Genomic DNA, 71,834 nt, shown 5'->3' on the forward strand with positions numbered 1-71,834 from the left:
AATGTAACATTTTGTACACATATTGTCAGTCCCCATAGGATGAATCCCACTGACTTTGGTGATTCTCTGGCTATTTTTCTGTATCAACCAGGAGGATACATTTTTAGTTTTCCCTCAGATGCTACTGGATAGATTGCTAGAATAATTACCAGGTCAATTTGTACAATACTTTTGTATTATTACCTCAAACTAATGCAACACATCCACATTATCTTCTTTATCTTTAACTTTCTAAACTAAGATGTTAAACATTAAACGGTCAGAAAATCTGTTTCTTAGCATCATCATTATTAGCATGGTCACATTAGCATTTGGCATTGGTGTGCCTCAGTACAGCCCTAACAGAGCTGTGATCCTGTAGACTCTTACACTTTTAAGAAGAAGAATAAGGCTACATTTAGTTTCTATTAAGCGAGAGCTGTCCCATGACTAAATGCTAAATATTTAGTTTCTGTATATCCAATTTTGAATTTTTTGAAATTATACTTTATTTGGAATGGGATCCTTAAATCAGCTCCAAACACTGTGGCAAGAGGCAACATTAGTTATCCATTAAAAGCATTCCAAATGCTCCAGCGTGATATTATGTGGTGTGTTTGAGAGAGGAGAGGCATCACTCCAGTGTCCTAATGTTTGGAACATCTGAGAAACTATTTGTTGAATGTTAAAACCACACTCTCAACAGTTCCTGAAATCAACAACCCAATATTAGCCACTGGTAACTCTCGCAGAACAGAAGTAGCCGACACTCAGCTTGGCTGGAAAAGGAAAAGAGTCCTAATTTTTTGACTGGATGGAAAAAATGTCTGCATTCATTTACTTCACAGAAAGACAAATTATTTCTTCAGTGTGGCTCGCTGGGGTTGTTCTGCCTGGGTGAGAAAGGAAGGGGTGAGTTGTACTTTCACACATGTTTTAATTCAGGGCCTTTCCATTAGAACCTCTTAGATTGAGAGGAAATTGTTCGCAAGAAAAATAAAGCTCAGGCCATCTGCCTTCTTTCAACTTTCTTTTGCGAATAATCTCAACGTTTCTCGAGGGCTGTTCCTGGACCACATGTTCAGAAAAAGTCAACAAAAATGATTTACGGTATTTGCATGACAAACTACTTTTTTTCTGTTTTGTAAGCTATCCATAATGATAACAGTGTTGTGTGTCTCTCACTTGTCCATTCACACACCTACCCTCACACAGGCTCTCTTTGAGGGGGGATGCCTGACACGGGTCCCTGCGGAGCCGAACAATCACAGGACAAAAGTCGAGTGCAGACGGGCCGCCGACCATAAAGAAGGAGTTGAAAGGGTTTCATCAAGGAGAAAGAGAAAGAGACTCCCCATGCAGATTAATAAAAATAACCCCTAGGTTCCTTTATACACACAGCCTGATCTGCACCCCCCACCAGAAATACCACACACACATACAGAATATCTGGGGTCCGCCTCACCTGTTGCCGGGCAACAACTGATGGGAAAAAAAGCTGGTGGTGCTCGGATGATTAAAATGTCCAGGGTAGCAGTGTTTGATCCCCAGTACGCTGTCATTGTCTCTCCACAGCTTCATAAGAGACCGGCACAGGGGTAGCAAGAGTGAAGAGAATATATAAACTTTCTCACTCTTGTCAAGTTGTGGCTGGCTTTGCTCACTGACTTTTCCTCTAATTTTTGGAGGATCAGGATGCCCCCCCCTCCTCCCTGACTCAAGTGAACTCAGAACTTTCTTAACTTTCCCCCCTCCTGTCATACTAGTCACTTGGGCAATTCACCGGTCAGTCACGTTTTTTCAAAAAGAAGCTCAAACGAAGAGGAAATACATCAAATGAGGTCATACAGAGGGTCAGACACAGAAAGCGGTGGCCTTTCTTAACAGTCCTGCGTTTAGTTTATTTAAAGTGCTGCTGTCGAGGGGGAGAGGGAAGTGGAGACACCGCTTCGGAAGGAATGTGTAGTTAATGCCACGCTCATGGCCAAATTAGTCAGGCCTGCTGAGGGGATTCCTCCTGGGGTCACTTCCACAGTAAAGCCCAACAAACTTTGGCACATCACATCAACGTGAACCAGATATTTCCATACGTACATGTGCAAATACATGTTCATAAAAAATCTAACCTAAATCAAACATGCAGTAACTAGATTTCTCAAGAGAAAAACAATGTTAGAGTTCACAAAAACGGTTCTCAAGTCAAGGCAGTGTATCATTTCAGAAGACACGCTTAAAATAGGAGTGCATATCATTTTCTTTATTTCCAAGATATAGACATTTTTTAAGAATGTTATGAGCAAAACTAATTCTTAGCTTAGGGCAGCGACTTCCTCGCTTCTATGCAGGTTGCTTTTGTGTGTTTTCGTACAAACATGTTTATTTTTTAACTTTAAAAGTGCATTTTGGTACCTTTAGAAAGCTAGCCGTTTTGACCTGTTTGAAGCCTTTGAGCTAAGCTAAGTTACAGAAACGTCCACCAGCTGCAGTTTCAAATTCAATGGACACATGAATCTACCTTTTTAAAAAGGAAGCAAAAAAGCGTATCCCAAAATGTCAAGGAATCGCAATAGGACTATCTGTTATTACAGACATGAAATATGTCGTAATTGCACCCTACGACCACACATAAACACACAGACACGCACACAGTACCCTTCTCTTTTGACCTTCCTTATACAAAACTCTGACCCGCTTTCCCTCTGTGTGTACAGCTGACAGCCCTTGCTCACAGTGATTATGTGTCCTCCACTACCTCCTCCAGCCCTCTTACTATGAAATGATCCCCTCAATCACCCCCGTATACACACACAAATGCATCCACACAAACATGCGCACACACATTGACTGTTAGATGAGTTTGTCCCACCTACTACCCCAAAGCACAAGCACCTGTTTTATCATTGTTTACTTAATCCTCCCAGACTATATGTTTAATAGCATTTTCGAGAATCAACAATTATTTATTAGAACTTGTAGATCCTGTGTGTGTGTGTGTGTGTGTGTGTGTGTGTGTGTGTGTGTGTGTGTGTGTGTGTGTGTGTGTGTGTGTGTGTGTGTGTGTGTGTGTGTGTGTGTGTGTGTGTGTGTGTGTGTGTGTGTGTGTGTGTGTGTGTGTGTGTGTGTGTGTGTGTGTGTGTGTGTGTGTGTGTGTGTGTGTGTGTGTGTGTGTGTGTGTGTGTGTGTGTGTGTGTGTCTATTTTCATAACATTCAACCCGTGTCAGTGCCTCATTACTTGCTTCATGCTGAGAGAATGCACAGGATTGCCACTGGGCTATTTGCAGCGTTAATAGATGCAACCTGCATAAAAGGCCACAGACTGCAGCGCGATGTTTTCCCAGCGAGACATACTCTATCAATTGCACTGCGCAGAGAACCCGGCCTAATTCATTAGCTGATGACAGGACAGTGGATCGACATTGTCCCTGTCATCTGGGAATTTTATGAGTCATAGGCCGGGGAATGAACAGTTTGCCAAGATCACAGGCATGAGCTTTGTGGTGTGGTGGTATGTTTGCTTCTCTGATGTGTGTGAGGCTTAAGAGCGTAAATGGATTTGTGCAATGTCATATGAGTTTAATAAGTGGCATCTTGACATCTGAACAGATTAGCCTATGATTGTAACCTTATGATTGTAGCTTAGACTAGGGAATGATAAGTGTAATTAGATTTGTATACACTTCTGACAGTCCTGACATTAACTTTTAAAGATGCCTGCAGGGTTCCTCAAATGAATATTTATCACCAAAAATCATTTTCTCTGACCTTGGGGTTTAACCAGGCGGACACCCCCAGACATGTAGAAGTGCCAAAAAACAGAAAACGTTTGAACATCCAACAAGCAGGGTTTTCACGCATTAATAACTCTATACAAGTTGATTGTATTGAAGTCTATGATAACAATAACATATCTTTTTATGTTTTTTAATAAATGTACACTTGTTTTTCTGCTTCCAAGTGCTAGTTCTAGGTTTTCTTTAATAGAGCATGATGTTCATTGTGTAAATGATGGTCACAAATTGAGGATAAATCAGGACATGCTTTAGGAAAAGGCTAAATTGTGATTTTCAAGTCGCTACCACATTGAAGTCCAGATGTTGTCTGATTTTGTCTGAGAACTGAGACATATTTATAAACTTGAAGGTGACAATATTGGAGTAGTTAGCAGCTAAAGAGTCAGATGATGCTCTTCAGAAGTTATTGGAGACCAAAAGGTTTTTAAGTTATTTTGAGATTTGATAGAGGCTTGACTGCTAAGCCAGACTTTATATTAACAAGTATGATGCAATAAACTCTCACGGCCCTCTTAGCTAAAGGCCTAAATTAGAGTCGGGCCAAAATAGGACTAAATGTGGTATTATTAAAAAAACTTGAAGTGTGCATCCATCCTTGGTCGGGAGGGTTTATGCACCTGCCCGGCTTCATTTACAGGTGTCGACTGATTCTCTCACTGGACGGTCACAGGGACTGACCAAGTGACCTTAACCTTGCGCACCCCAATGCTACATACACACAAACACAGACACACACATACCCACACACACACATACACATGCTCCTTCCCCCAGGGGATAGTGGAGCTAGTTCAGTCCGGGACACAAAGACACGCATTATTCCTCGACATCCCTTACACCAAACTGACGGAACGGAGAAGAGAGAGGAGGGAGGTTTCATCATATTTTTACAATTTGTCCAACTATTTGTAAAATATGTTTGTTTAACGCACATTAGCTTGGATGTGATATTACATTTCATTGCTTTTGTGAAAACATAAATGTATTAAAAACCTGACTTGACATTTCAAATGTGCATAGCCACATGCACATACCTTTAAGTTTGGATACAGCAGTCTGCCCCAGTGGAGGTGAAAGGGTTTAAAACAATGCACCAATCTGTGTTATGTCTCCCTGCCCTGGTTCTGAGCTGGCACAGGGCAAACAAGGAAGTATTCCCATAAAGAAGGAGCGCCCACTGTGTTTGCATTGCTTTCCTCAGCGCAGTGACTGATGAAAGACCAGAAGCCACAGTGAGGAGAAGCACGGGACTCGTGCATACTGTTCCCCCCTAAACATCAACACACCCGTTAGACAAATGAGGCTTCAGCCCCCCACCCCCTTTACACTGCCCTGCTCCAATCTCAAGGGGCCACAATTCACTACTAAACCCTATAGGTCTACAGTCATTTAAAACCAAATACCACCAAATATTCTACATAATACCAACTGAGGTCATGATGACAAATAATCTAGAACAAGGATTGTAGATCGACAAATCACAAAATCTGAAGAAATACTTGTACAAAAAGTTCTAAATGAACCATTGATATTTCTTTTGGGGGGGATTCTAAATTGTAAGGCTATTTTATTCATTTCATTTCTCCTCTAAATTCTAAATAGACAAACAACATCACATTCGCCATAACTCACTGATATCGTGCATGTCATTTATGACAATCTGCCTCAAGCTTTAATGGAACTAGCCCCCTCTGGAGGCGATAGGAGGAGATGTGTCTGCCTCTTTAGCTGATACCAACTGAAGGGATGTTGTCCCTCTATACCAAACCATCACTGCAGCTGGGATTGATAGTAAAAACATCATTGCATGGGTAGAGAGTGATAAGATCACAAAGGTGAAAATAAATATATATCTCAAATTAATTTTTGTAGATCAATTTCAAATTTGTAATTGAATATGAAACACACATTCAAACTAAAGTACTTTGCCAGAAGAAACATCTTTCCTGAAGTAATTTTTGAAACAAAGATTATCCTGATAAATTAATGCTCTTAAATCTGTACTATTTGAGGTAATCTCACATTCTAAATGTGTATACATATAGGCCTAAAGGTGTATGAGGATGAGGAATGACAACCCAAATTCAGACCTTCACTTAAAGGGAAATAAGTCAATGGTTTTAGGGCACAAAATGACATCTTCATTTGAACCTGCTATACTCTGTTCCACATTCTTTACTGACGTCAATTGGCTCTTGGATTTTGAGAATGTGTAAAATAAAAGAATTAACATTTTCAACGACTTTTTTTTATTAGTAATGTCATTTTCTTACATGAGAAAATTACTTCTTCTTTTTGAAACATTAATGTTTCAAAAATATCAAAGTTGATCCACATCATATTACATGTAGGCTAGTTCATGAATGCGCATTTACAGCATCACTGAGAGCCAGACAGGAATCATAGAAAGCTGCATTACACATAACTAAACCCTCGTTCTGACTTTCTCTCTCTCTCTCTCTCGCTCTCCCTCTCTCTCTGTCTCTGACGCGGGGGGGCTTGCCCTCTAAATAAACTTTGGAGCTCATGGGGGGGGGAGGGTGGTGGTAGAGACAGAGAGACAGCAGGGCTGAAGTCATCAGCCGGCCGGCAGGAGGGGAGTGAATGGGTCTTGCACGCAAAGCAGAAAAGCGCTGAAACTGCGGAGATTTACTTTGGTTCAGTTGCCTGCAGCCGACAGCGAGCGAGAGGAGGTGTGTGTTTGACATCCAGAAGAACTACAACATTCTTCAACTGTTTTTATTACTAGTGTAAATCCAGTTGTTGCTTTTACTTTTGTGCTTATGATGCTGGGATGAAGCCGAGAGCCTGAGCGCGCCTGGCACCTAAATGTGTCCACACACCGGGACGCACGGCGCATCTCCCCTCAGAGAGACAGGGACGATTTGAAGAATTTGGAGTTCTGCACATGGATATGATATCTTAAACTTTTTGAGAGTCATGATTATTATAAATAATCATTTAGTTAATCTTTTCGACCTTAACTAATTATTGGTTTTGCTTTACTCCTGGATTAGAATTCTGGCGTGTTTGTTTCTTGTTTTATTGGAAGGCATGTTCTTTACCACAGCAAAGATAACGGATCCCTGACTCAGTCTGGCTTTCTCGGCACATATGAAGATACCGTCCAGGATGTTACAGTCTAAGCGGCCCAGGCATCTTTGGGCCGTACACTACCATCACCACATATCACCAGCACATAGCTGGGGGTCCTGCTGTTTCTAGGAATTACCTATCCTCCACACTCTGCCACTGTCAGTGGGAAGAAAACGGAAACTCATCCAATAAGTGACTTGGTAACATTAACATTGGCTTTACGAGTCTCATCTCTGGGCTACTATGCAATTACAACTGATCTCCTTTGTTTTGATCATCTTGCACTGCATGGATTACACTGGATGTCAGCAGCACAGCAGCTCCAGGCACCGGCAACATAAACGTGAGTACGGCAAAGTAAAGTAGGCAAGGTGCTGCCCTGCTGAGTTTATTCGTTTGTTTCATTAAGGAATGTATTAGGCTATTCTACTCAAAGATGTTTCAAGTCACAAAACAAACTCTATTCCACATATTGTGCTATTGAAGAAGCGAAACCAATATATATTTTTTAAATATCTCTCTGGAATTTTAAGTTTCTTATCAAAATAAATCGCAGTTATTTCTGTTGATAATTTATTCTCCATTATATAATAACAAAATCAAATGTTACATTTAAAGTCATTGTTGGCACATTACCACAGTGCTTGTGCCAGTTTACAATGTTATAATTGATTATTTAAGATATTCATATTAAACACATTTCCACACTCCCAACTCTACATTTCTGCATTATGACGTGTATGCCCTCCAATGTGATATCGCTGTTGTGGGAGTTATTCTTACATTGATGAAAATCCAGCCAATTAGCTCATTAATTTCCAGGTCCTTTCACGATACCTTCCGTAATTTCACGATTGTTAGTCGACTTTGACTTGTTACTGTTTGCTTGATAGCTTGATTAAATGAATGAATAGTGCCTGTCACCTGAAGCCTGTGGCCGCTTCTCTTTGCGCACAGTCTCCTGGTTCCCGTCGCTCTCTAGCGGCCAGAGCAGCGGACTTCAGGCCGGCAGGGAGCTGCATGACCGGGGCGTTAGACCTGATCACTGTTCAAATAGACACTGCCAACCTCCACATCCTTAGTGAAAAAACCTCGTTAAATGTATTGGAGGTGAGGGTTGTTATGATGTTCGATAACACTGTGTGAGATTTATGCCAGTCAGAAAATCCCAATTTGAAATCTTGTTCTAATGAATTTTTAATATCTGAGTCGGTGACAATTTGACAGTATGCTGAGGCTCTCTAGAAAGCAGAGATGTTCCATGCTGAAAACACTCTGAAGTCTAGTGGTATTTCATCTCCCATATATCTGCCCGAGGTCCAACATTATGTCTCATCCCTTGAGCTATTGCCAGCCATTTTCCATTACACAATGAAATAAGTCAAAATAAAGTATATTTTTCTATCTATAACGCACACGTTATCACTGAGGATCTCCAGATGTGCTCAGTGACTAAGTCTGTTAGACAAGAGCAGTGACAACTGGAATAGTCCATGTATCGCTTGCCAGCGTGCTGAAGACTGTCAGTGATCTACAATAATAGACATTGGAGTGATGTTGTTATACCTTCCAACTGGAGCTGAATCCTCCCTCTACATCCTTTTACATTTGATCATAGAGTTCAGATCTGTAGTCTAGACCAGTGAGTTGTAATTTCTTCTTTCATGACCACCAAAGTGGGAAAAAAAAAAAAAAAGAGGGAGTGTGGTGTTAACTGTGTGTTTATTGTGTTGTTTTAAATTGGTCCTGGGGTTACTTTTGCTCTTGGCAGATCTGTTCACTGTAGTTTTGGTCAGACATAAAGAACAATTTATTGTTCAACAGGTTGAAAAAGCCATTTTAGATTGTTGTTTAAACCGCAGCAAGATGACAAATAATGAAACCAGACACCAGTTTTATTAATAAAAGACAGGGGACCTTTCCTCTTGGAATTATTCTCACTTAAATGTGTGTTTTGCCAATGTAAGATTGAAATGTTGTAGAGTCTGCTGTATATCCTACAGTTTATACATCTCCCTTTTGAATGTTTATTTTCCCCTAAACAACATTAAAGAGCCTCTCAACACAGTGTGAGTGAGAGGGGGCAGGAGGGTCTACTGAAAGTACTCGAGCCCTCAGTTTCTTGAATAATGTCCTCAGACCAAATACAGTGTCAGCAGCATCATTTTGTGAAACTGACATTTTAAAAATTAGTATTAATTGGTTTTTGGACAAAATCAGATTGTGAAAATGTGTTTCATGGACTGAAAAAGGATTTTACTCAGTTTGTGAGAGGGCAGCATTAATTAATTTCAGTTTTGTCCAGTTCTACAGTAAGAAGGAATCTTCTGCTTCCCTAGCCTCACCCAGTAGCCATTCATTGAAAGATTTTACAAATAATACAAACTTCCTCAGAGGATGCAGATATCTTACACTTCCAGAGACATCAGGGAGGATGGAAGGATTAGTTGGTAAGGGGTGAATGAGTTCACACTTCAGAGGGAAAGAAGGGGGTAAGAGTGAGTTGGGAGTCAATGGCCATTGAGTCAACGGGCCAAAACTACCAAGCAGAGACTCAACCCGCGCACCCAGCTTCCTGTCTGTGATGATGCATCCAAAATATATAGTTTATGAGATTACTCCAGTGGGGGGTGAAAATGCACTGATTGGAAGCGAAATATGATTATAAAGTCAAGGAAGTCAAGTGTGCCACATGATGCACCTCTATAAAGAGGTACACATTCAAGGAAATTCATGTCAGGTCTATTTTGTTGCACAGTTCTATTTCCTCCATGAACCATCTGTGTTTGTGTGTGTGCAGGCATGTGAATGTGTTTATTCATATGTGACTTTGTTGGTATGTTGTGCAAGTCCATCTGAGGTTTTGTCGGTGTAAGTGTGAGGGCAAGGCCAAATTCCTGTCTTAAGACTTCTGTGAATAAGGGAAGGTTGGCAGGAACACATGTGGGCAAATGGACAGCAGTTGTAAAGATTGCCGAGATATTTCAAACAAAGTATCCATGATCTATGGTAAACTGGCAGCCAAACCCCCAATGTAGAGGAGAAGGGAGAGGGCCAGCTTAAAGGCAGTGGCAGGAGATGTCAAGGCTGGAGAGGAAAAACAATTATTTAGACGCTTCCAGGGGTTGCGTTTGATTTTCCTATCATGTGTTACTACTGCAACATTTCCCAATCAATGCCTTTCAGAATGGAGTACCAATGCAGCATGGGTATCCCATGTCTATCATGTCCTATAAACAAGTCGGTTCCAAAATGTTTGTCCCATAAAGAAAGGTTCAAAATGATCTTTCCCAGAGGCTAAAAACTCAAGAATGGTGTGTTCAACCCATTACCACAATCAAGTAGCTTACGGTTGTTTGTCAGCAGGTTTATGGTAGAACTGCTGGCCACATTTTCATAAGAAATGTTGGAAGAGTATAATATGTGCAAATTAAGAATCCATTACATTTTGGAGCAGATCCAAATCCCGTGTTGTACAAACACATTTTCTTTCACATTTATTTACACTATGAAATAAGGCAATCGGCCTCGGCCTCGGTCTGCGCTCTCAGTGTACACTATTATTTTCCTCATGAGAACAGTTATACGGAAACAGTAAAAAGCTAACAGCGTCCAACCTGAACTACCAAACATTGTGGAGCCTGATATGTATTTTGTGGTTTTAATTTTATACATCCCCACCCAACTGCCAAATCCCTCTTTGTTACTGTTTTTGTCCACTAAGTGCAATCAGATACTGAAAAGCGTGATATACAAGCTTTTCCAGGATACTGACTGTAAGAAATCAAAAATGGTACATGACAAATTGTCAACATGCAATTAAAATGATTTGAACATACAACCAGAGCTTTCATCCGTGGTTGAAAAATACTGGTAAGTTATCCCACAAATTAGTGTAGAGTGGGGGATACAAACCCTACTATGAAATATATCAACATGAACTAAACACTACAGTACTTGAGTACATAAACAGGGTTGTAAACGGTATAAATAGCTGTCATTTGCACTGTGCTGACACAGTATACAATAGGTAATTAGTCCATGTAATTATACCATGTATCCACGATAGTTTACTTTTTGTTTGACCTTTGTTCTCATTTTTGGGAAAAACATGACACAGCAACTTTGGGATTTTAAGAACAAATCACTGTTTCCTTGTTCGAAAAGATTTTCAGGAATAGCGCCTGAAATACAACATTAAAAAGCGTTTTTTTATTTTCTTACTTATTTGAATTCGGAACTGGTTTATGCCGGATAAGCCTACAGAATATTCCACACCCTGGATGAGTGAGATGAGTCATTAAATACTTTAAAGAAAATCAAGCACTAATGGTTCACGTTTTGGTATTGCATAATACTGGTTTAATAGAATAAAAAGTCAGAAAAAGCTGAATCTAGTCAAAATCAACAAGGTTGTTACTTTTACAATTTGGTGTTTTATTGTCTGGGGCCTTGAATGTTTTAGTGCCAAATGAATAACAGATGTACAGAGAGGCTACCTGAAGGTTACTGTTTCCATTCTTCACACCAAAAGAAAGATACACTATGAGCTTTGAACAAGAGGGAGGCTGGTATTCCAAACAAAGTGCCCAAGGTTCAAGGTTCTTGAACTGGGGCATTGTGGCTTATCAAATGTTGTGATATGCATATCTGACAAGCTCACCATCAGGGTAAATTCTAGTCTGAAATTCCCCCAAAGTAACCATGTGAAAGTCATACTTAAACATCCCCCTGCTCCTGTCAACAGAGATCTCTGGTGTGAGCTCGGGGTGCCAGCAGGGTGGCTGTCTGACCTGCTCTGACTACAATGGCTGCCTGTCCTGCAAGCCACGCTTCTTCATGCATTTGGAGAGGATTGGGATGAAGCAGATCGGCGTGTGCATGACTTCCTGTCCTCCGGGCTTTTACGGCACACGATCCCCAGAAAGAAACACCTGCACAAGTAAGCAAAGATCAGTGATCGTCTGTAGCAGAATACTAATGGAAATATTGCCATTGCATGTTCCCAAATTAAATGAACAAAGTTTGTAGGTGTGGTATAAGTAGATTTCAGTGTACAGTAAATGTCCTCTGAATGGAAAGAAATTATTCATGTATCATAACAAACACACACAGAAAAGTAGCTCAAGCTTGTCAGGAGTAAAATGTGGCCTCTTCAAAGCGTGTTTTACTTACATGTTACAAGAAGTGTATATTCGCCCTTTCCTTCTTCACAAGCATCAGTTTAACGTTATGCTTGTAAAATATGTCATTATGTATAAATAAAGTATGTACTTAAATAACTTGATACCTGCTAAGTATGTTTCCTTTCCAAGTGTTGCTTTGCTTAAAATCATGTACCCACCTTGTAAGATATCAATCTGACTGCAGTGGCCTATATTCCCGACTGTATTCCCAGTGAGACAAACACACACACACACTTACGACCTGTATATTTAACACACATGATAACTTGTAGAGTTTAAATAAACGCTGGTGGTGGGTCTGTGTTTCTCTGTTAGAGTGCAGGTCGGACTGTGAGTCCTGCTTCCACAAGACCTTCTGCACACACTGCCGAGCAGGATTCTACCTTCAACAGGGCAAGTGCCAGGAGAACTGCCCCGACGGGATGGTGCGGAACGAAGCACAGAGGGAGTGTGTTTACAGTGAGTGCATTTATCAGAGACAGGGATAAAATGCAGGGTTTTGTCTTTTATTTAATCTTACTTAGCTTGTGGTTATCCCACATTAGCCATGCAGAGTTTACCAAACAAATCTGACTTTGGAATGAAGACCACGTAAAAGATGTTATGCGTTATATTTGGCCGCTATGTTCACAGATGGATTACTGTGCTGTTGTGTTTGTAGGATGCCCTGCAGAGTGTGAGGTGTGTGTGAGCAGTGACACATGCACACGGTGCCGGCCCGGCCTGTACCAGCTCAGCGGGAGGTGCCACCATGTCTGTCCAGAGGACTACGAGCCCAATGACAAACTCATGGAGTGCACACCACAAGGTGAGTCCAGGTTCTGTGTGAGTGGATGGACTCACCTAAGATGCCATTTTATGTCCACTGAGAACCACTTCCTCATCCTCACTTCTTCATCTCCATTTCTTCCCCTGTCAGTGCACTGCGAGGTGGGTGAGTGGAGCGAGTGGAGCCCCTGCTCTCGCTCCGGGAGAACCTGTGGGTTCAAGCGGGGCCAAGAGACCCGCACACGGCAGGTCCTCCAGTACCCATCGCCCTTTGGCAATCCCTGCCCTGAGATCTCTGAGATCAACGAGTGCCTGCTCAAGAGGAGGAAATGCCCAGGTAAAGAAAACAGAATGTCCGAATCTGCAGTCAGATTCTCTTGGCACCATTGCTGTCTTTTTCTAAGTCCTTCTCCTTTACGTCTTTCCTTGACCTCATAACGTTTTCCGTGGAGGTCACCAGGGAAAAGTGGTTAGGAAAACGTACAGGATTTGTTTCTTTTTGTTACTATTCGACCACAGCCATTGTCTATTGTAGCTGCTGTTGAACCATCAACAGGGCAAGGGCAGGGCAGGGCTGCCAGTATTGTATTTGTGACACATGGCATGATTTCTATGAATTCCAGACCTTGCTGCTTCAGCTTGTACAATCAGAGCTGGTCGGTCTTCCGCTCAGGACTACGACTGTTTACTCAGAGGACTGCCATTGTGGTTAGAGTGAGGACAGTGGGGGGAACACACATGTGTGATGTTGCAATGGGTATGGTTTGTGTTTTCCCACGAGGCCTCTTTGGATTTTTAAACAGTCAATCCCCTTTCTCTGCTCCTAGTAAACAGGGAATAGCGTGATCGTTTCTAATGAAGAGGGTGAAAACTGCTTTCAGACGGGCTCTTTATAAACCCCGATTCTGTGGCGCATTTAAAACCACTTTGTGTTATGTGTGTGCTGTGTGTGTGGTTACTAGGCTGGATGGCGACCACGGCTGGTTGTTTTTTAGCCTGGGCTCTGCAGTGTTAAATGATAGATTGCAGCCATGCTCGGAGGCTGATATCCAGCCCCCTTGGGCCTCACACTTACAGAACAAACTGTGTGTGTGTGTGTGTGTGTGTGTGTGTGTGTGTGTGTGTGTGTGTGTGTGTGTGTGTGTGTGTGTGTGTGTGTGTGTGTGTGTGTGTGTGTGTGTGTGTGTGTGTGTGTGTGTGTGTGTGTGTGTGTGTGTGTGTGTGTGTGTGTGTGTGTGTGTGTGTGTGTGTGTGTGTGTGTGTGTGTGTGTGTGTGTGTGTGTGTGTGTGTGTGTGTGTGTGTGTGTGTGCGTGCGTGCGTGCGTGTTTCTGTGCATGTGTGTGTCTGTGTATGTGTGATGCAGCAGAAAAGCAGTTGACTCTGGAGCAGAAACAGCCAGCTCAACATCAACATCCTCCCCCTGGGAGGCACGCGGCGACCAGGGGATCAGTATTGGTTTATCCCCACAGCTGCCAATACACACACACACACCAACAAATGCACACGCATATCCAGATCCCTGTCTCTTTCAGACAAATGCACAAACACACACACACACACGCACACAGATACACACACATACCAGCTCTGTGTCACTAAAATAACTACACAGCCTTTGCACTTGGTGGTGATTTGTGAAGGGAGTCAACTGGGTAGACGTGATCTCTAACGCAGACTGCAAAATGTGCCCTCTGTCACCCCCTGCTATCCCTCTCTCTCACTTTCTTTCTGTATCTCTCTGCTGATCCATTCCCTCATCCTCGTCCCTTCCACACACACACACACACACACACACACACACACACACACACACACACACACACACACACACACACTCCCTACCACACCAAAGAAAACACAGACCCCCATATAAGCTCTCTGTTGGCGCTCCCAGTCAGCCAGGTCGGGGCCGGGACTTTAGTGTGGAGTCGACAGCTCTGTTGATCTAGCCTGAGCATGGGGAGAGGAGGGGGTACAGAGAGAAGGGAGGTTAATTGAAAGTAAGAATGAACGAAAGAAAGGAAGAAAGAGAGTCATGTGTCTTTCACATTATTATAAATATCAATGTTGCCTGTGCTTCTTATTACCCAGTTGCCCTTGCTCCAAGAGCATCCGCAGTGAATGAGAGCTAATTATCTGCTTTGGCGCGTCTTCTCCTCTGTGTTTACGTTCTGCACACGCTAGGGGGTCAGTGGTCCGACCTCAGAGAGCCCCCGGTAATCCTCCAGCAGCCCTTAAACACTGATACATCCTCCTCCTCCTTTTCTTTTGCTCCTCTTTTGCACTTTCTCCTTTTGCCGTATCCTTCCCCTCTATCCCGCCTCCTGCACTTACTCCTCCGAAGGTACATCTGATAAGTCTTTCCAAATATGTCTACCCCTAACTAATTGAATCAATGTTTCTTAAATGATGTTCAGTTTGACCTTGTGGGAAATACAACCGTTTTCTTTCTAATTGTTAGATGACAGAATACCACATGCATGCCTGTTAAATCTGTCCAATTTGAGACAGCTAGGGGAATAGTTTAGTTAAGCATAAAGACTTAAAGAAGGAGCAAAGAGCTAGCTTGTTGTTGATTATTAATCACATTGCAGATATCTCTTCAGAAAAGTTGTAAAACGTTTGGAAACATGCTGACATATTCAGGCTGAGATTCAGAGAAACTTGGCTCTGCTCCTCTGCTATCAGCGGCCAGAGATTACGAATGTTTACACACACATCCTCATCTGTGCCGCCGTCAATTTAACGCTGGCTAATTTGTGCTTCGATCGCCCTGCTGTTCCCATATCTCTGTGGCTGAATAGAGTGCGTGCCCTCTGCAAACCTTAGCCCCCTTTAACTCCCACACAAAGTCCTATTACACATACAGATATATACAGTGAGGCAAGCAAGCAAGTCAGTATTGGGGGGTCAGACACACACACTCACTGGCAAAAGCCCCCCTCCCACCCCCATGAGATCCTGGCGGCCATGCGGCCATGCGGCCATGCGGCCATGCGGCAGGCATTCCACTTGTGGGACAGCCCATAGCCTTTAATCCCAGCCTGGCTCCCGCCAAAAGCTCCCCGGACGACAGCACGCCTGCCACGGAGGATGTGCCACTCTAAAACACACAGTGCTCCTCCAACCGCACACACACGTGCACACACACACTTCCCCTTACCCTCAGTGCCCATCCGCTCTCTAATTTGATTTCCTACACTCACATTGTTCGTTTAATACTCTCACTGGATTGTTATTCATCTCTTCTACTGCTCTCTTTCTCTCTCCATGTCACACACACACACACACACACACACACACACACACACACACACACACACACACACACACACACACACACACACACACACACACAGCGTGCAGTGTCCCACCCAGTGAAGCCCCTCTCTGCGCTCTCAGTACAGTTTACTGACTCCTGTCCTTTGTTAATACATTACATTGCAACAGATATCCAGCAGTTACATTACAGCCAAATACAATTGAGCAGGTCCCACTTGAGGCTGTGTTTACACTGTGCAGCTTACTAGGGAGAAACGTGAAAAAGAGAACACATTTCTGTATACATTTGCCTTCCTTAACAAAACATTTTAGCAAAATGTTTTGCACTTGTAAAGATGAAAAATATTTCTCAACTGTGTACTGATAGCAGTAATTATATGTTGACCTATTGACCATAATAAAAGATTTGCACTGTCTTTTGTCTTGGTACAAATCCTAAAATCAGTGGAGCATGTAGAGTGTATACATGAGCCATTATTTGTGTTGTTTATTTTGGTCACTTTTATGAGCTTTTGCCAGACAACAAAATAGACAGTGTTCAAGGGTTAAAGGGTTGTTAATAGTAACAACTGAAACTACATTAAAGGAGTAGTTTGTCATTTTAGAAATATGTCTATTTATCATCTTCCTTTCAAGACTCACTTATTATATCTCTGTTTTTGTATTCAGAACACAAACAGAAACATAATAGCCACATTTGATGTTATTAGGGGACTTTTCTTTTCCAGGATGTTAGTGGAGATATTAGGAAGGTAGCAAAGAAACAGTTACAGCCATAACTGTGTGTAGGTCGACTGTTGTTTTGGACTGAACCATGCTTGGCTAAAATATGACAAACTAGAGACCATTGCAACGTTGTCTACCTTGCTCGGAACAACGGCCATTTTGTACTCAACCTTAATGTTGAACTCAATTACACAACTGTAAAGTTTCATGAGTATGAGGGATGTCAGCACTTCAAATTAATATCCCAAACACAATAATATTACTTGAAGAATCACATATTTAGTTTGGTACCACTTTGCAGTAGCAATGCATCTCCTCACACATCACACATCACACAGTTAACATAATGTACAGATGTGATGTCCTCCAATGCATGGCTACATTACCATAAGAGTAAGTGATAGGCTACAAAATGAATAAATAATTACATTTATTTGAGGATAAAACCTACTGGCCATGAGTATGTTGAATTTTCAAAAAACAAATCTATATGTGTGAAGTGCTTTTGCATTCTTACAGCATATTGTTCGGCCAAAAAAAAGCTTAATCCTTGTGATGTCCTCAATGCTCTCCTGAGCCTTTCTCTTTTATTACTTTAAAATGAAGGTGTTTCGCTGCTGGTACAGGTTCCAGGGTTTAGTTTACTAGGAGATGTCCGTGTTTTGTCCCCAAAGCCAACCTTTCAAACACTGTCAGTCAGACCTTATTCATTCAAACTTGGCTTTTGAAGAATGTACTAAATGTGTGTTAAAAATGTTTCAAAACCTCTAAAGGTGTCTCATTTTGAGACCATTACACACATGTCATTACACAGTTTACGGCCATCAGAAACTGTTCCAACTAACCAAACGCAGGTTGGGTTTGATAAACACTCTCCTAATCATCTCAACACTGGCATGGATTAGGTTTCTCCTCTGGCTCGACAAAAGCACAGGGGCTACAGTGTGACTAATCCACTGAACTTGTAAATAGTTGTAAATGGTGTCAGGACAGAGAAAACAATGAGAGCGAAGGGGACTTCCTGTGTTTATAGAGGACGGAGGGCGGCAGACCCCGTATGAGTCAATGCACCAGATTAATCCATCCGTCCATCCATCTAGCTTTAATTACTTTTTACTTATTCTCACTGCCTTGCAATTGAACTACGTTCACATTATGCAATTATCGCCTATCCTCTTTAGAGGTTAAAAACAGTGGGCAGGTAGAGAATGTGTGGGTCAGATACGCACCCTGGTCCACCCAGAGCCCGGCTTGATTAATGGACTGACAGTGAGGGAGAGGATGAGCGTATAGGGGCCAAACAGTAGAGAGACAGAGAGAGATCTCTTTCTCTCCCTCCCTTTATCTGTCTTTCTCTCTCTCCCTGTGTCTGTGCCTACTGCCGACTTCAGCAGTTTCACAATCCCCAACTGGCCGGCCAAACAGCCAAGCAGGCCGTGCTGCTCTGTTCCACTCACACATGAACAGCAGCAGTACAACAACAGGAAAGGGCCTCCTCTGCTTTTCACTTGCAGGTCCTGTCTCCAACCTCCCTGGGGCTGGATCTTGTTGTTATTATCATTAATAACTGTAGCTCGAGCAGAGATAAACCTTCAGCATTCCAAAACTCTCCGTTTTGTTTATGAGATGGTGTTGCAAGAGCAGATAAATTGGGGGGTTTATTTAAAGGTTTTCTATTTTGGACAAAGGGCTGCTCATCATAGGCAGGGGGCTGCTGTCTGTGGATAAAGACTGGCATCTAGTGGTGAAAACAGAGCACTGCAGTAACTAGTGTTGCACACTGATATTTGTTTGTAGTTCACTCTCACCTAAGTCTTGCTACTTTTTTATACATATATGGTGGTTTTCATAACTTACAGTCTGATGCAAGGATCAACTAAGTGTCTGAATCCCAGTTACTAGTGTTTGTCTGACAAAAATCAACAGCAGTAAACTAGGTTGAGCTTAAAGGTTAAAGCTTTGCTATTTTTAGCCACAGCATAATCCAAATGTTGTCAAAATAGAACTGGGGTTCAGACATTGAACCCCAGACACTGAATGTTACAAGACTGAATTTGCAAGTGGCAAATGTAAAACAACCGGTATTGTTTGACCCTAAACCTAACCCTATTTTACAAGGTTTTTTTCCAACATTCTTTATGAATTCATTTTTAGTAGGAAAAGATTCTGTAAAACATTAATGAACTGAATACTGATAAGGGAATCTGCTTTACTAACATTTTGGTTTTTTATGTTCTTTATCTCCCAGGTGAAAGGAGGAAGAATGAGCGAAAAGAACGGAGGAATCGCAACAACCGTAAAGATAAGGAGAACCCAGGGGGGCGACGGGAGAGAAAAATAGAAAGGGAGCGTGAGAGGGAGACAGGTGAACGTGAGGACTCTGATATCAGGAACAAAACGGAGCACAGGCGTCGACGAGGCCATGAAACAGACCCAGTTACGCCTGCAGTTGGACTCGTACAGTAGTGCGATGGACAGACAAAGTCTAGCGCCCTCCCAACCTCCTCCTGTCATCCTCCACTTCTAACTTCTCCAAAACTCCCCCATCCTCACCCACTGTTAACCCCCCTCGACCCCTCTCTGCAGGGGTGTTGCTGCTACCTGTATGATTTGAATATAATGTTTATGCACAAGCGGGATGGGGCACATTCAGCCACAAGGCTAGGGGCCACGATGGACTTTAAGAAGTCATTTTCACTACTCCTTCACTTCCACCACTGAGTGTCTCTGATGAAAGGTGCAGGAGACACTGCTGAGACGAAGTGAGAAATGTCTGTGACTGTGGAGGACTGGTGGACAGAAAGACAGACGGACAGAGAGACTAAGACGTTATACTATGTGCTTGTTGATATGGTTATTTAATGGGGCCCTGGTACAACATTGCGCGTCATGGTTTTTGAATGTAGATTTTGCAACATTATGTAGAGCAATTGTTTATTATTGTTGTTCCTGTTCTTTAGATCTCTTTACTTTATTTTATTTGGTGCAGAATTTGTAAAGAAAAAAATAAAAGTGTGTTTGCAATTGCCATCTTGTGACATCTTCATAATCACAACAAATGTCAGATGTAGGAGGTCCTGCATGCTGTGAACCAAAGTCAATAAATAAAAAATAAAAACATTAACATGTGTTCTGTATGTCTTGGACAAAAAGCTTGTTTTATCCAGATAAGTGATAAATCTTATCTACCATTGGTTTTTCTTTTTGTGTAAATCCAATATGTGCTCTCAGTAAAGCTCCTTGACTAGGAACCGAAAGCACCTGTATGTCAAATAAAACTATAATGGGTTTGTACCGATGTTCTTCCTTCTTGTGCAATCCACTTAAGCTCGCTTTAAACCCTCAGACTACATGCAAAGGGACTCCGTATGCAGCTATATTTAGCTCCTGCGGGTGAAAGCTTTAGCAGTAGTATAGTGTTACATACTGTCACACCTGAAGACTTGCTTTAGACAACGACATCTGCCAGAGGAAATATGTATAGAGCTAACAATAAATAAGGTGTTGTCCATTGCATTTTACACTTTACTGTTCTAGAATCTGTGTTGTTTCTTATGCACATATTGTGAATACGGCTTCATGCAGGACTTATAACCAATATAAAAATTCACAATAATGATTATTTTGCAGGGACTACAGGCCTGCTAATTTCTTAATACTACCATCATGTAGTTAATTTATATCAAGATACATATTTTCCATTTAAATGATTCTAGTGTTTAGTTGGTTTAAATTACTACCTTTTTATTAAGTAAATTAGTGCATTTGAACCCATATCTTAAGTATTGCAGCGCCTAGACTGAGTGTGTGTCATGAAAACTAAGCAAAACTAAGGTCGGCCTTTCAGTTGTACAATGTAAAGCCAAATACTATTGTTAAACAAAGACAAGGAATCATTTTTTAAAGCTAAGCTTAAACTTTATTTATGGAGTGAGTATTTTGTTCATCAGTAACATCCAGTAGCATCAACAGGTATGATGACAGTATTTCCTCCTTATTTCTTATGCAGAGAAATCCCCATTAATACAGGCTGTACATGAAAATACATGAATTTGTGTTACAATTTCACATTTGCTAAATATAGGTAATTCACGGACAATAATCATAGTGCAAGAAAGCCATGTTTAAGAAGGTAAGAGGAAATGATACATTGGACCTTGGTTAACACCAGGATTGCTGAATCAAGAAAATGCTACTGTCAAAACGAAAACAAAAAGGGGAAACACTGTGATTTTCAGTTTTACCCAGATGGCTTTAGGTAGGATGGAACAATCACGACTGCTGTTTTTTTCACAATATAATGCTCCCTGTTCACTTCATGTTAGCCACGAAATCCTCGCCCTTCTTGATAGAAGCCTTCAGCTCAGTCATGGCTTCAGCGACCAGCTGCTCCTCGAAGGCGGTCAGCTTGCCCAGTCCAAGGTTCTTCTCGATGCCGCTCTTCCCCAGAAGAAGAGGTGTGGAGAAGTACTTGCACTCTGTCTCCTCAGACCTGACATACCCACATTCTACCACACCCTCCTTTCCATTCATGGCGTCCAGGACGGAGAAGGTGAAGCGGGCTCCAGCATAAGCCATGGACAGGGTAGCAGAACCGGCTCCAGCCTTGGCCTTCACCACCTCAGTGCCAGCGTCCTGGATCCTGGCTGTCAGAGCAGCGAGCTGGTCAGCAGGGAACTCGACCTTTGGTGTGCACTGGGAAATGAGGGGAATGATGGTCTTCCCAGCATGACCTCCAATGACTGGTATGTTGACACGAGCTGGGTCAAGACCTTTGAGCTCTGCCACGAAGGCGTTGGCTCTGACAATGTCCAAGGTTGTGACACCAAACATTCTGTTGGGGTTGTAAACTCCATATTTCTTCATGACCTCTGATGCAATGGGGATGGTGGAGTTGACAGGGTTAGCAATAATGCAGATCATAGCCTCGGGGCAGTTGCGGGCACAGGCATCGGCCAAGGTGGCTACAATGGTGGCGTTGGTGTTGAAGAGATCATCACGGGTCATGCCGGGTTTTCTGGGCACACCGGCGGGGATTACCACGACGTCGCAGCCCTGAAGAGCAGCATCCAGCTGATCGGGGCCCATGTGGCCGGTCACATTGGCCCTTGTCTCGATGTGGCTGAGATCTGCAGCCACACCGGGGGTATGGGCAATATCAAACAGAGAGAGGTGGCTCACCAAGGGGCTGTTCTTCAGCAGCAGAGAGAGTGGCTGGCCTATGCCTCCGGACGCCCCCAGCACCGCAACCTTGGCGTTGTTCTGCGTAGAGGTAGAAAGGCTCCGAGCCAGGCTCACGGTAGGTCTCGCAGCACGGGCAAACATATTGTTTGTTAGTTCTCTGCTTACTTTGGTGGAAAATAAAAATACTTGGTGAGCCCTTCTTCTGTGTGACACCAACGTCCTCTAGCCACGAGTGAACAGGAAGCACAGCAAACTGTCATGCGTAGAATATAAGGGTCGTACCATTTTACGTCACAGTACGTCAGCACGTACTGTTACGTCGTGGTCTTTATCTCATCTCCTTTTTCGGAGGAAAACAAAGCCAGTTAACATTGGATGTCGGTAGATTAGCTTTAGAAAATTGTGTTGTTACCCGAATTGTAACCGCACACCAGACCAACACAGCAACATTTAACGGTATGTTTCCTGCGTAGTCGTTTTATTGTCTCTTCGTGAGGAAATGCTTACCCTTAATGTTTGTGCCGCCCTTCTAAAATAAGCTAGCACCGTCAGATGAACTCCGTCTATTTGCTGGAGTCACAGCTATCAGCCTAGCCAGCGATAGCTACAACAGGTCTTATTGTTATGGTAGCTTTGCTAGTCGAGAAAATCCCTCTGTACTGTTTGACTGAGTTTGGACTTTCATAACGGTGACAACGAACTGCTTACTTAATGTACCTAACGTAAGCATAACTAAATAAGTGTGGTTTTATACTGTCATCTGTTAGTGTGGATGTTAGATCGTTAGCTGTTGATTTTACTCGAGTATCGTAAACTGTCATGAACCAACTGCGTTAGCTCAAACTGCTAGCTGACACAATTCAGTTGTCACAGTTAACAGAGCAGCCCTTTGTTCAACAGACTTAAGTTAACCCCAACATTTCAGTGATAGCTGAGTGAATTAACGTAGTTATTTGTTGCTAATCCGTTTTAACATTAGGGTAGAATTGCAGTTGTTGGTCACAATGACGCTTACGTAAAGAAAAACTTGATATTATAATTGTTTTTATCTTCAGAACAGTTGAAAATCAAATATATTTTGACAAACTTCTCCTTTCCTTTAGGCAGTGGCAAACGTGAAGGTCCAACAGTTCTCCTAATGATACATCAGCGTTAAGGGTATTTCCAGTAAGTATCAAATACCAGCCTTGTTTTATATTACAGAAGGCATATAGACTTTGGTATCTTTGGATATTCATGATTCTAAATTGGACTTTATCTCGGGACTGTTTGCTTTTAAGTTAAAGTAAGATGCAATTCAATGTTAAATGTACATACAAGTGCTTATTGCCAGTAATGTATCTCTATAGAACGTGTTATCTTAAAACTACATTAATAATCATTTTGAAATTTTATTTTTTAAACCAATATAGGATAATAGGATAATCCTAACAGGCCCAATATAATATATTGTCCTCTTTCCTCAGTACTTCCTAAGGATGGCTAGTTGTGGGGAGGTAGACCACTCTGTTAGCTCGCTTCCATCCAGTAAGAAAGGCAGCAGCAGTGGTGGAGGAAGTGGGAACAGTGCTGAATCGTCATGCGCCGGCTCCAGCAACTCATCTCCAGCATTTTCGGTACCGGAGTGTGCCATCTGTCTGCAGAGCTGCGTCCACCCAGTCCAGCTACCATGCCATCACGTCTTCTGTTTCCTGTGTGTGAAGGGAGCATCCTGGCAGAGCAAACGCTGTGCCCTCTGCAGACAGGAGGTACCCGATGACTTCCTGGAAAGGCCAACACTTCTGTCTCCGGAGGAGCTGAAAGCATCAGCAGGAGGCCGGGCCGGGGCAGCAAGTGATCACGCCTGGTATTATGAAGGCCGTAATGGTTGGTGGCAGTATGACGAGCGAACCAGCCGCGAGCTGGAGGACGCTTTCTCTAAGGGCAAGAAAACAGCTGAAATGCTGATTGCTGGTTTTTTGTACGTAGCCGACTTGGAGAACATGGTGCAGTACAGACGCAATGAGCATGGTCGTAGACGCAAGATAAAGAGGGACGTTTTGGATATCCCCAAGAAGGGAGTGGCAGGCCTGCGTTTGGACGCTGAGGCTGTCGCTGGGGCTATAGGGGCAGCTGGTCGTGAACACTCTGCGGATGGGGCTGATACCACATTGGCTGGTACACAGCAGCAAGTCACGGGTATCCCCTCCACTGCTACAGCCAGACCCCCCACCTCCCTCGGTGGTCAGCCCGGCAGCAGCAGCAGCAGCAGCAGCCCCACCCTGGAGGATGCTCTCTCCCAGCTGCAAGTCAGCCCCAGGCCCACACCCTCCAATGAGCGGTCTGAGACAGGGGAAGGAGAGGAAGAAGATGAGGAAGAGGAGGCCTCGCCCTCCAGGTCCTCTGACCCTCTCACATCCGTGGACGAGTCTGGCTCTGGAGACTGGAGCGAGGAGGAAGAGGAGGAAGAGGGTGGGGGAGATGGAGAGCGGGTGGAGCCCTGGGAGGATCGGCCACGGAGACAAAGACTGAATCCAGAGAACAGAGCCCCTCCAGGCGCTGAGTCCGCCTCTCCCCCTTCTTCATCCAGTAGCAGTGGGAGGTCCAGAATGCCTGACGGCCAGTGTACAGTGACTGAAGTGTGAAGTCCGCCATGATACCATTACCACCAAATGGCCATGTTCCATTTCATTAATTTATTCCTCGCTGTATGCTGTCACGAATCAGATGTGGATAGATTGCTCAGTAAAAGAGAGATTAGGCCTAACATACTCCCATGTTTTTAGGTAAACAACCACATTTTAACAATCTAATTTGGTGCCTCTATTTGGCTCACAAGGCTCCGGATGTGTCTGTATGATTTGGCAGTCAATAAAAACCCAGCCAGTATAAATAATGTTGGGTTTAACGTTTTAGTACAGATACAAGAGGTACAGCTTGGTAATGAGTCAGATGCACACAGCATGTTGATAAGAGCCGGGACCTCATAACTGTCTTTATCCAGCACATGATGTGAGGTAACACACCAACGGTGGGTATCTTTTGGCCATTTGGTTGCAGGCAGATAGTGTTCATTTTAAAATCCAGAAAAGTGGAGGCTAAAACTTAAACCTGACTTGCCGATCCTAGATATTGTGTTGAAATGGATTATCCCAATACCCAGAAGGTTGCTGGGAATTCTTAGCCGGATCTGTGACATTCGAGGGTGAAAGCATAATGGGGTAGTTACTCTGGAAATGGAACTGTCTTTATCATTATCATGAACAGTCTCATTCTAATCAACTTCACTTTAACTCTCTCAGCTAACATAGCCCGCCCATGGGCTTCTTTAGCTCAAGTCATCTGACCACTCATGCAAATTATGAAATCCTTGATTACTTGTTCCCTACACAACTCCCTTACTTCAGATTTAACTGATCATCAATGCCTTTCCTTAACAATTCTGAAATGTAAACTAACTTTGGAAAGTATGTCATTGTGGAAGAAAATCTTGAGGTTGCTTTTCCAGATAAAAAAAAGAAAGGAAGAAGTACTTTACTGTTATGCATTTTGGGTATATAAATGTCATACTAAATGTGCTAATTCAGAAGCCCACAGGATTATCGGACTACCTGCTGATGGTTTTGCTTTGATTTGATAATTTGACATTTGCATAATAGCATATCCAATTTGTTTAAATAATTGGCATTTTAATGTGAAGTATCAGTGTTCTCCTTTTAAAGCTGTTGAGGCCTCTGCAGCCTCATTCATAGTCTTATTGTCCCGACTAAAGTATTCTCAACTGGTGTTTTTCTAAAGTTTTGTGATTAGTGCATGTTTGAAGAGAGAGTTATTTAAACACTACTGGTTGGCAAGATGATGAGAATTGTTTTTTGCGTTTGAGTAAATGTTTTTCATTTGTGTCTGTTTTGTTTGTGTTTCCTATGGTTGTAAATCTGTACGATGTCAGAGAGAACAACAACATGCTAATGCTATTAGCCATCCTGCAGAGATTTCAAGTTGTATGTTACTTTTATATTTCTTACATGCTTACATCATCAGCTCAGTCTTAGCCTTTTCATTCTGAAGAATAAAGTTTGTGTCCGTATCTTCGCTTGGCAACTTTTTTTGTTACATGATTTGTAATTTAAGAATAAATTGTGTAATTTCATCATCCTAAAATGATCAATCTTGGGCTCATGTCTCTGGTTATTAGTATACGTTCTGGTCATTTTATATTTAATATAGAATTGTATTGAGTGTTACATAAGTAGGACTATCATTGGGCTCATTGTGCACTAACATTTTACTTATTTTTCATCTCGAGTTTTTTCCAGAGTTAAAAGAGTATTATTTCTACTACATGCACAGCTGAGATATTTAATATGCATTAATCATATAACATAATATATAAAACCATACATTTAAAAGACAGACAGATAAAAAAAAACTGCAGAATGAGGTACAGTGACAGTGGTTTCCTTACTTAGCTATAAATAGAAGATCCCAACAGGTGTAAGAAGGAGAAAGATGCTGACACTGATGTCCACAAATGCAGCACAGCCTCTCCTCTCTGTGTCATTGAAGTTCATTGCTATTCTTTATATCATACAACTCGTGACTTTCCCCTCACTCACCTTGTAGGTGTTAGGTATTCAGACCACAGCAGCTATCAGCCTCAGCTGGGTGTCTGCCAGGAAACACGACCTCTGGGGGGGGGGAGGAGATAAAGGCTTGGCATCCTCCAGGCATCGTCCTGCTCTGACCTTTCACTGTACGGGCACATTTTTTTATGTGAAATGAACTAGAAATTGAAGACAGAAAAAGTATGCACATTTGAACGTTTTTTGCAGCCTTGTGCTCTAAAAAAGCCTAGTGTCTTCCCACGTGATTTTCAGTAGAATAGAAAGAATGAGAATGCTGGGATGAGCAAGGACACACTGACTGCAGAGGAAAGAGGAAAGCAGCATTACTCTCAGTCCTGCAGACAGATGCTGCCTCATGCTTGGTATACCCTGTCAGTATCTGCATGCTGCTGTCTTCCTGCCATGATCTAATCACCACCGTAATCACATTTCCAGGCGACCTGGAGTTCATGCGCTTGTCTAATGGGCACAGAAGTGATTTGGAAGATTGGGAACCATCTTTAAGGTCCTTGCTTTCATCCATACTGAAAATATAAAACCCATGGAATCATACAGCACTGTTTAATACATCTGTATACAGCATCATTATAAAGAGTATTACTGAAACCAAAACATAAGGTCACCTGACACTAGATTTGCCAAATATTTCATTGTAAAGAGAAAATATAACCCCTACGCAACAACAATGGAGTTTTTGTTTATGCTGTTAATTCAGTTTTTACACCTGGAAATACTACGATGTTTGCAATATTACCAACAAATATCAGTACTGTCAGGGAATAATATGCCCTGCATGTCTTCCTTCGCCCTCTGACGCAGATGCCCAGCCTTGAGCAGCCGTTATCTCCCTTAAGGAGGGGCTGCCCTAGCAAGTTGTTGTTGTTACCCGTTTATGACCGGGCAACTCTCGGTCAGAGATAGTTATTGTTGTGGGACACCTGGAACACATCCTTCTCGGGGTGTAGATGACCTCGAGCCATAAGCGACAACAAATGTGATTCAGTGTCCGCAGCTGTTTAGTCTATCTATTGAAGAATGTTGATTATTACACTCTGAACTAGTTCAAACCTGGAACTACAGGAGGATGCTTCAGAATTGATGGTGGCATCTCAACCGTGTGGTCGGATCGTGGCCCGTGACATGTCTCGTGAATTCTCCAGCCGAAGCTCCAAATAAACCATCAGTGTTTGCCATCAAAGCTCCAGCTCTCCTCGTGTCTCTCTGAGTCCTGTCTCCAATTGCTTCAGAAGTTTCCCCCACAAGTACCAGTACCAAATTACTCTTGTGATGAGTTGTTACAATGTCACATTAAGAGAAACAAATCAAATACATCACAACCATTAAAGTATGTGATAATGACGGATCTCTAACTATAAGTGTATGATGCAGTGATCTGATTTATTGAAATGATGAAGTTTCCCCCTTTATTCTGTGCCTCTACATTTCCAGAGTCCACATTTTATAACTAAGTCGTTTATTGAGGTCAGTCTGTTACAGTTCTCTTCCACACAATTCAGATGTGTAAAGAGCTTTCCACAAATGTCTCAGTTGAAGATCTTGGCTGATCTGAGCAGCTGACGGTCTCTCATCTGTGTTTGGACTTACTGGCCAGAGCCTGCATGTTAGCTGGGCCCCCCCACACCGTCCCAAATACGTCCTTCTCTGTCCTCAGAGCCTCAGACAGGGGGAGCTCTCTCCCTGACAGCACCACCTTCTTCACAGCCTGGATCACTGGGGCAGGACCCTTTGTGTAGACACTGAGCCAGTTCTCAGCCCGCTGCAGGGAGGTGCCCGCCCCCTCCCCCTGCAGGACCTCCTCTGCCAGTCCAATCTGCAAGGCCAGTTCTGGATCCACTTTGACAGCACCTCCCAGCAGCTTCAGTGCATTCTGGCTTCCCACAATGCGGACAAGTCGAGCGGCACCGCCCCAGCCGGGGACCAAGCCCATGTGTTTATGTACAAACTGGATCACACTGCCAGGTGCCATTAACCTATGAGAGAGATGACAGACACACGTTAGATTATTATCAGCGTTTAGATGAACGCTGATATAAATGTACGTATTCACCTGAAATCGCAGGCAGTGGTGAGTTCTGCACCCCCTCCCAGAGCTCTACCCTCCACCAGAGCAACAGAGATCATAGGCAGCCTGCACTGAGGACATTCTTCTGTCAATGTACTGAAGTGGACATTACATAACAGCTAAACTCCAACTCTTGTAAGCTCAGACTGGTTGCTGCTGATTTAGTCGGCATTGTCCTTTGCAAGACATTAGAAAAAGAGAGTCCTTACCTGAGTAGTCTTGTAAGAGTATTCTGCATAAACATACACATCTTCATCCCATCCTACAAGGAAGAAAAAAAAACATTCTGTAGTTTACATCCATGAGACATAAAGATAAAAGTACAGAGATACAGGCAAACATTGCAGCAATAAACAGACACAGCAAGTATTTGAACGAAAAACTCATTAAAAAAAAATCATATCTGAATCATTCAAATTCAATAGTATTGTCAACATTAACCCAAATGGCTCATTGTACAAAGATAAATGTGGGTTAATTGTACAGCTTATCAGTTATTTAATACTTGAATTGTCATGTATATATTTATTATATACAATATATATAAATTGTCTTGTATATAATGTGAAATATTAATCAAATATGTCACTTTGTCCGGGGTTGTCCGTTCAATCAATGGTTTGAAAAAAGGGTACTCGTAAGGCAAAATATTTAAAGTCACTGCTTTAAATCATGTTGTTGCTGGGATACCTGTGGGTTGGATAAGGCCCTCACAGCGTTGAGGTCTGATCCAGAGCAGAAGGTTCCTGAGGCACCCTGAACTATGAGGCCTTTACCGTCTGTCCAGCCCTCCAGCTGGCTCACCCTCTCCTCCAGATCCACCATCATACTGCCTGAAGAAAAGGTGACAATATTGAACTGGGATGATATGTCATTTGTTTATGATTGTGTGCAAATGAGTTTAATCCAAATCTGCACTAGTAAATGTGAGAGGAAGTGTTAATGCCCTGTCATGTTACCGGAGAAGGCGTTCATGCGGGAGGGGTAGTTGATGGTTAGCACAGCGAGGCCAGACTCCTGTGTGAGCAGCTCAATGGAGCCTCCAGGAAAGGCCTGCAGCTTCTCTCTGATCTCCTCCTGCTGGAAGCCATGGACGCTGGAGTACACACAGCCCCTGCTCTGTCTCTGTAGGAACCTTATAGGAACAACATTCGAAAAGTTGAATTATATCCTGTCAATTGCAGTTCATCTATATGTAGATCCATCACTTACACAGGAATAAAAAGAGAGCAAATGTTGTTCTTTACATGATCAGATGTGTGCTTGAAGCTAAATGATACATTCATTCAAATCAGACTGAACGTGCATGTGTAATTGCAGTATAAAAAAATGGTATGCAAAACTGCCTAACGGAAATCATACTTGTGGTGCTCGTGACTGATGAATACTTAAAATACACTCCCTCAGTGTACCGGTGTGTACATCAGCCTGAAGGGTCATGGTACAGAGCCATACAAACAAACGTGTAACCCTGAGAATGAAACAGCTCAGATTTGGACTCATTGTAATCAGGAATCAGAATTAAAGATGTATTACTTTTTTATAGATTGATATTTCACAAATCCAAGGGCCTGAGAAATGCATTTTGGTTATTAGACTTAATGTTTCTGAGCTTGGTAGATTTAATGTTCCTTTATTTTTGACACTGTTTACCATCACCTGCGTGGTAATAAACAATGCTGAAGAGACTCCCTTACCTGGCCCAGGCTCCACGGCTGCCCCGCAGGAGATGCTGCCTCACAGCACACAGAACCATCCTGAAGCAGAATGCAGATGGTACAACATATGGGTTTAAATATGTGGAGTCCTTTTGTCACAAGATATAGAAGCTTTGAAAAAAATTATACATTAAAAACTGACTGGCACTTAAATCAAATATAAAATGCCGTTTCCTACTGTTCAGTGTAGGAATTAAATGCTGCATTGATATAGAAGCATTTGAAAAGTAATAAGAATTCTTAACATGCTGAATACTATATATCCGAATCAAATAGAAGAAACACTGAAATTCAATAAAAATGTGTGTCCTCTCACTCCTCTGACTGCTGACACTATGAACTGTCTAACATCCAAACTAAACCATTTGTAACCAAAACTTTATTTGGGAACTACAAGGTGTAAGTATTAATTTCTAACTTAAATGTGTAGGCCACTAGCCTACTCATCCAACGAAAATCGGATACAACTAATACATTTCGTAAGATATATTTAACATGCCACCATAGTTTAATGATAACAAACCACTGAGAATCAAAAGACTCGAACACCAACCTTGCTTATTGACATTCGCCTGGTGTTACTCTGAAATTCGTCCCACCGGAAACTAGAGCTCTTCGGAAGAAACTAATTGAAACACACATGTAGTTCCTCAAAGTCCCCACAGGGGGGCGGAATAATACCAAGCAGCACTGTTGAGTCAGGTGTCATTTAAAAAACAAAATATCAACTCTTAGGCCATAAGGTGAACCCTGTTATCGTTTCATCCCGCTCCACAGAAGTGGAACTACACAATCTTTAGTTCATAAAAAAGAACGAGTCATGCTTATCCACCAAAAAAAAGTTCGTCGTTAAAATTCCTGTCAATTCTTCTAGGTACGTAATTATTGGCTGAACTAGTCCCTTCAAAGCGTAATAATATCTTGGTCAAAAGTAGTGCCACGGTCCGTCACGTGATCGTGCTACAACAATTGGGTAGCTGCATATACCGGTATCAACAAACAGATTTGGAAAAATGGCGACCGCCATGATTTCATCGAGTAGCGGGGACGAGGAAAACGCACCAGAAAGTCTCAAAAAGTCAAAATTATCAACACACAAACATTGTTACATGCATATTACGTCTGTGAAGCACGAAAAGGTTGATTATTTTACCAATATCACACTGCAGGGGGGTATACTGCGAAGCAGGATTTTCGCTTAGCCGGCTAAATTCAGGGAAAACTCCGGCTTTCCGGTCCTACGAAGCTGGTTCTCTTTTTAGCAAGCTAGATCTCCATGGTAATATATGCTAAGCAGCTAACCTGGTCGGGACCAGGTTAGGTTGCAGGCTAAGAGCTCAACTCAGTGAAAGCACCGCCTGCTGGCCAATCAGAGCTCAGTGTGTGGAGTTTAAAGCGATCAAGTCATATTACAGGAGAAAGGAAATACAGAAAAACTGCCGTCGCAGGAAAGACGGCCGGCAAAAATCACCGACTGTGTGAACGTGAACATTAATAGAATATCACCTCCCATCTTCAGAGCAATCTGACTATTATAACATTAGCGTTAAGAAAGCTTACTTAAATATCGGCCACAACATAAGTAACCGGATCAGAGTACATTAAGTACAGTCCGCGGCATATCACTTCATAATGTATCATATCTCTCCTTATCTGAGTCAGCTGAGCCGTATCTGGCCGTGTAACACTCACAGTGTCACATACTGTATGCAGAAGTATTATTTTAAGCAACACATAAGTTGACGAAACACTCGAGACAAATGTAATTGAAGTCAGATCGTGTTTTAGACGGGGCAGTGATATCATAAACCTGTTAATGTACGCATTCAAACACTTTTTCTTTTACCAGCTGTATTCACCTTGCAGGTGCAGCTATGTGGCTTTTATCCTGGATAAAGTGTTTAAGTCATGGATGTTTAAAGTTTAACTTCTTCATTTTTGACTAGTATTAAAGTTCACTTTTCATTCAGGAAGTATGACGCTGCGCTGTCAGTGCGCTTCTCCATGTTTGTGATTGGTCGAATGCTCCAAATACCACCCCTTTCATGTGAACGCGCACCTAACTAGATAGGACACGGCTGGCTTGAGCGATCCACTTGATAACCCGCGTCGTAGTACAGTTTAGCGAGAGCGCGTATGTTTTGGATTAAGCCAACCGGCTAACTCAAACATATCCAGGTTAGGTTGAACCAGGTTCGCAGTATAGGCCCCTGGTCTTCAACAACATCAACAGACTGTACACCCTCCATGACAGTGGCATTGATTTTGAAGTTACAAATACAATATTATCATATAATAATAATAATAATAATAATCTATATATATATATTATATATATCTATAATAATAATCTATATATATCTATAATAATAATAATTATAATATATATATATATATATATATTATATATATATCTATAATAATATATATATATATATATATATATATATAACAATAATCTATAATAATAATAATATAATATATATATATATCTATAATAATAATCTATAATAATAATAATAATGTAATTCATCAAATTATTATATGATGAATGAGTACATAAATGAATCAATGGTCATTGGTATAAATACTGCATGTTATTGATCTAAATTACTTAACGTAACAAGTTAACCTTCTTCTTGGACGCAGCTATGTATGAAATCAAGTCATGTTTATTTTAAGAGTGCATTTAACGTGTACAGGGTAACAATAACAACAGACAGACAGACAAAAAGTCCTCAGTGTAATGGAATAATCCACGAGCTCAGCCAATGAATTTAGCGATGCGAACATGGTAGTCCAGGGCCCTTTCTCATTTCTCGAACTCCCCTCCTCGACTCCCCTCCTCGACTCCCCTCCTCGACTCCTATCCTCGATACTTAGTCCCGCCCACAGGAGATGCGAGCGGAGGAGCCGAGGAGGGGAACCGAGGAGAGAGGAGGGGAAGCAGCAGGCGGTTAGAGAAATGAGAACTCCTCTCCTCTGAGTGGTCATTTTAAAGAGACGTCCATTAATGATGACAGGAGGCAGCAGCCCTCTGTCTGATGGACAGATGTGTTCATGACGACTTATATATTTACTTTGATTCATTCACAGTGCGGTATAATGAGACAATAATGGCTACAGATGCGGACACACACACATATATATGTATATATTTATATAAATATATACAATTTCAGAATCAAGCAGAGCACTCTCATAATAACGTAACACTATCAGAGACTGGATATATCCCCCCCCCCTCTCTGGTCGCTACAATGTGGAAAATAAATTACGGGCCAAAAGTTTATTTACAAGTATTAAAAGTAAGCAGAGGACACCAAACCAACTGACACCTGTCTGTCTGCTGCATCGACACACACACTGTACCACACACACCTACACCACACACACGCATATACAGCTCCTAAAACAGGCTACAGCCGTGGTGTATTTTATTGTGAAGCACTAAATGGTTTTAGAAAAATATCGACTCTTTGTTTGTAGATATCTACTAAACTAAAGCAAAAATAGTAGGCCTGTTCTACTGAGTGATATATATTATACACACTGCTCTGCTTTCTGCACGGACCTCACATCTGTTCTCACTGTAAACATCGCGTCGCGATGAAAGCAGTTAATACAATAATATCCAGGGGATGCATGCAGAGCTGTCATTGGCTGAGATAAGTCCGGCCGTGCGTCACGAGTCTTTGAAACATCTCTGTTGCCGGAAATGCATCCACGAAGCAGCCGTGGAGGACCGTGGAGGACCCATCAGTGTATCCTCGGTTATAGCTCCTCCAGAGAGCCTCCTCGACGCTCGATCCTCGGTCCTCGAAATGCATTTAGAGAAATTAGATGTCCTTCAACATGGCGCGCTGGAATTCATTTCCGGGTCACTACCGGAGGACCGAGGAGTCGAGGAGTCGAGGAGTCGAGGAGTCGAGGAGGGGGATTTGATGAAATGAGAAAGGGCCCAGGAATGTTGTTGTAGCTGGAGTTGGCTGATAAACGCTGCTCGCCAATGTTGATTCGATGGTCAACTCTGTTCCCAGATAGTAAAACCTCTCACAAATACCGCGTATATAACGCAAATACCTCGGACTTAGTGATGTATTAAGACATATGACAAAACATGACATAAAACAAGCATACAGCACTGTTTAGAATCCATTTGGTCTGCTTTAGCGTAACCATGGCCCTTTCTCATTTCATCAAATCCCCCTCCTCGACTCCTCGACTCCTCGACTCCTCGGTCCTCCGGTAGTGACCCGGAAATGAATTTCAGCGCGCCATGTTGAAGGACATCTCATTTCTCTAAATGCACTTCGAGGACCGAGGATCGAGCGTCGAGGAGGCTCTCTGGATGAGCTATAGCCGAGGATACACTGATGGGTCCTCCACGGTCCTCCACGGCTGCTTCGTGGATGCATTTCCGGCAACAGAGATGTTTCAAAGACTCGTGACGCAAGGCCGGACTTATCTCAGCCAATGACAGCTCTGCATGCATCCCCTGGATATTATTTTATTAACTGCTTTCATCGCGACGCGAACGGCCCGTCCACACAGCAGCGTGCGTTGACGCTTGCCGGCGGGCGTGTCTGAAACTCGACCAACAACCAATCACATGAATCTCCCGCCCCTGACACACAAGCAGCGGTTTGATTGGCCAGAGCTTGTACTGGCATATGATTCGATTGGCTGACGCCTCACCGAGGCGTCAAAAGTTGAACATTGCTCAACTTTTGCAGCGAGCCACGCCAGCTACGCTCCACGTCGCTTCCCACGATGCATTTCGGCTAAAAGTGACGTCACCCGCATTCAAAGTGAATGGGGAAGCGTCAACGCACGCCGCTGTGTGGACGGGCCGTACAGTGAGAACAGATGTGAGGTCCGTGCAGAAAGCAGAGCAGTGTGTATAATATATATCACTCAGTAGAACAGGCCTACTATTTTTGCTTTAGTTTAGTAGATATCTACAAACAAAGAGTCGATATTTTTCTAAAACCATTTAGTGCTTCACAATAAAATACACCACGGCTGTAGCCTGTTTTAGGAGCTGTATATGCGTGTGTGTGGTGTAGGTGTGTGTGGTACAGTGTGTGCGTCGATGCAGCAGACAGACAGGTGTCAGTTGGTTTGGTGTCCTCTACTTACTTTTAATACTTGTAAATAAAACTTTTGGCCCGTAATTTATTTTCCACATTGTAGCGACCTACGTTATTATGAGAGTGCTCTGCTTGATTCTGAAATTGTATATATTTATATAAATATATACATATATATGTGTGTGTGTGTGTGTGTCCGCATCTGTAGTAGCCATTATTGTCTCATGACACCGCACTGTGAATGAATCAAAGTAAATATAGAAGTGGTCATGAACACATCTGTCCATCAGACAGAGGGCTGCTGCCTCCTGTCATCATTAATGGACGTCTCTTTAAAATGACCGCTCAGAGGAGAGGAGTTCTCATTTCTCTAACCGCCTGCTGCTTCCCCTCCTCTCTCCTCGGTTCCCCTCCTCGGCTCCTCCGCTCGCATCTCCTGTGGGCGGGACTAAGTATCGAGGATAGGAGTCGAGGAGGGGAGTCGAGGAGGGGAGTTCGAGAAATGAGAAAGGGCCCATGTACTGTAGGCAGCCATCTTTCACTTCTGTTGACAATATGCAGCTACCCAATTGGTGTAGCACGATCACGTGACGAACCGTGGCACTACTTTTGACCAAGATATTATTACGCTTTGAAGGGACTAGTTCAGCCAATAATTACGTGCCTAGAAGAATTGACAGGAATTTTAGCGATAAACTTTTTTTTGGTCGATAAGCATGACTCGTTCTTTTTTATGAACTAAAGATTATGTAGTTCCACTTCTGTGGAGCGGGATTTCTTTTCTAAAGGACTTTTCGAGGTTCACCTTGCGGCCTATCTTGCATTAAAGGAATTACATGTATCCATTATGTTTTCGTGCTACATGGACCATATACATTCTACACAACGCACTAGAAATAGAGGCTTTCCTTTATTCTGCAACACGAATGTAACATTATTATACATCATTGGCCAATGATGCACTGCACAGAGAGCTCTGCTCTTTGTCTGTCACAAGTGTGTAAACACAGACTACTGTCTACTGGCTCTCACACATGTCCTTATTCAGTTGTATTGACTGTGGGATTAAAACAACGCCTACGAGTTATAATACAGTTTTGGCAAAGGGCAGCTGACATTTATATTAACGTAGTCACATTTGTCATCACTATGCTGTGTCTGTGTTAAGATAAGACATCAAAATAACATTTTCTTTGGCACAAGAACTAATACATATTTAATATTACACATACTGAATTTTAAAAGTCATGTTACTTTGGTAACTTCCAAGTCTTGTCAACAAAAAGGCAAACAAAAACGTGCTATGGGATTTTGTCTCATCTGTAGCTAAGCCTTATCTAACCGGACTGAATGTACATATATATATATATATATTCTTAATATGTGTATAACCAATGCATCTGTGTACATTCTGAGGTTTGTTGTATTTGGTGATATATAATGTACGTGTGATGTTCAGTGAGTGAAATTAAGATACAAGGGTGTTCACAAACAAGGATTATACGAAGACCAAAACATATTCAGGAAAAGGAAGGTACATGTGCTAAAACAGAGGGAGGATGAGACACTTCCTGTCCACTAATCTGATCTATGGTAACTTGGAGCATATCCATTCTTCACCTCTATCCACACATCCTCTAACTGTATTCACAGCCCTGAAGATATTTGTGAAAACATACACACACTGAGCATTCCAGAAAGATGCTCAAAAAAGGTTGAGCATTTGAATCAAATTAGAAATACAAATAGAAGTCCTGCATCTAAAATCTTCAATAAAAGTACAAAAGTAATAGCATCATAATATACCTAATGCACAAAAATCATCATGCATCAGGGCCAATTTCAGGTGCATATAAATATATAAATACATTTCACCGATGCTTGTTCAGTTCTCATTCATAAAACTCCGTTCGATGTCTCACTATGGGATGCGCCTCATCGCGGAGCAAACAGAAGCATCAATCTCATTACGCCAATCCTGATTGGCTGGTGATCTTGACGTCAACGTCAGGGGAAATCACCCCCTATAAGTAGCCTGCGCCACGACGCATGCGTCATTCAAACACCTCTTCTCGCTTCAGAGCACATCTCTAATGGTAGCCGGGCTAGCTTAACAGTCCACAGACTGAACCAAAAGGCTAATTTTCGGTCAACGGGCGTTAGCCGGCTACCCTATTCTGCCTCGCAGAAGAGTATAGTACTAACACACCAGTTAGTATTATAATCAACCTCACCATTCTTCCTCTGGAATTAAGGTAAGGTTTTGATTGTTCAAGCTAGCAACACACCAGCTGCTAGCTTGTTTTTTCCCTCATTGCCGACACCACGGTAGCGAGGACGGATTTTTTACTTGTTTTCTTTCACGAAGGAGAAAAAGGATTAAAAGGATATTAACACACCAGGTAATATTCTTTGAGAAAAAAGACCCACACCGTCCTTTTTCTACGGATTAAAGACAGGTTGGGAACTATTTTTTCTCTCGACGTACCTGTTACGAGCGGGTCCTCTTCACGCCACGCAGCGTATAAGATGGACGCCTCTCTCCCTCACACGAGAAGAGTCAGGAACTCGGAGGCTCGGCTCTGCGGCTGCGGGTTGAAAGTGTCAGGCACAGACTCACACCAGATCTGTTCGTCCTGCCTCGGGCTGGAACACGCCCAGGAGGCCATTGACAACCCCGGCTCGTGCGGGCATTGTGCCCGCTTCACCATGAAGAGCCTCCGCCGAAGGTTAGCACAACAAGCTAGCCTGTCGGGACAGGACCCCCTCATGTCCACTGGTTTGCCAGCTGGCAATCAAGACACGGGGGCGTCCGCCGCAGAGATGGAGCCCCTCACTGGGTCGGTCTGGGGCTCATCGACAGCGGCAGCCGCAGAACCGGAATCCCGCGCCATATCAGGCCGAGACCCGGTGGCGGAAAGAGACGCGGGAACGGGGCCCCACGCTTTACCAAGCTGGGGCTCCCGGCTGGACCTCACCATGGTTTCACCCGCGGAAGATGTCCTAGAGTTAGACTACATGGAGGACGAAGAGGATACCTCTGAGTTCCTCCTGTCTGACTCGGATGAGCAGGAAGACGACATCTTCATGTCATCGGCTCAGGCTGCAAAGCCGGGAGCGATGGCTGCTCTCCCGGGCGATAGCACACCAGCTTCGCCCTGTCTAAGCATGGACCTGCAGGCCGTGTGTCAGCGCGCTGCATCCAGGCTAGACATCCCGTGGCCCGAAATGGCCAAGGAGACCTCCAGGTCCAGAGGGGAAACATTTTCCCCAAACAACGAGGACGAAGAGGCAGCTCCTTCCGGTCTTCCCGGAGATGTTGGATGAGGTGTCGGTCTCGTGGAGAGACCGGCCCTTTAGCAACAAGGCCCTAATCCAGGGTGCATCCTCCCTTGACTGTGACGGTATGGAGAGGCTCGGCCTGCTCCGCATACCGCCTATGGAACCGCTGGTGGCAGCCCACCGCCTACCGAGGATGGGCCCGTCACCAAGCAGGAACCCCACGCTGCCAGCGAAAACGGACCGATTCCAGTCGACCATGACTGAACGGGCCTACAGAGCCGCAGCATTGTCCGCCAGGGCTCTGAACGTTTCCTCGATGTTAACCGCGTACCAAGCGGAGCTCTGTGAGGATCTGTCGAGCAATCCTGAACCGGCCACTCTGGAAACTCAATGCTGAAGGAGTTTAAGTGAGGTTTTAATAATAAGATAAGTAAGGCGGCTCACCAGCCAAATTACAACACAAGTTTACAAAGACAGCACACCACTAGGCTGGGTCTCACACAGAGACACGCTGCACACATGCAGCCAGACGAGAAGGAGAGGAAGAAGGGCCTCACTGCCGTCCTCCTCCGGTCTTATATGGAAGTCCTGATTGCCGATTAGGATCACCTGGGGAGAGGCTGCACCTGGGGACAATCAGAGGGAGAGAGGAAAAACACACACACGACCACACACACACTACGGCACGTAACACTTCCCCCCATAAAACACACCTTATACTGCTCACCAGCAGCCAACACCGGAGCAACACATGGAACACATGGAACACACACACCACTCACTGAACACAGATCCACAGCGCTCTGAGCTAGGTCCACACCCACCGCTTCAGAGACGGAAACACCCACACCCACAGCACCGTCACCGACGGATGCAGAACTTAACTGCAACTCACCACTCTGTCGCATCGCAACCGGGTGCCGGTCTTTTGGCTTTTCCAGAGCAGTTGCCACCTGCTCCTTCCGAGCTACACACTCTGCCTCTAGATGACCAGGATCAAGACAAAAGAAACACAATTTCTTTTTCTTGGGTCCTGGAAGAGAAGCAGAATGAGCATGTGTGGCACGCCTGTTACGAGCTTTCCGGAAACCAAAACGATGAGGAGAATCGCTCTGAGCCAAAACACCACTGTGTGATAGCTCAAGCCCTTCCTCATCCGCCATAGTGGTGGCCTGCTTCCTCTTCCAAGCTGCACAGTCTGCTATCATATGACCTGGGTCAAGACAAAAAAAACAAGCTCTGTCTATCCTGGGACCTAACACTGGAACACTGGCACAGGGAACATAATTATCAGGAGCTCTCCGATAAGTGTCCCGCTGAGGAGGATCCCGCTGAAACAAAACGCTCCTGTGTATCAGCGCACTCTCGTCTGCCAGAGTGGCAGCCTGCTGAAGGGTAGTCACTCTCTGCTCATTCAGGTAGACTACCGTACGCTCCGGTACACAGTTTTTGAACTCCTCCAACAGCATCAGCTCACATACTGAAGCGATGTCATCCGCTTTACATGCTCTACACCACCTGTCAAAGAGGACTTTCTTCTCCCTCGCGAAGTCCACGTATGTTTGGCCAGCAGCTTTCTTCATGCCGCGAAAACCTGCCTGTAGGCCTCAGGCACAAGCTCGTATGCCCTGAGAATAGCACCTTTCACCTTGTCATACTCCAAACTATCCTCGACAGAAAGAGAAGAGCAAGCCGCTTGAGCCTTGCCGACTAGCTTGCACTGTACAAGTATGGCCCACACGTCGTCTGGCCAGAGCAGAGCAGCCGCAATGCGCTCAAATGCACTAAAGAACATCTCCACTTCCGACTCAAGAAAGACAGGGACCAGCTGAATGTTGCTACCAGCATCAAAAGCAGCAGCAGAACCTGAAGGTGTAACGGCAGAATCACCCACCACAGCTGCTTGGAGCTCTAGCTGACGCATCCGGACAGCAGTGTCTGCCTCCAACTTCCTGATCTCCAGCTCATGCTTCCTGATCTCCAGCTCCTGCTTCCTGATCTCCAGCTCCCTCCTGAGCTGAAACTCTCGCTCACGCTCCTCCCTCTCACACTGGAGACGAGCCATACGCACTTTTACCCTGGCATCTAATTTAGACCCCATAGCAACGGCTACTTACAAATATTATTATTTATTTATTTACAAACTTCCCCAGATCCTGCCTACCAAACTTTACCTAACTATCTTCTGGAGCGTGCCGGGCTCGAGGCGACTTTAAAGGCAAACATCAGCGGCCGAAACCCTGAATCGCCTGCCCCCAACAGGGAATGAATCCCCACCCAGGATTACCCCGAAAATAAAAAAGGCAAAATAAAAAATGAGTGCCTGAAGGAAGGACTGATTCAGTCCAGCTAGACACTCCCCTGTCTAAACTGAGGAAGCTGTTCAACAGGAAGACACTTCACAGCCAATCCACACCTATATACACTACTGCTCACCACCACACACAATATCAACACTAACCAACAACCAAATACTCACTCTTTGTCTCAAAGATTGGACGAGCCCCCATGTTACGTTCCCTGGTAGATCTAGGGGTACCAAGGGAAGTAGCGACACAAAGATAGCTGGACGAGAGAAAAAGGAGAGGAAACTCAATGCTGAAGGAGTTTAAGTGAGGTTTTAATAATAACATAAGTAAGGCGGCTCACCAGCCAAATTACAACACAAGTTTACAAAGACAGAACACCACTAGGCTGGGTCTCACACAGAGACACGCTGCACACATGCAGCCAGACGAGAAGGAGAGGAAGAAGGGCCTCACTGCCGTCCTCCTCCGGTCCTATATGGAAGTCCTGATTGCCGATTAGGATCATCTGGGGAGAGGCTGCACCTGGGGACAATCAGAGGGAGAGAGGAAAAACACACACACGACCACACACACACTACGGCACGTAACAACCTCCCAGACCGGGAAAAGGAAGATGTGCTTGACATGCCCATCGTTCCCGAGGGGATTTTCGGCTCCGCTCTCGCTTCCATGCAGAGGAAGTGCGAGTCGAAAAAGAAGGAAGACAAGGCCCTCCACCTCTGTCTCCCTCGAAGGGTCCAGCCGCTGCCTTCGCAACAGCGGCCCTTCGCCCAAGCTGCACCGAACCCTGCTAGGTTTAAAGTACCAGGACAGCAGAGGTCGCAGCCCACCCCGAGTCCCCAGCCCAGGCAGGAGACGAGGGCGAGTTGGCCTAGAAAATCTCCGGTTCCGGCTGCATCCCAGGCGCAGCCAACCCAGAATTTCGGCCAGCAGTCGAGGAAGAAGAAGCGAGCGGCCTGACAGCCCCTCCTTCTCCCCTCTGTGACAGAGCTGGAAGTTCTTTCCCCGGCTCTAAACGTGTCCCCGCTGCCTCGAGAGATGCCTCAACGTCATCCTCAAGTCCGCATAAAACACATGTCACATCTTTGTTGTTTAAATAAACCATTTTCCGCTGACGCATCCAGGCTTCGGCCAAGGGCGCAGCTCAAAAAAATGAAAAGAAAAACAGTAAACAGTCCGTTAACTATAAATCCCCTTCTGAGAGCAGCTACGGCCTCTCTCAAAAGGCGGATAATAAACGGGTCCGTGAAGGCTCCACCGTCACGCGCATGCACAGTGCCGGCTAGAGCTGTAAAGGACAGCCCGCCAATTCTTCCCATTTTGAGAGCAGCTACGGCATCTCTCAAGAGGCGGATTATTGACGGGTCCGTGAAGCCACCGCCACGCGCATGCGCATTGCCGGCTGGGACTTTAAGGGCACCACCACCACGCACATGCGCGGTGCCGGTGTAGGTACCAGATGTGTTCGGGGTACCAGATATGTTCGGGTGTATTTCCGTCGCCATCGTCATCCGTCATATCCGTCATATTTTACGGCAACTCAAGAGGGCCATGATGGTCAAATTCCGAACATTTAAACATAGCCGACACTTCATTCTTTACTTTGTCCGTTATTATATGTAGAAGATTATACTTTTTCTCCGTCATGTTGTTTCCATAGCAACAACTTCAAACAGGCATAGCCTACACTTCATTCTTTACTTTGTTCGTTATTATATGTAGAAGATATAATTTTTTCTCCGTCATGTTGTTTCCATAGCAACAACTTAAAACAACAACAACTAACCGCTAGCCGCAAAGCTAGCATCACAGCCACTGCTCCGTTTTTAGAGACTTTGCACACGTTTTTCACAAAAAATGTCACACGCTAGGAGTACTTCCATTCGCTTCGTCTTGATCTGTAGATGTGATTTGATGTGTCGTGTCCCCCCCAACTCCTCTCAAATTTCAGATATTTAATAAAATACTCAGGGGAGTTTCCTGAATTTTCATGCCCAAAGCCAAGCACTAGGCCCTGGGTAAATTAAGAGGCTGATTTCGGGCACTTTTGTCTACTTTCCCTGGTGGTAGAAACTTAAGCCAGACATCTCTGGAATCGTCTTAGAGAGTAGATGATCAGTGGGGCCTTGTTTTTACTGAATGATTTGTTTTTTTATGGGGAATTCAAATATGAGCTTATTTTTAGGATTTTCGGAGACTTTGCACACGTTTTCACAAACATTTTCACGCTAGGAGTATGGGAGTACTTCCATTCGCTTTGTCTTGATCTGTAGATGTGATTTGATGTGTCGTGTGTCTCCCAACTCCTCTCCAAAGTTCAGATACTATATAAAAATACTAAAAGGTAAATAAAACATGAAACATAATGACAAAATAACAACCTGAAAGATATGTATTCTATCTACACATTTCGTAATTATCTAATCTAGTGGCCTTATAAAAGTGTTGGCTAAAGTAACGCGGAATATATATAATTGTAAATAATTAGAAACATTATTTATGTGCACAAGTACATGGGACCCCACCATAGCACCCCACACATAACAAGCTGTCCCGAGTTCCTCCGGCTGCAGTTCCGCAGACGGCCGGTGTGTGGCAGCAGAGCGCTGGGAGCAGAGGGAGGTGAGTAGACGGATATGACGGATGACGGCTGCGACGGAAATACACCCGAACATATCTGGTAGCCCGAACACATCTGGTACTGACACCCGGGCTGAAGTCGAATAGTCCATTTAGCTTCCTAAAGGAGTGAAATGACCCGGAAGTCCCTCAGTGGCAGCCATGATAAGTGCCGTTCGAATTCTCTAGAATGATGAGAATGATAGGAAAGGAGGTTTCAAACTTCCTTTATAACCTCCTTTAGCTTAGGAACCACTGGACCTCCCTAACCGACAGGAGAAGCGAAAATGCTGCCCCACAATGCCTTGCAGCCGCAGCATTTGCCGTCACTCAACAGTCGGCCGTTCACGGAAACAACCGATTATGACCGAGAAATGATATCATGAGAGTTACGGTGTTTATTAAGCTTTTTAAAACATAGGTGGTAAGTTGCCAAAGTGCTTTGTTTTGAACGTTCATCAGTATTATACTCAAAAAGAGAAATATGAACGTTAGTTTTCACTGAAATTATCAAATAAAGTCAACATTTCAGTCTTTACTGAGCTGTGTGGGGTTTGTTCAACTTTTAAAAGATGCTTGAATGGTGATATACACAGTGATCTATGTTAAGGACTAACGTTTATAATAAATACATCTGTATTGATTTTTAGATCTTTAGTTCATACAATCATACGTCGTATTGGGATCATTTGTATTAATGTGGACCGGAGGGAGAGGGTGACGAGCATAAGTTTCACTTTCCTTTTTTATTTCAATTCCAACTTTGGTCATGAAGAATATGTTTCTCTGTTGTCTACGTTCATAAAGCAAAGCAGCAGCATCAGAGCACGGTGCAGAGTCTCTAGATGAGATTACATCAGTCCCTCGTTCTTATTAAACATCCATGTTGTAGTCCGCTGTATAGAAAACTGTAGTTTCCATAGTTTCCCCACAGCAGCAGACGCACACAATGACGTCCGCTGGCGCATCATAAACACGTCGGATAGTGAAAGTGCATTCGGATTCACTAAAGTACCGCAGTCTCTTCTCCTAAGTCCTTTTGAATTCTCCTATCCACTATCCCTTAACCCCGTGACGTTTCACTCAGAGGTCAAGGAATAGACGATAGGGTTAGAACTTAGGAGCTCATTTTTAAACTATCCGACTGCAGCCCCATAGATATATATAAACACTAGATGGCTCATGGGAGATTTTCCAGCGTAGCTGACCGGCCGCCATCTTGCTACAGTCAACAGTTACTCTGATTCGCGTTATGGTAGCTGTTGGAAGGTGAGTGATCTGCACAAAAATACAAAAATACTGAAATCTTGACTGATTTACAAACGGTTTGGTTTATTATAAACATTATTAGCATGGCTATGATACAGGATGCTTGGACATGTTGAAATTGCAGCTTTTCTTTGTGTATGTGGTTGTATTTATTAGCTGGCTAATAACAAGAGGCTGTGAGTGAGACCTAGTATTACAAAGTTCACCCAGCAACTTTACACCAGTGGGAGAGGCATAACTGCTCTTTCTTTTCAACATAACTTAAGTTACACATGATTTCTTCCAAGTGGTTTGGCTTGTTAAAAACATCTTGCATTATGATACAGGAATTTGCTGGCTTTGTGTTTACAGAAGTACCTGACTATGCCGGACTTTTGTGCAGCCTACGGATGCTCCAATCGCCGCTGTCTGCAAACAAGAACCCGTGGGATCACCACATATGTTTGTTTGCTCAGTCTAATAAACCCATAACATGGTTGTGAAAGAATACCAAAGCTGAGGCTGGACGATGATTGATTGTTGGTGTGCCATGTGTCACCGTGTGTCTTATTGGTTTTGTGTTATACTGTATTTTATTGTGTGCAGCTGGTCCTTATCTCCAAGACACATTTAAAACAAATAACCTTGAACCTTGAAGCCCCATCTCTCCCCACCTGCTCCTGCTTCCTACATCCCCTCCATACCACACCAAGTTGTTCTTCTTAATAATAATAATACATTTATGTTGGGGGGCCGCCTTTCATAACACCCAAGGACACCTTACAGGGGCATAGGGGAAATATAGGGAACAATTTAAACAGTGGATTTTGTGATATATCAGCCGGGGTGAGACAAGACAAACCACAAATGGACTACAGAAGGACACATGGTACAGTTTATATTATTCTTGGTCTTTTTTCAATAACATATTTCAAAGGTTCTGGATTTGTTTACAAATCTAGAAACTAAATACAAAACTAGGATGATATGAAGATCTCATGTCAAAAATAATTGTGATAAATTAGACAGAACTGGCCTGTCTGTGAGCACATTTTATGTTGGTTTGGTTCTTCTGATAAAGGTGTGAATATCTAAATAATATACCAACATATGCTATTGTCATTAGTTGTGTCCCTGTTCTTCAAGCTACGGCATTGCTAAATTAACAACTCTTGGCTTACAGAGTGGTAACATGAGACCGATTTTTATATATAAAATATAAATGTATTTTAATTTTATAATTTATTTATAATTTATTTAAAATATTAACAATATAATAAAATAAATGGAAATATATACACCGGCAAATATTTAATATAAATACCTTGTGTGTGTGTATAGCTATTGCTTTATCTCATTAATGTTATTTTCATATGAAAGTCCATGATTATAAGTATGCAGTATCATAACTACATCTTTGATGTTTATAAAAAACCAAACCGTTTGAAAATTGGTTGAAAATTGAGCAAGCTATGGTTATTTAAATAGTAAACCATAATGTTATGAATGAGAGCACTGCCTGTAGCAAGATGGCGGCCAAGTGGCAACGTCGGTCTCCATTGGCCAGCAGCGCGGGTGAGTCATCTAGTGTTTAAACTTTATATATATCTATGTGTGAAGGCACCACCGTCACACGCATACGCAGTGCCGGCTGGAGCTGTAAGGGCACCTCCGTCACGCGCATGCGCAGTGCCGGCCGGAGCCGTAAGCGTGACATCTCAGCTGGCTCTAACGGCCCGTCCACACAGCGGCGTGTGTTGACGCTTCACCATTCACTTTGAATGGGGTGACGTCACTTTTAGCCGAAATGCATCGTGGGAAGCGACGCGGAGCGTAGCTGGCGTGGCTCGCTGCAAAAGTTGAGCAATGTTCAACTTTTGACGCCTCGGCAGAAGCGTCAGCCAATCGAATCATATGCCAGTACAAGCTGTAGCCAATCAAACCGCTGCTTGTGTTTCAGGGGCGGGAGATTCATGTGATTGGTTGTTGGTCGAGTTTCAGACACGGCCGCCGGCAAGCGTCAGCGCACGCCGCTGTGTGGACGGGCCGTAAGGAGCATACAGCAGGAGATACTCACGACATCTGCCTGGGCTTCTCAAAACAGTTATACTTTATCTGTTTTCACAAACCCAGAGAGAGTCAACCCATATTCTGGAGAGAGAGGTTCTCTCTCTCCTAGAAAGAAGGGTTTTATCTATAATGCCCACCGAGCGGAGTCAGATTGCACGGGTGCTGTCCTTTCACGGAAGGTGGTCACCACGGACGCAGGTCAGACAGGCTGATAGGGTATTTACGAAGGTCGCCCGGTGAGAGGTCCCTAGAGCAGAGACCTCCAGCGGGCACACGTAAACTACCCGGAGCTTTTAGCGGTGTTCCCCACCCTAAAACGCTTCCTGCCTTCTCTCAGAGGACACCATGTCCTCGTGAGGACAGACAACACGATATCGTGTATGAACCGCCAGGGGAGGTTGCGTTGTCTCCAGTCACACACACTGGCACACAAACTGATCCCTTGGAGCGGCAGACGTCTCCTCTCTCTGAGAGCGACACAGGTACCGGGAGTTATGCACCTCGGAACAGAATTACTGTCCAGAGGTGCACCACTCTATGCAGACTGGACTCCTCATCCAAGGATCGGGAGTCCGCTGTGGGTGCGTTACGGCGGAGCCGCGTTAAGTCTGTTCGCAAAAGGAGAAAATGCTCAATGACAGCTGTTCTCTTTAATGCACGATTTAAACGCACTGTTAGGCGGGGACACACTCGTACACGATCGACCTCCGGGTCCTCTGTGCGTGTTCCCACCCCTGGCTCTGTTACCCCCAACTCTGGCCAGAGTGAAGGAGCAACGCCACACGCCCGTACACACTACAGGCGTCAGAAAAGCTTGAAGCTGGGCGTGTCCGAGGCTTGGCGCTTTCTCGCGCCCAAGGCGACCAACAACCAATCAGGAATCTCCCGCCCACCCCCGGCATACAAAGCAAAAAAAGCCCGGCTCTTCTTCACTATTGCCAAAATGGATGCCGGTTTTGTAGCAACGGTAGCGTTGGTTTATTCAATGTATCGCAGTAGGCCACGTAAAGTGCGTCGCTGTTGGGTACATCCGATACTCAGAAAACGTCTGCAACGGGGGGAATACCACGTTCTTGTCCAAGAGCTCCGCCTGGACGGTGTACTGTTTCAGCAGTACTTCAGGATGAGCAAAGACGCGTTCGACGAGTTGCTCGGAAAAGTCGGTCCACTGATTGCAAAGGCAGACACCCGTTTGCGTTTGTCAATCGGACCCGCCGAGCGACTCGCCATCTGCCTTTTGTGTATTTCTACTTATTTAATATGACTCTGTATATAAAGAAAGAGAATGCATGCAATGGATGAATGAAGTCTGTGATTTAGTTCAGATGAATGACATTAATTAAGATAGCTAGGCAGTCTGCAGCTACCACCTGACACCGTCATCCCAGGAACAGAGCGGCTGGGCCTTCTTCCCCATGTGTTTGTTGGGGATGAGGCTTTTCCGCTGCTGGACAACCTGCTGCGTCCGTTCCCTGGACGTCAGCTCACCCGTGAAAGGAGGCTGTTCAACTACCGCCTCAGCCGGGCCAGGTTGGTGGTTGAATGTGCGTTTGGCATCCTCTCATCTCAGTGGAGAATGTTCCGGCGTGTCATCACCACCAGCCCGGAGGTAACAGAGTTGTGTGTGAAGGCCACCTGTGTGTTGCACAACTTCCTCCGCAGGAAGACAATAGGAAGGTCATCACGCACACCTGTCGTCGCAGAGTCGAGTGATGAAGCTCCAACCCTGCGCGATGCACCTATGATGGGCTCCAACAACGTCACACGCCGATCCATCCAACTGCGGGAGACCTTCTGCTCCTATTTGAATGAGGAGGGTGTAGTGTCATGGCAGCATAACGTGGTGTAGGGTCACCATGGCTCCTCCAAACCAAAAGCTCTTTTAAGAGCTACCCATTTTCTTTAAAGAGCAAATATTCCAAATGAGCCATTTTAAAATCAAACATTCCTAATAAACATGTTTCTTGAATTGATATTATTATATTATGATATGACTAACAACTTTTTTCTTTCAGCTCTGTTTTTACTGATAAACCACTCATAATTTCAATAGGTTTTCACATGACCAATTACAGAAGAAAGCGCATTATATATACCGACATACATGAAGCTTCTGGTATGTTGCAACAAACCACATGAACAAGTGAAGACACAGTATAGCCATAACATACTTTAAATAATGTTTTATTTGAGTGAAGTGTGTGTGATGAGTGTAAAACAATGTAATGTGGATCAGTATGTGTGAAAAAATTATAAAATTATACATTGTTCTCCTGGTCCACCTAAAAAATGAGCTGGTGTACCCCGAGGCGGACTCTTGCCCTCTGTGCCTTTGTCATCTGCCTCATGGTGGGCAAGAGGCTCTTGAAGAATTGAAAGTCCTCGTCCTCCTCCACCACTGGTGGGGTTGGCTGGGCAATTGGTCAGACAGCAGACTTCTTTCATCTTTTCTTGCAGACGTTCTCTAATGAAATGAAATGAAATAATAAAGTTAATAAATAATAAAGTGAATTTCTTTAATTTACTAAATTATTCCTCCATTAATGAATGCTATTTTTATGCTACATTCCATGCTGGCTAAATATACTGTCTATGCTTGATAGCTGTGAATCAAATCAAGTTTTATTTATATAGCACATTTATAAACGATTTTTGGTCGAGCCAAAGTGCTGTACATATAATAAAATTAGCCTACAGTAGAGACACTTTACAGCAAATACAACAGCACAGATTGTTCAGAATATCAGTATGAGAAAAACGACACCCTCTGCATGTATTATATGTTATATATTATGCTTATACTTATATTATATATAATATTTTTTTATTAATATATATTATATGTTATGCTACATTACTAGCTGGCTAAATATACTGTCTATGCTTGATAGCTGTGCATGTATTATATGTTATGTTATATATTATGCTTATACTTATTATAATATTTTTTTATTATTAATATATATGATATTGTAGTGCCGAGAGATGTGGGAGTCGGAGGCGATGCATCGAAGGTGGTCACCACAATATGTTATTATGCTACATTACTAGCTGTCCTTTCAATGCTAAAACGAAGTAAACTGGATATAAACTCTCCAAACAGTTGAAAACCTACCAGTTTCACCAACTGTCTCTGCCACCTCCCGCCATGCCTGGTTCCTCCGGTTTAGGTCCCGGTAGGTGAACAGAGTACAGTCATACAAGACTGGGACATTTGCCACGGCAATGATGAATTTTTCCTCCATTTTCTGACATAAGGAAAATAGTCGAGACCTGCATACACGCGGTTTGATTGGCTAGCGCTTGTAATGACGGAAATTAAAGAACAGGATTTGATTGGCTGACGCCAGCTTCGAGCAAGCATCGAGCCTCAAAAGTTGAACATTGTTGAACTTTTGACGCCGATAGACGCTCGCGAGGCTTGCAACGCCTTGCCATGCTACCCACAATGCAGTTCGGCGAATTTTGAAAATATCCTACGTCACCCCATTCAAATGAATGGGCGAAGCGTTGAAAGCCTTTTTTGACGCCTGTAGTGTGTACGGGCCGTCACTCTGATGTTTCCGCCCTAGCCCGCAATGTACGGGCTGGCGGAGATATATCAGCTGTTGTGCGGGCAGCCATGGCAGCCCCCACCACGCAGGGACAGATTGTCTCAGGCGGGGGGGGCGATCCTTTACCCACGTCCAGAGCGCGGGGAACTATGGGCCTGACCCGTGAGTGGTACAATCTGAATACAGTGGGACTCCCTCAGAAGGTGATAAACACTATTCAGAGTGCGAGAGCTTCCTCCACCAGGTCTCTTTACGACTATAAGTGGAGGGTGTTTGAGGAGTGGTGCCTTCAAGAAGGACACATCTCTTTTCAATGTCCTATCGGGGTGATTTTATCATTCCTACAGGACTTGATCGAAAAACACAGAGCTTTCTCCACGATCAAGGTGTACCTGGCTGCTATTGCTGCATGCCATGTGGGCTTTGAGGGTAAGACGGCTAGCCAACATCCTTTGGTTTGCCGTTTTATGAAGGGAACTCGCAGGCTCCTCCCTGTCTCCAGGTCGCTGGTGCCCTTATGGGACCTGGCAGTGGTTTTAAATGGGCTCAAAATGACCCCATTTGAACCCCTGGAAGGAGCTGACATGAAACATCTGTCACTCAAGACAGTGCTGTTACTGGCCCTGGCATCCGCCAAGCGGGTCAGCGATATCCATGTACTGTCTGTACATCCCTCATGCACTCAGTTCGCCCCAGGGCAAACGAGAGTGTTGTTGAAGCCCAACCCTGCCTTTACACCAAAGGTGGTTGGTTCGTGTACCCCAATTGACATTGAGGCATTTCCTCCGCAGCTGGTTTCCTCCGGGGAGCAGCAGCAGGATCTGTTGTGTCCAGTCCGGGCTTTACACACATATATGGACAGATCAAAAGAGCTTCGTCTTAATGACCAACTCTTCGTGTCCTGGGCTAAACCTCACAAGGGTAAGCCTGTTACTAAGCAACGGCTCTCCCACTGGATCGTGGAGGCGATTGCTTTGGCCTATACGAGTCAGAATCTGCAAGCACCTTCGGGTCTGCGGGCTCACTCGACTCGGGGCCTGGCTACATCCTGGGCTTTGTTCAAGGGTGTTTCCATCCAAGACATCTGTGCAGCGGCAAGCTGGTCTTCGCCGCTCACTTTTGTCCGCTTTTACAGGCTAGACGTCTCCGCTCCAAGCGTGGCCCGAGCAGTGCTGGGCACCTTGTTGAGTCGGGACTCCACCTGTTAAATTCTGGTTGATCGGTGATCTTCGAGATAAGCTCGTCTGGCAATACGGGAGCTACAATATCCCATAGTGAGACATCGAACGGAGTGTTATGAATGAGAACTATAGGTTACTTACGTAACCCCAGGCCTCAGAGTAACATGAAGTGAGATGTCTCACCAGACGGCCCTCCTTGCTATGGTGAAGCGAGAAGAGGTGCTTATTTTGAATGACGCATGCGTCGTGGCGCAGGCTACTTATAGGGGGTGATTTCCCCTGACGTTGACGTCAAGATCACCAGCCAATCAGGATTGGCGTAATGAGATTGATGCTTCTGTTTGCTCCGCGATGAGGCGCATCCCATAGTGAGACATCTCACTTCATGTTACTCTGAGACCTGGGGTTACGTAAGTAACCTATAGTTTTCAACAACCACCGCTAAATAAACACTTACAGAATCTACTTTGGAAGGAAATGGTTACAAAAATACATGCAAAAGATTCATTCATGTTAGATGTTTTTGGACATACCCTTAAAAGTGTAATTATTTACTAGCTATTCAGACACAGTGAATCCTTACATTTGACCCTTCATTATGAGTGTGTAATAACCAGAGTTGGGTGTAACGCGTTACTGTAATAATATTACCTTTGTCGGTAACGGAGTAGTGTAAAGCGCTACTTTTATAATTCAGTAATCACACTACAGTTACTGACATTGCACCGACACGCGTTACTTCGTTACTTACTAAAATCAGACATAATCACACTGACAGACAAGAGGGGTTTCCGCCGCAGGTTTATATGTACGTAATCTGCGCGACTTGCGCGTCCACATCTCCACGTGCAGTGCTGCATAAACATGGCTGAGTCAGCGATAACTTTCGAGGGGTGGAGCGAGGTATGCCCATTATTTTCAATAGAGTCTGGCTGCAGACCGCAGCAAGGAGGCGGATCGTATGAAATGGGTCTGGCTGCAGACCGCAGCAAGGAGGCGGATCCTATAGGGGCGGATCCTATAGGGGCGTTTCCTATAGGGGCGTTTCCTAACTTTTTTTATCCAATAGCAACTTAAGGGATTCCAGCTGCTTTTATAAATCCTCGCAGAAGAAGTCATTATTCTAGTGATGGGAATTCCGGCTCTTCTTGGTGAGCCGGATCATTTGGCTCACCAAGAAGAGCCGGCTCTTTCGGCTCCCAAAGGGCTCTTCAGTTTACCACATATTATACCTTTTAATTAAATCAAATGTAGCCCTGTTTTGACTAATGATTTATATGTGTACACATATATCACTTAAATTATTCAAGACATCCTTTGTACTAAAGTATTCAAAAGTAAAAATTACATGTTTAATATAAATTATTTGCTGTGGCCAATTGTTTTCATTGCATTTACAGACCCGTGTAACTCTCTGATACCACCCAATGAATGCATTGACTTGCTTGTAGAACCACGCTACACAAAACAGATAGCAACACCTATAAAAACTATTTTAAAAAAGGGGCTACTGTATCAACCTATATAAAGTATATAAATATAGTTTTTCTCCCTGCAGGAGAGGGGAGCGTGCTTTGAGATCAACTGCTAGGCTGCAGCGGGGAGAAGAGGGGGACAAAAAGAGATCTCCATCCTCCGTGTTTTATTCTTATTGAAGTAAGAAGAGAAGTAATGGGTCAGAAACCCTCCTATTTACGCAGCGGTCCAGACATAGACATCATAGCTACGGCGACACATATTCAGTTGCCAGTTACTTTTGGCATTAGGGCAGGGATATCTTTCAAGGTTTGACATAATGAATTGTGCTACTTTTAAAGCAAGCAACGATGTTTTCAAATCTGTAATAAAAAGCTCCTCAAAAACACTATAGAAGCAGTTCCTGCCGTTGTTACGTTAGTTCAAACAGTAACAACGGACTACTTTTCTTAGCGGATGCATGTCAATTTAAATCAATACATAAAACTATTTTTTAAATCAATAAAAGCATTTCAATTATTATTGGGAGTCATGTCGTTACTTTGTTGAGAATGTGGCCATGTGTAATAAGCGGGATAATGTCCACATTGCACATTGCATAATGTGCCTTCATGCCGATCTAGATCCCTCCTCAAAAACAAAACAAAAAACGGCTCGTTCGCGGGCGAGAGCCGGCTCCCGTCGTTCACTATAGGAAACGCCCCTATAGGAAACGCCCCTATAGGATCCGCCTCCTTGCTGCGGTCTGCAGCCAGACTCTATTGGATCGTATAGGGGCGGATCGTATAGGGGCGGATCCTATAGTGAACAACGGGAGCCGGCTCTCGCCCGCGAACGAGCCGTTTTTTGTTTTGTTTTTGCGGAGGGATTTTATTAAAAGGTATAATATGTGGTAAACTGAAGAGCCCTTTGGGAGCCGAAAGAGCTGGCTCTTCTTGGTGAGCCGAGCCAAATGATCCGGCTCACCAAAAAGAGCCGGAATTCCCATCATGAGAACGAATGACTTATTCTGCGAGGATTTATAAAAGCAGCTGGAATCCCTTAAATTGCATTACTGCCACCTACAGTAGCCTATGTATTTCTGCTGAGTGTCATTATTCTATTGGATAAAAAAAGTTAGGAAACGCCCCTATACGATCCGCCCCTATAGAGAGGCGAAGTCACGCCCATCTACTTCCGGCCCATGGGACCCCGGAAGCGAAAAATTTACATTGAATTCAATGGAGAGAGAAAACGTATCTTTTGATCCCGTTTGAATTGTGCCACGAACTACACATATGATGTTTGTCAATCTTAAACAATAAGTTCCATGTAAAAAAAGTCACATTTTGTCGTAAAACTGTTGAAATATAAGACTATGAAAAATACGCGACTACAAAGACTACAAATCCCAAATCCCATTCTGGCTCGCGTAAGTGATGTCACAGGCGATAATGCTCCAAGTGGTTGCGACTCGTAATTAAAGCGAAGAAGAAGAAGAAGAAGATCTCATAACTGATTTATTCCCTCCAATAAATAAGAGATTGCTAAAAATAAATTCACTTTTACAAGATGCCTGTGTGCTTTGTACCAGGTTGTAATCACATAAGTGATCATACCACTTGCTCGTTCTATCGATTCCCGTCTGATGAAAGGACCAGGAGTCGCTGGATCAGACATATCAAGTAATACACATGTTGTGCATGGAACATATATAGTCAAGTTAGCTACCTAGCTAGTAGCGACGAGTAGCGAGCACGTTAGTTAGCATTACATTACTTAGCCTTGTCACTTTTAGTAGCCTTACCATGAAGTTATTATTTTATTACATGAAGTAAACTAAAGCAAACAGATATTGTTCTAAACTGTATTAAAGTAAACAGGTATTATCTTGAACTGTATTGAAGTGAACATGTATTATTTGGGACTGTTTTAAAGTAATCCTATATATATAAACCTTCTTACATACACTTTCCCAGACACCCTGACACACACACACAATACACTCCCTGTTTGTTGGAAAGACAGTAGTTGAGTGATTACTGAGAGAAAATTATTAGAAGAGATAATTATTCAAAGTGTTGTTACTTTAAAGTGTTGTTACTGACCTTTTTCTCTTTTATTTCCTTTCCCTCACCTGTAACTGCTGAGACCCTGAGGAACATGCACACTGACCTGCCCTGGCTATGGTATATTATGTATATAGATCAAAGGCACAATGCACCCCCCAGAGACACACATGTATTGAGTGTGATAATTTGCATAGGTCAAGTGAAATCATCTTTACACACTAGAAAACTGTAGGAGCGGCAACTTGTTTTGAAATTGAATTTTTAATATCCGATAATAAAGTTGATCTGTTTTCTTTATTCTTCTCTCTTCCCAGCTCCATCCATCACCATGCTCTCTTCCTGCATGTCCTGCTTGCTAATCAATGCTTTATTTTTTACACAATTACAAATAAAGTCAATGTATTGTATGACATGAAGTTGTGCTTCATTCGGAGTCAATAATAAATTCATTCTGCCTTCAACTGCACAATGATTGTGGACTGCACCGACATCCATGTAGCTGCCCCCCAGTAAGATGAACCAAGCAAAGAGGGTCACCATCATGCCCAAGGACATCCAGCTGGCCCGCCGCATCCGCGGAGAGAGGGCTTAGACTGACCCGAGACCAACACACCCAAACACAACGGCTCTTTTAAGAGCCACCTACAGTTTCAAAGAGTTGCAATCCTACGTTATTATAATGATTAAACTGGTTCATGTATCACTTAGTTTACTGAACCGTGATGAATGAAAGAAATGAGTGTGGTAGTGGTTTAAAGAAGTTACAAAGACATTAATATATGAGTAACAGGTCAGTGTAAACACAAGCTTCTGTCAATTATGGATCATTCAAACTATTTATATAAAAATATGTAATAAAGTTCTAAAATAAGTATTGGGTATATTCCTTGATAGCTTTTGGAGAAGGTTGTTTTTAAGTTTACTAAAATCTATCGTTTCAACTGTTTCACTTTATAAAAAGGAACAGGTGAGTAGAGCATTATTGAGTTTCTTATTCTGTCAGTAAATTATCCAAATGAAATGTTTATCATTATTTTAGTCATTATTTAGTCAACCCTAAACAAATTTTTAATAATGACCTTACATGGTCGCCAAAGTTAAATTAACTTCAGAAAATCAAATCTGTTCTGAGAAAAAACTAATAAATGTTTAAAGATAGGAACTTGCCATCCCACTGAAAAACAGTCCGTAGAGATTTAAAGGCGTAGTTGTAGTTCAGTCCAACGTTTCATTTGGATTCATTTCTCCAACAGTCAACTATTTTCATAAAGAATATATATATTTTTCAAAGTCAACTTTATTGTCAATCTTACTCAGTTTGTGTTTATAGACAGAGATCAAAAATACTTTTAAATCAAATCAAATTATACAATTTACAGATATGTATACAAATATATATATATATATCCTATATACACCATCATGTATAATGATGGTGGACACTTCACCTCCAGCAGGGCAGATGGCTGCACAAGTCCATCGGGGGATGCTCCCAAAACACAGACTCACTCACAAAGAGACCAGACTCGAACACTGTCACCTGATAGGCCTGCACAAAAGCCTTCACCCCTTCGGCCTCGTTTACAACCCCCCAGTTGACAGCCATGACTCAGTCCAAGTTGTACCCCCCGAGCACCATCTTCATGAGGGACGCGCATGGAGTGGATGAAAGTCCCGACCGCAGCACAGCACCAAACTTGCTGGCTGTCAACCTGCCCCGCCTGTGTAACTGCCACTGAGGATTTGTCCGCTGTCCTCCGGTGGCTGTCTGGATGGCAGCTTGCTGGTCTCTGCTCAGTCGCATTGAGGCAAGAATTGCCTCAAGCCCCCGACCCCCATGCCCCTTCACCAGCTCCGGCACGGTGACAATGGCCTGATGTTGAGGCCGCGGCTCTGGCTCCTCTCACTGTTGGTAAAGTTGAGACACCGGCTGGACTACTTTGGAAGTGCCAGGCTTCCTCCACTGGCCCTCAACATCTGTGGAGCTGATCTGCCACATGGCACATATTGCCAATGCTGCAGCGTGGCTGCATTTGTACATCCCCCGTGCACAATCACAGACAGCGCTCTGCATCGTGCCATCGTCTCCCATGCAGATCTGTACAAATAAAGTAAGTACCATGTTTGTTAGCATGCTATAATAGATTGAATGAGCAATAATACAAGGATGGTCCGGATCTGGGGGTGGGAGGGGTTATTTTTCCATAGTTTTGTCCTCTTGTCTGATTGTTGTTATTGTTTGTATTTTTTGTAATTTGTGTTGTACTGGTTGTGATTGTACATTGTATTTTTCTAAATGTGTATGAATACATTTTTGAAAAACATTTGATCAACAATAAAAAGGATTTGGTCAGGATCTAGACTCAGTGTGTAGTTTATTAATTAATCAATGCTCTCTACATTAGGAAAACACATACCAGTGTACCCGAGGGAGTCACACACAGCTGTGCCTGGATAACCAAACAAATTGACAAGATAACCAAAACCCTTGAATCTACACACAGCAAATAAACTCAAATGACACAAGGAGATGTAAAAGGAGATCACACATACAGTATAGTCAATATAAAACTGGCCGCTTCAATCTGAAGAGCAACTCAAACAAAACACGGGAGTTTACCTTGTTCTTGTGAACACTACTGTTATCCACAGCATACACAGAGACCACGAAGTTCTTAAGGAGAAAACTAGTTACTGAAACACAACACGTTAGTGTACCTTGTTAGCTAATGTTAGCTAGCTGACATTAACGTTACACATTGCACTCATATTACTCACCGAAACCTTGTAAAGCCGGTCCCGCTGCTCTTACAGAACAGACTAACTCCCCTTTCGTGTATGTACAGCTCTCAACGTGTCCAGACTTGTAGTGATGTTCACCTTGTTTTATACTTTTATTCTCATTCTGAAAGAAACAGGTGAAAGTTGCTAACGTGACGGCCGTCTTTGTGATGGTGACGCGTATTGTGCAAGACCAGAGACATGTAGTTCACTGAGCGGTTTCACACAAAAAAAATTGTAACTTCACAGTTTTACGACACATTTTTATTTTTTTGACTTGCAAAATATTCTTTTAAATTGACAAACATCATATGTGTCATTCGTGGTACAATTCAAACGGGATCAAAAGATAACCTTTCTCTCTCCATTGACTTCAATGTATAATTTTACGCTTCTGGGGTCCCATGGAGGCTCCCGGAAAGGGAGGGACTTCGCCTCTCTATACGATCCGCCCCTATACGATCCGCCTCCTTGCTGCGGTCTGCAGCCAGACCCATCTCATTATTTTGAGTTTGTCCGAATAATAGACAGGAATGTGACGGTGAGGTGCTAACTGTGTCCAGGCCAGAAACTGTTATCCACTGCTGTAAACACCACGTCAAACCTCAACAAACACCTGCTAAGGTGAAGCCAGAGCCATATAATAGAAGAGTTACGACATCTCCGTTCACTCCAATGGACCACTTTTTTACAGCAATGGCGGATCGTGGAGCCTCTCAATCGTTCCCCGGAAGTTAGCGCCAAGGCTAGCAGAGCCGTAGAGTTTTAGCATAATAGACCGTTCGTGATGGACTTTTAAAGGTAAGAAGAAGTTTAAAGATTTATATTGCGGATATTATCAGCACATCTGATTAAAATTAACATGTGTATTAAAGGATGTCAGTGGATTATCCCTAAATTAGTAGATTTAGGGAACGTTTACAGATAACAGATTAAGCTAGCATACCGAAGCAAGTTAGCAACACACGTTGAACAGCCTTTTAATTGTAAATTTCGTTCTCTTAATGTCATTTCGTCCAACATGTTGAATTAGAGAAGAGGGGCTTCTAAACGGGATTGTATGCGGCGGTGGAGGGAGTTAAATATTAGATAAATATAACTTTGGTGCGTGTAGGAGTGAGTGTTTTTAGCAGAGCCATATTGTGTCCTTGTGATTCTGTTGATTATTGCCTGTCTGTATAATGTTGCAGCTCAGCTGATTTTGGATTGATGGCAAAGGGAGAGGGACTAAAGTGAGAGTGAAAATACAAGGTAAGTTTAATACTACTGTGTTATATAAGTAAACACCTTTACTCCCCAAGGCATTTCCCATCCAATAGGTGTGCTGTGTGTGTATAACCCTTTCTCCTGTCTGTTACTCCCTCTTTCAGCACAAGAACCAGAGGGGGATTCAATGGAGCCTGAATACCTGCACTGAGACCCTCACCCGCACCCTGAGTCTCAACACTCAGTGTTTTTCAAGCCTTTCCCTGTTTTTTTGTATTAAACAAAACATTAAGCTTTCACAATGGTGTGGTTTTCGTTTTGTGAAAAAGTGCAAATGCAGTGTTTGTATATAATTACATCACATATTTTGTTGCTGTTGGTCGTAAAATTGCTCCTGCTGACTTGAGCCAGCCATTTTTTCCTCCGCTCTGTGTCAGTGGGGAAGCCGTACATTCATACTCCTTTCTCGGAGCGATTTGAGCATCCCCAGGCAGCACAGCAAACCATGGTGGCGACTAGGAGGCAGCACAGCAAACCAGGACAACACGGAGGAAAATGCACCGACAAACTGCATGATATGCTATTCAATGTTTATTGAATTCCATGTATTTGCAATGGATGTTCCTAAAACAACACATTTAACATCATCATCATATGCCACTGCTGCTGCTGCTGCTAGTCCTTTGATAGCAGTGGCGAGCCGTGACTTTTATACCTAGGCCCTCTAACCCCCCCTTCCCTCGAAAAAAAAGAAGCGATATTACGTCTCAGCGTATACTTCAGCGGAATATCAAAACAGTGGTCCGGGGTGCAAAACGCATCAATGACAGCGACCCTCTACCACACAGAACAACACCATTTATATAAACACCTATCATGACAGGGCACCCACAGCCAAGTAGCGATTACAAATGAATTAAGTCGGCACAGCGGCCCGCATTGAAAATGACTTAGGCCTACCTTTGATGATCAAATCACTTAAACACAAAGTCCATCCTCCTGTCCTTTTGGATGAAGCACTTGCGGGTCATTCAGCTGATCCTTTGCCACTCCAGTTTATCATTGTAACTCAATCTTGAAAATGACTCGGTTAATAATTTCTCAACGATGTCATCACTATCACTGAAGTGAGCCATCATGAACGAACTTATGCTAATCATAAATCTATCGATCATAAATCTATCGATTAGATTTATGAATAAAAAAAAGTAGGATAGACATGTGGATATTATCCGGCTGAACACAACGTGCATTTATCTAACAGGTTCGTTTTCCACAGACCTTATTTCGAGCTATTTTCCAAAATCCTATGGAGAAATCCCATTGCTTTCTGTCGAGGGAATCCGAGCGAAGCTTACTTCCGGGTTTTAGGACGCGTCACTGCACCACTTGCAGAGACCTCACAGCGGGCGGAACCTGTCATAAAGTCCGCGAAAAGAAAGCCCGCCCATTTAGAGGGAAGATATGATTGGTCAATTGTACTGTCATTTGACATTACTCTCTCGTTGAGTTACTATAGCTGGCCCTCTGTGAATGTAGAGAGGGACCAAGCTCTCCCGTCTTCACAGTAACTCGCAGAGACTGCATTTAACCCTTCACATTCCAACAGAAACTGAACAGGCAGATTCGAAGGATTTATTTCTTTCGAAATATTATTTTAAATACAATTAAATCAAGTTATTTTGGTAAAATTAATGAAAAATGTAACAACAACAAAATATAAAAAATAATATTTAAAAAAATGTTTTTGTTTTTTTTAATGTTTTCAAATATTATTTTTTAGAATATCTTAGGCCCTCACAGAGGGCCTAGAGGGCCCTGACGGCTCGCCACTGTTTGATAGTCACCTGTCCTTTCTGAAAGCCATAAAGATGACATTAGTCATTTCGATAACTTGTGTCCTCCATGGGATTACTGAAACTACCATGAATTTAAGAAAATTGTAGAAATTAATCTAATCTGAATTTTAAAGCATTACTTTAGATCCCCTCCCTCTAAATATATCAATAAACATTAGAAAGTGATGCTCCTGACTACCAAACAAGTTTAAGAAGATAATATTGGTTTTAAAGAATTCAAAGCTATAAATAAACAGCAACATGCTCTTTAAAGGAATGGTATGCTCATGACACTCATTTTTAAATAATTATCATCCGATAAAACAGACCAGTCTCTGCCAGTCTTTCTTCTTTTTTTTTTAATCCGATGACATTATCAGTGATTTTAAACTGATTATATACCGAAATAACCTCAACACTGTGGGCGCCGCCATTTTCCGGACGTGACGTAAACCATGCGTTTGGTTTTCGAGGACACGTTGATCTCCATGTTATTTACTGTAGTTTCTCTCTTCAAATATGCCTCACTGTATCGCGAAATATTGCCACAATTCTGATAGGAACAATCCACGGAATGCTTAGTTCCATCTGTTGCCAAAAGGTAAGCGTAAGAAGTACATTCAGAGGCAGTGGCTAGCGAAATGTGGCCGGCCCGAACCGAAAGATTCACAGGCTCATGTATGCAGCGAACATTTCAAATTTCCGGACGACTACTCTGAGAGTATGATAAAACATAACATGGGATTTATGGAACAACCATTACTTAATGGAGATGCAGTACCATCGGTCTTTCTGATGTCATCACCGACCAGGACACCAGTTCGGCCAGTTGAGAAATCGCCCTCTGCAAGTGTGAAGCGACGGAGGAGCAGAAGTAGTGCTCGGAGTAAGAATAAGGTATGTTATAGCGCATTTCCATTGCAGCGGCTAGTCCCGTTTTAACGTCCTTTAGCGTCCAGGCCAGGACAGTTTTTGGTGGCCTTTCCATATAGCGTAGTACCGAATAGTGTGTATTTTCCCCCAGTTTTTTCCGGCCCCATAAAATCGTGATTCTATGGCCAGGGACAACGAAGCTGAGTATGCTAAACTAGAGAGGGAATCGCTAGCAAGGGTGGTACTACATGCATACATATAGTATCTTATATCATCTTCCTATTATACACACATGCATTTCCAAACATCTGGACTACCTATGTTGCAAATGTATTATCTCTTCAATTTACACACGGCATCTATTGCACGTCTGTCCGTCCTGGGAGAGGGATCCCTCCTCTGTTGCTCTCCCTGAGGTTTCTCCCATGTTCCCTTTAAACTGGGGGTTTTCTTCGGAAGTTTTTCCTTGTACGATGTGAGGGTCTACGGACAGAGGGTGTCGTATTGTCATACTGATAAAACATCAAAACTTCTTCCTCTGCTGACGAGTCCGAACTCAAATATTCAGCCATGTTTCCGTGTGTTGACAAAGTGAACGCATGGATGACGTCACGACCATCACGTGACTACTGAAAATGGCAAAAATGGCGGCGGCCAGACGGAATATAAAGGTTTTGATAAAAAAGAGCTATAAAATCATTATTTACCGGGGAATATCGCTGATTTCTTCAGGGTATGGTTTAAACATAATGTTTCACTAAATACTGAAGTTTTGATTAATTATCTAATGAGTGGACCATTCCTTTAACCAAGGCACTGTTAGTAACATGTAAACTAGTTGTTCACACTAATCCTAATATTATCACTTAATATTAGCTAATTCTATTTTATTTTTTAAAACATATTGATGTAAATACATACACATATCGATTTGTTGTATAAATATTGCAAATCAAATCCTTTATTCACTAATAATTACCAAAAATCGTAGTTCTATCTCCTGTTATCAATGCATTCACATTGCCCGCCATGAACTTCCGGGGAACGATCCTCGTCTACATCATAGATATATATAAACACTGTGTTTATATATATCTATGGTCTACATGAACCACGTGACGAAAACCGTTTTTTGACTTCCGTTGTCGTAACTCTTCTATTATATGGCTCTGGGTGAAGCTAACGCACGCGCTATTTGTGTTTTGTTAGTCTGTTCTTCTTCTCTGTCTTCGGTTGTTGCCTGTTTTGAATGACGAATACACACTACCGCCGCCTGCTGGTAAGGAGAGTTATTGCCACTCACACATGCGCAGTTCGTACGTGCTCGGCGAGTAAAGTAACGAGTAAAGTAACGCTTTATGTAGACTAGAGAGTAACGAAGTAGTGTAATATATTACTTTTTTTTAAAGTAATATGTAATATATTACATTTTTTTAATAACGACCCCATCTCTGGTAATAACCAATCAGAGGGATTTTTCCCTACATGGGTATCCTTATAGGAACCAAACTCATTCATGACTTACTACAGACATAACAGGTCATCGTCAAGGATACAGTGTACAGTATCCAAGACTGTCAGAAGTCCATACCTCGCTCTCTGGTCTATTTAAAAGAGGGGAAGGAATTCAAAAAGGTCGGTGGGATGCATCCAAGGCAGGCATTCCAGACACGCTGACTATTCTTCATGCTCTGTACAGTACTTTAAGCTATAGGTCAGCTAGCCGGAAACCTGTCTCCAAATATCAGGCTTTCATTTGCATACATAGTATTTCTACAGTCACCCACAAGTGTGTATAAGGGATTATTTTACTACAAAGTATTTTATAAAATGTAATTCCCAAAGCCATTATCTCACCATCCATGCCCACTTCCACACAGCCCTTTTACTCATTCTGATTAGAGTCAGCCTTCTGTTTTATAATCTTATATAATATACCCAGATATCAGCGATCCAGCCGCAGACTCCAGCTGCTAATGGAGGCCTGTCTGAAATAACAGTCTGTGTGTGTTCCAGTCATAGACTGTATATATAAAGGTTCCAGTGAGTGGTCGTGCGGGTATGAGGCCTCTAAAGTGATGCATCAGTGTATGGATCGATATGCAGCTGTCCGGGGCTCCACAGGAAGTCAGGGAATGTGCTGCAGTCCGCATGGCTCTATACCAACTTACCAAGATAAGAAAGCACGCACACACACACACGCACGCACGCACGCACGCACACACACACACACACACACACACACACACACACACACACACACACACACACACACACACACACACACACACACACACACAGATGCGGATAAGTGCCAGTGAGGGTCTATTTCAGGGCAGGAAGAATGGCAGGTTGGCAGGTGCCAGAGACTCTCAGGGGGCTGGAGGTTTCCTGAGAGGAGCAATAGAGAGCTGGGGGGCAGAGGGCCAGCGGGAGACACTTCGAGGGCCAATGAGTAGGCTACTTTTCCAGCAGCAACTGGGATATGTTGACAGCAACTCACAAAGCAAAACCAAGAGACCATGTACACAAAGTAAAAAAACATACTTAAATTCATTCGTAAGGAATCTCATGTGACCCTTATCTCTGTGTGTGACCAAATATGATGAGTCATGTTGGGCCTTGCACTGCAGAGAGGCTTGAAGGCCGAGCAACATTTCCAATGTATACTGACTGACACACACTAAGGAAGTATCACAAAATTTGATGTCCAGACATTAGTCAACAACTAAAACTGCTAATTAGAATTCCTGTGGATAGTATAGTGAGTGAACATTTAAAGATAAAGTGCATATTTGATACCATAGCTGGGAAGAAAACATATACCAAAAGGGATATTTACTCAAACTAGTTTATTAAAAACTGAAAAAGTCTCAAAGATCATTCCTAAGTGATCTAATATGACTTCAATGTATTTTGACATGAAAAGAAAATATTCTGAAAAGATAATGACTAAAAATGTCGAGTCATGTTTGGCCATTAACTGCAGAGTCATAGTGCTAATGATTACTTAGAGATTCTTTGGAGGCCAATCAAGCATTATGTGTACTGAGGAAACACGTAGCCAAAATGTGAATAGATTTTAAAATGATTTTACTCAAGGTTGTAAGAGGATGACTATAAAAGTCTTATTAGCCCCTTGTCTCTGGCTGAACCTACAGTCCTATATTTGCAAGATAAAAGACAGATTGCCCCATAAATTCTTTCCTGTGTTATTGTGTTTTTCAGCAGCACTGGAATCAAAACAATTAGTACTGGTTATATAAATGGTTTGAGCATCTGGAAATCTCCAGACTTGACCACAGGCCAGTCCTGGGAGTCCAGGCTGCTGCCCGGCCTTGACTCAGGGAAACAGTGTGAGACAGCCAACAGAGCGCTAGGCTAGGCATCAGAGAGAGGATGACAATATTTATATTTATATCAGCGCCAGGGTAGGATTTCTGGCACCATAACATTGTCGCACCTGTTATTTCCGTCAGACATGTGGGTGCCAGGTTTCAGGGTGAGGGGTTAGGTGTCCGTGCCGCTCAGGGCCAAGGAGGTGTAAGCTTGCGTGTGTGTTCATTTGTATGTTTATGTAAGTGAGTGTGTGTTGAAATGTGATTTGTTTTCCAGACAGCGCAGAAAAAATATGAAAGACAGGTATTTTCATAGAAGCGAAGAGTTACATGAATAAGTAAAACGGTCTTCATTACACCAAGTTTTCTTGGGGAACAGAATGCATTTATGGAGGAATACATACGCAGACATCAAACTCTATCAAAGTGATGGAGCCATCAATCTGACATCAGGAGATTAAAGCAGCCGGACAGACGTTTGGTTCTGGTGCTTCATCTTAGCGAGTACTCCTCTGGATGCAGAAATACTTTGTGTGCCATGTTTGATTGATGTTGAGAACTTATTTAATTACAGTCCCTATTGTAGGATAAGGGTTGAAGAGGCCTGCAGCAGTGGCACGGTTTAGCATATAGTTCTAAACTCATAACACTTACTGAAGATAAGTGGAGACAATTATAATAAGCGAGTTTGTCTGCAGCAACTTTTGAAATATGACTTTATAATAATGCTGTTTTCACAGTCCCGCTAGACAGATGGGTTTAAGCTGCCTAGAAATCACTTTGTCAGTCAGCCGAATAAAAAAACTAATTTGTGAAGTAAACAAGAGGAGAAATCATTCAGTCCTTAAGTTTATTACACAAAAAGAACAGCAAAGGCATCACCTTCATCATGATACGATTCATCGCTTTGACCCAAAACCTGTACTACTCAGCTGAGTAATGTCCTGATATGTGACTATTCAGTTAGTAAAAGTAGAAAAAGGCTTTTTAATCTTTGTATCATAAGCATGGTAATCACTGCTATGCACAAAAGAAGGCTCTCATGATTGATGTTGGAAAACATCAGCAATGGGGGGAAAGCAAAATCAAATGTGATAACAATGCATTTCATTTTTAAATGAGGAAAATGCATATAAGGAAACCAGGCTTTGGTACAAAGTTATAAAAAAAACCCTCACATTTATTGTTACTGTGATCATGAGAAAAAAATAAAGCCAGTCGTGAATGCAAAGCTTACGTCAAGGTACGGTCCAGGCATGTATTGTGGGTAATATATTGAAGAAGGCAGAAATCAACACTTGGTTCAGCACACAGAGAGGTGCTTAAGGGAAATCTCTGCTCTATCACCATGACGCTGCATATTGTGTGTGTAACAGCATATGTTGTGCAAAAAAGCACACAAAACATGTTGCACACAATTTACAAAATACAGCACAATAAATACATCATTCTGGATTTCATTTGGCTGGAAGTTTTTGGGATCATTTGACTATAAGCAAGCATCACTTTGTTGATACAGTATATATAAGACAGAAGTGGAGGGTACACTAGTCAAGGCTAGAATCCTGAGCGTAGGACGTCCATTCAGATGGTAGGCACGAATGAATGAGCGTGATGTGTTCACTCCACTGAGGCTATGCATGAAGCCAAGCATACTGCTGAATACGTGAAGCTGCTTCAGATCCTTTCCTTGCCTTTTTTGCTCAGTTAGGCTCCACTGGATGCCACATACTGTACATTCTAGTGAAATCAAAACTAAAGCACTTCTGAGTCTGTAGGAGTGAACAAGGGTCTGGTATGTACAACAGTAATGAAAAGTGTTCAGAGGTTATCAAATAATGACAGTCTCTATGTGGAAGGCATGTGAGTAGGTAAAAGAGGAACTGTGTTTGTGGAGGGGGAAGGATGGCTGCACAACGGGGGTGGTGGAGGGAGAGGGTGAGGAGGAGGAGGACGGAGAGGAGGAGGAGGTGGGGGAGCGGCTGGCCCATCGGGAGGGGCGGCGTCGGTTGGCAGGACGGGCAGGCCTGGAGAAGTTCTTCTGAGCGCAGGAGGAGTCGAAGGTGTCTTTGTTGTCCTGTGGACAAACAAATGAATTACCATTTAGGATTATCACACCGTTCTATCAACAATTAAAAACACACTAAGATACTTTACATTTTGTCACGTGTTCCATCTGAAGTCTTCTTGGGCCTAGGGGAAACAACAGGCATATTTCACAAAGGTCACACAGGTAGAGCCCATTCCTTTTGGTCGGGAGGGAAGAGTCTGAAGTGGAATATCTGAAACCATGGCTCTGCTGCCACTTGGCAGGACTCTCCAGCATTTCATTGTGGACAGCGCTCCTCAGTCGAGGTTAAACCCAAGTGCACTTCTCAGATTACATTCTTTTCATGAGGTCAAATAAAATTGGCTTGATAATTGCCCCCACGATTTTTCTATTTGCGTGACTTTAAAGCGGCGTAATCGCTTCAGCTTTCTCATTTCAGTGCTCTGCCAAGGGCATTTAGTCAGCTGGCTCCTTGCAGATACTTCTGTAATTACCACACAAAGGCCAGATAAACACTTCTACTGGGGGGCCGTGGAAGGAATGGGAGATGAAAGACGCGTTGATGAGGGTGAGAAACCTCCTGCCAAGTACTTTGGATGCCAGTTCCTTTTGTCAGGAGCCTTTAAGCAATGGAATGGCCCAGATGCACCGATAATAATGGAGTCTCTGGCCCGCTTCTGTCTCTTAGCACATACCAGAAATAAACAACATTCCCACCGGAGCTGTCCTCAGTCAAGGGCAATTGCGTAGTGTTTCAAAAAGAAATAAAACAGAACTAAATGTGTGGGTTCACCCAGGTCCACAGGTTTAATTGGCCTTAAAAATATATTTGACTCAATTAGGGTAAAACAAAATGCAGACTTGCGGATGATATTCCAAGAGAATGCCTCTAAATGCTAACTTCTGTACAGGGAATAGCACAGTTGCCATGCTTATATGTGACAGTGTGAATACAGACTGTATTTCAGACTCGACCCACCTGCACTGTTAGATGTACCTCTTCCACGCACATGTTGCTGTAGCTGCCGAGCTGTGAGTGTGTGTTGTGTGAGCTGTGTGAGTTCTGCGTGTGTCTCAGAGTGGGGGGTAAGTGCACAGGGTTCATGTCCAGCATGTCCACTTCTATGTCCTGCCCAACGCAGGCCTTTGGACTCAAAGCCGGCTTGTTTGTCTGGCTCTGGTTCAGCTGAGCCCGGGCTGCGCTCTCGTAATTCTTCAGAATCCTTTCCACCGCCCCGTAGTTGGACCTGGATCCCTCGGGCCGTGGGTATGCAGCCAGAGTGAGGGCCTTCCAGGGATGCTCGTTCATCATTCGAGGCCCGGGCCTGGAGGAGTCCGACTGGGAGGCAGGAGCAGGCTTCTGCTGTGCCTGCTGCCCTGGCTGTGTCTGGAGTGAGACGCCACCTCGGGCTGACTGACACTTGGCTCCATGGGGATTCCCATTCTTGGAGCTGGAAGTGTCCTCATTCTGACGTGGCTGGGTGTTTGCAGGCTCAGGGAAGAGAGGCTCTGTAGCCGCTCTGTGATGGGTTTTCCTGGAAGGACTGCTCGCTGTAGACACTGTGTGCGTGACCTCAGAACGGGTTGCAGGGGAGATGATTGTTGCAGCCTCCCTGACTTTAATCTGTTCGGATGAAGGTTCGGAGGGCACTTCTTGCTTCATCCTGACCTCGTGACCCTCAGGACTACATCTCATTTGCCTTGGCTGGACCTTGTGGTTCTGAGGTGTTGCATTTGAGGTGGAGGGAGATAATATGACATCAGGATGCATACCAATGACTGCAGTGGTGACACCAGTGCAATGTGGCTGACACGGCTTCTCACTGGGAGGTAAAATCTCATCTGATGCCGAAGTTGGTGGAAAGACTGGTTGGCTGCCAACATCTGCTGCTGTTAAGCTGTCCTTTTCCTTTACGCCACGGCCCATCTCAGCCTGAAACAACGTCCTGTTGAACTCTGCAGTTTTTTGCTCCAGCAGTATGTTTCTTCTGGAGCCCTTGAGGTTAGGGGCAGCAGGCGGTATGTCAAGAGAGGACAAGAGCAGGTCTAAAGGTAATTCTTTGACAGTCGGAGGCATTTGTAGCTCGGGGCTTTTATGGTTTCCTGGGCAGTAATCATTTTTTCCAGCAGTCAATATGTTGACTTCAGAGAAGCTCTTCTGGACAGTCCCGCATGTGGACAGCTTGTTGCCAGTAAACTTGCTTCCATCACAGGACCAGCGGTTGTGGCAGCAGCCCATATAACGTTCAGAGTTAGTAGGCACAGCGCAGGATGCTACGACGCCGTCTTTTAAAACTTTGCCTTCGTTTTCTTGCAGCATAGCCTCGAACTTCCTGACAATAGACGGGCTGCTACATTTTTTCTCCACGATTACAGAGGGGCTTTGGCACTTCTCTATTGTGGCCATGGGGGATTCTGGGATGTAGAGTTCAGTGTCTGGGTGGGTGGGGGAGCTCTGAATCCAGGACGTGATGCGGGGAGGGATGGGTGGAGCCTCTGTATCGACCTCAAAGAGTAGTTCAGGGCTCGTCTGTGTTTCTCGGTAGCTGTCTGGATCAGCTGCTCTCCAGGATTTGCTCGGCCCTCTGTCATCCCGCCAGGTGTTATCGGGTGTCATGGTGATCCAGTTCTCCCTCTCCAAGGCCCGAAAGTCATCGTAAATCTGGCTGAGGTCGCAGGGAGGATCACCCACCTCCAGTTGGGTTTTATCGTGAATGAACAACTTGTCGCGCTCCTCGGGTAAGATCAGGGATTCAGATCGAGTCCTGAAGGGAATGAAATGAGTTAGGTCTTATAGCTAGAGCATCAAGACAAAACAGACAGTGATTACCATCGTTCCCTTCTGACGACAGGACGGGAACATAGCAGAGAGGAATTATGTACCTCTTATCCCCACTCTTCTTTCTGATCTCATCCTGGTAGCTGCAAAGCTCCTCGCTGACACGGGCTATCTCCTTCAGAGCCTGAGCACAGGGAGAAGAGTCACACATGATGGATACTGTGTATTGTTGAAGAACTGTACAAATACAACTTTGAAGATGAAGAAGATAAAGGGGATTATGTGTTCAAAGAGCCAAGGAATGACAGAAATACGTAAACAGGCAAAGACAAGCAAAGGAATGCCGACCACACCAATGATTCTAAGTGTAGTCTGTTTTTAACAAATAGAGAAATAGTTTCAAACACTCACAGCATTGAGAGCAGTGGTGTTCCTCTTCTTCTCAGTTCCGTAACTCAGCTCTGCCCAATGAAGGCTTTCTTCAGGACTAACATGGACATTGCCTTCAGTGACATTTGAGACGTTTTTCTGTTGCTCTCCGCTGCCAGGAGCTCCATGAAACATAGCGTCCAACTCCATGATATCCACAGCTTTCTTGCTATCATAGTCTGAGTCTTTCTGCCAGGTGCCTCTGTATCTTAACTCCTCCAGCAGCTCAGGTTGTGAGTGGACATTCTGAGTGAACTGAGCATCAACATTTGTATTCAGGCTGTCTGCGTGTAAGCAAGAGGTGTGGTGACCGTCTCTGCCGACAAATTCCCTGCTGCTGTTTCTGTTGCCACTGAAACTGGGTAAAGGTGGATGTGTGATGGACTCCGGCTGACTGCTGCTGCTGCTGCTGAGCGGCTCGCTGTCACTAAGCACACTGGAGCCGGTGCTGGACGAGCGGACGCCGAGTCTGTGAACAGCATCATCGTCCTGCTGCCTCCCACTGTCCAGCGCGCTTTCTTCTCGCTTGGTCCCCACGTCACCGTACAGCTGGAAAACAGGAGGAGAGAATGAAGGTAGTCCCAGAATGGTCCTTTTGTAATCTAAAATGTATTTTTAAGGGGGAATTTCTACATCGTATTTTGCTGCAGCTAGGAACAAAAACTATGCATCGACATTTGTCTGATGAAATGATTAGATCATCTAGAAGATAGAAATGTACATCTCAGTCAAAGTATTTTTGTTCATAATGCCTCTCGTCTTGCTGAATGGTTATAATGAGAGGATATACAAAATATGGGTCTAGAACAAAGGTCACACAATATAAATAATGTCCTAATAAAACTATATGAACAGTGCAATATTGTATTATTCCACACTCACAAATAGATTTGGAATGAGGAGACAGCATTGCAACTAATTAAAAGAACATATTTAGCCCACAGAGGATTACATAAAAACATTCAAAGAATGATTTCACTACAATTGGTAACCTCTGGCTTCCTGCCATGAGATCCCAAAATAGTAAGCATTTCATGTTTACTGGGCTCCGTTCCCATCACGCGATTTCTGGATGAAATAGTGCCTTTTAGTCCTCTGCTGTTTTCCTCTCATTTCTGGCCAGAGGGACGAATGTGAGCCACATGTTCTTTTCATAGCAAATTGTTACAGTGCCTTTTGCACTAAGTCCAACTACTTTTGTCCGGCATGCCTTATTAACAACAGTAAGCTGCTCCATG

At 43.5% G+C, this 71,834-nt stretch overlaps 5 protein-coding genes across 8 annotated transcripts in view; 2 read left to right on the forward strand and 3 right to left on the reverse strand.

The window, feature by feature from the left end:
- The first annotated feature begins 6,338 nt into the window (after positions 1–6,338).
- On the forward strand, positions 6,339–19,954 carry rspo3 (R-spondin 3). The gene is made up of 6 exons (XM_034102790.1): positions 6,339–7,210; positions 11,615–11,809; positions 12,369–12,512; positions 12,715–12,861; positions 12,973–13,158; positions 19,079–19,954. The coding sequence occupies exons 1-6, from the start codon at positions 7,111–7,113 to the stop codon at positions 19,294–19,296; spliced, it is 990 nt and encodes a 329-aa protein (XP_033958681.1). The 5' UTR covers positions 6,339–7,110; the 3' UTR covers positions 19,297–19,954.
- Positions 19,955–20,726: 772 nt separating this feature from the next.
- mdh2 (malate dehydrogenase 2, NAD (mitochondrial)) lies at positions 20,727–22,250 on the reverse strand. Its single transcript, XM_034101866.2, has one exon. The coding sequence runs from the start codon at positions 22,153–22,155 to the stop codon at positions 21,142–21,144; it is 1,014 nt and encodes a 337-aa protein (XP_033957757.1). The 5' UTR covers positions 22,156–22,250; the 3' UTR covers positions 20,727–21,141.
- Positions 22,251–22,345: 95 nt separating this feature from the next.
- Positions 22,346–26,161, forward strand: LOC117460455 (E3 ubiquitin-protein ligase rnf146-like). Its single transcript, XM_034101865.1, has 3 exons — positions 22,346–22,470; positions 23,118–23,181; positions 23,481–26,161. Exon 3 carries the CDS (start codon positions 23,493–23,495, stop codon positions 24,636–24,638), a length of 1,146 nt encoding a protein of 381 aa, XP_033957756.1. The 5' UTR covers positions 22,346–22,470; positions 23,118–23,181; positions 23,481–23,492; the 3' UTR covers positions 24,639–26,161.
- A 1,836-nt stretch (positions 26,162–27,997) lies between these two features.
- Positions 27,998–31,744, reverse strand: echdc1 (enoyl CoA hydratase domain containing 1). Of its 2 annotated transcripts, XM_034102641.2 has the most exons (8): positions 31,573–31,744; positions 30,973–31,044; positions 30,399–30,458; positions 29,661–29,836; positions 29,392–29,534; positions 28,911–28,963; positions 28,687–28,767; positions 27,998–28,609 (listed from the first exon to the last, which is right to left on the reverse strand). In XM_034102641.2, the coding sequence occupies exons 3-8, from the start codon at positions 30,455–30,457 to the stop codon at positions 28,204–28,206; spliced, it is 918 nt and encodes a 305-aa protein (XP_033958532.1). In that variant the 5' UTR covers position 30,458; positions 30,973–31,044; positions 31,573–31,744; the 3' UTR covers positions 27,998–28,203. The 2 variants fall into 2 exon arrangements, with proteins under 2 accessions (XP_033958532.1, XP_071062242.1); XM_071206141.1 differs by lacking the exons at positions 30,973–31,044; positions 31,573–31,744 and adding an exon at positions 30,943–30,960.
- Positions 31,745–66,184: 34,440 nt separating this feature from the next.
- Positions 66,185–71,834, reverse strand: part of mtcl3a (MTCL family member 3a) — a 15,823-nt gene continuing 10,173 nt past the window's right edge. For 2 of the 3 annotated variants that reach the window (XM_034102571.2, XM_071205828.1), the window contains exons 4-7: positions 70,579–71,145; positions 70,272–70,351; positions 68,368–70,153; positions 66,185–67,415 (exon numbers count right to left, since the gene is read on the reverse strand). In XM_034102571.2, the coding sequence (XP_033958462.1) occupies positions 67,170–67,415; positions 68,368–70,153; positions 70,272–70,351; positions 70,579–71,145 (2,679 nt within the window). In that variant the 3' untranslated portion in view covers positions 66,185–67,169. Of the gene's footprint in view, positions 67,416–67,495; positions 67,532–68,367; positions 70,154–70,271; positions 70,352–70,578; positions 71,146–71,834 lie in introns of all 3 variants that reach the window. The other variant, XM_034102572.2, reaches the window with a different exon arrangement.

Source organism: Pseudochaenichthys georgianus, chromosome 16 (genome assembly GCF_902827115.2).
Source record: "Pseudochaenichthys georgianus chromosome 16, fPseGeo1.2, whole genome shotgun sequence".
Taxonomy (NCBI): domain Eukaryota; kingdom Metazoa; phylum Chordata; class Actinopteri; order Perciformes; family Channichthyidae; genus Pseudochaenichthys; species Pseudochaenichthys georgianus.

Coding starts and splice junctions, on each gene's coding strand:
- echdc1 (XM_034102641.2), bottom strand. CDS start 30,457: ATGGTTCTGTGTGCTGTGAGGCAGCATCTCCTGCGGGGCAGCCGTGGA. Junction 29,837..30,398: donor AGCCGTGGAGCCTGGGCCAG/GTAAGGGAGTCT, acceptor TGTTCCTATAAG/GTTCCTACAGAGACAGAGCA. Junction 29,535..29,660: donor CCGCATGAACGCCTTCTCCG/GTAACATGACAG, acceptor CCTTTTCTTCAG/GCAGTATGATGGTGGATCTG.
- LOC117460455 (XM_034101865.1), top strand. CDS start 23,493: ATGGCTAGTTGTGGGGAGGTAGACCACTCTGTTAGCTCGCTTCCATCC.
- mdh2 (XM_034101866.2), bottom strand. CDS start 22,155: ATGTTTGCCCGTGCTGCGAGACCTACCGTGAGCCTGGCTCGGAGCCTT.
- rspo3 (XM_034102790.1), top strand. CDS start 7,111: ATGCAATTACAACTGATCTCCTTTGTTTTGATCATCTTGCACTGCATG. Junction 7,211..11,614: donor CAGGCACCGGCAACATAAAC/GTGAGTACGGCA, acceptor TCCTGTCAACAG/AGATCTCTGGTGTGAGCTCG. Junction 11,810..12,368: donor AGAAAGAAACACCTGCACAA/GTAAGCAAAGAT, acceptor TTTCTCTGTTAG/AGTGCAGGTCGGACTGTGAG.